The sequence below is a fragment of the Xenopus laevis genome, chromosome 6L, assembly GCF_017654675.1.
Source record: "Xenopus laevis strain J_2021 chromosome 6L, Xenopus_laevis_v10.1, whole genome shotgun sequence".
NCBI classification, from domain to species: domain Eukaryota; kingdom Metazoa; phylum Chordata; class Amphibia; order Anura; family Pipidae; genus Xenopus; species Xenopus laevis.
The window spans coordinates 5149326-5220637 of record NC_054381.1 but is presented as its reverse complement, the minus strand read 5'-3'; the positions used below and the strand labels follow the sequence as shown (position 1 = coordinate 5220637).

General features: G+C 45.8%; 3 protein-coding genes across 10 annotated transcripts; 2 read left to right on the top strand and 1 right to left on the bottom strand.

The window, feature by feature from the left end:
* The first annotated feature begins 7835 nt into the window (after nucleotides 1–7835).
* tsnare1l.L (t-SNARE domain containing 1 like L homeolog) lies at nucleotides 7836–13206 on the top strand. The gene is given in 4 exon segments (NM_001096132.1): nucleotides 7836–7954; nucleotides 9300–10028; nucleotides 10627–10713; nucleotides 11394–13206. Coding segments are annotated over 3 exon segments (1884 nt in total). The 5' UTR covers nucleotides 7836–7954; nucleotides 9300–9334; the 3' UTR covers nucleotides 12497–13206.
* A 1728-nt stretch (nucleotides 13207–14934) lies between these two features.
* znf208.L (zinc finger protein 208 L homeolog) lies at nucleotides 14935–22162 on the top strand. Of its 2 annotated transcripts, NM_001101777.1 has the most exon segments (5): nucleotides 15351–15672; nucleotides 17208–17274; nucleotides 17276–17334; nucleotides 17802–17903; nucleotides 18268–22162. In NM_001101777.1, coding segments are annotated over 4 exon segments (4053 nt in total). In that variant the 5' UTR covers nucleotides 15351–15672; nucleotides 17208–17254; the 3' UTR covers nucleotides 22140–22162.
* An 11353-nt stretch (nucleotides 22163–33515) lies between these two features.
* XB22065601.L (zinc finger protein L homeolog) lies at nucleotides 33516–66373 on the bottom strand. 7 transcript variants are annotated; one of them, XM_041565714.1, is made up of 38 exons: nucleotides 66058–66372; nucleotides 59341–59668; nucleotides 58439–58561; nucleotides 58200–58313; nucleotides 57856–58074; nucleotides 57392–57523; nucleotides 56793–56909; nucleotides 51277–56589; nucleotides 50772–50898; nucleotides 50605–50691; nucleotides 50393–50482; nucleotides 50166–50306; nucleotides 49887–50024; nucleotides 49438–49563; nucleotides 47403–47510; nucleotides 45680–45784; nucleotides 45449–45592; nucleotides 44989–45123; nucleotides 43828–43956; nucleotides 43279–43431; nucleotides 42128–42277; nucleotides 41865–42032; nucleotides 41643–41774; nucleotides 40665–40826; nucleotides 40475–40567; nucleotides 39657–39740; nucleotides 39248–39382; nucleotides 39003–39086; nucleotides 38760–38912; nucleotides 37984–38127; nucleotides 37774–37842; nucleotides 37466–37630; nucleotides 37260–37382; nucleotides 36913–37047; nucleotides 36689–36823; nucleotides 35178–35495; nucleotides 34827–34959; nucleotides 33516–33968 (listed from the first exon to the last, which is right to left on the bottom strand). In XM_041565714.1, exons 2-36 carry the CDS (start codon nucleotides 59662–59664, stop codon nucleotides 35488–35490), a joined length of 9765 nt encoding a protein of 3254 aa, XP_041421648.1. In that variant the 5' UTR covers nucleotides 59665–59668; nucleotides 66058–66372; the 3' UTR covers nucleotides 33516–33968; nucleotides 34827–34959; nucleotides 35178–35487. The 7 variants fall into 7 exon arrangements, with proteins under 7 accessions (XP_041421648.1, XP_041421649.1, XP_018122465.1 ...); XM_041565715.1 differs by having other exon boundaries at nucleotides 39003–39089; nucleotides 57392–57505; XM_018266976.2 differs by having other exon boundaries at nucleotides 39003–39089; nucleotides 66058–66371.
* Between the last annotated feature and the right edge of the window lie 4939 nt (nucleotides 66374–71312).

The following is a 71312-nucleotide window of genomic DNA, read 5'->3' as shown; positions in this document are numbered from 1 at the left end:
CTTTTCGCCGCTTCAGGACTTCAATTTCGGCTGTTTTCGTGACTTCGGGTCTTTTCGCCGATTCGGGACTTCGGCTGTTTGGCTTTTCAGCACTTCCGCATTTTTGGCTGTTCGACTGGTCGGCTGTCTTTGGCACCGGCAAGGGGGGCCCGGCCCTTCCTAAACTGCGGCATTGCCGGGCCCCCTTCACGCCCAGGCCACTTGTCCCCCCTGTTCCCCCCTGATGGCGGCCCTGGATGTGAAACTGTTCATCTTTTTCTCCTACATCAAAGATCTTATCTTCTGGATTAACACAGAATACCAGGATCCCTTGAAATGCTTGGGGCCTCAACAAAAAGGGGCGGGTGTGACGTCAAAAGGGGTGGGGCTATGACATAAAAAGGGGCGGGGCCGCGACACGGAGCTATGAAGACAGAGGACAAAAGCTAAGTTTACAGGGGATTGGGGGTGGGCCGAGGGGGTCTTTTGAAGGGTAATACAAATTTATATTGCTACATTGCCGGTAAATTTGTAATAACGGCCCCGGTCTTGGCAGGTGTTTTACCGGCTAGGCAACCCTAGCCACAGCGTGTCATGAAAATGTTAGGGGCCACGTGTGTGTGTAAAGGCCACAGTGTGTCACAGAAGGTTTGTCATCCAATTATGTAAAAGGGTCTTATTGTTAAAGGGATACTGTCATGGCAAAACAAATTTTTTTCAAAACGTGTCAGTTAAAAGTGCTGCTCCGGTAGACTTTTGCACTGAAATCCAACTCTCAAAAGAGCAAACAGATTTTTTTATATTCAATTTTGAAATCTGACATGGGGCTAGACATATTGTCAGTTTCCCCGCTGCCTCCAGTCATGTGACTTGTGCCTGCACTTTAGGATGGAACTACTTTCTGGCAGGCTGTTATTTCTTCTACTTAATGTAACTGAATCAGTCTCAGTGGGACTTGGCTTTTACTATTGAGTGCTGTTCTTAGATCTACCAGGCAGATGTTATCTTGTGTTAGGGAGCTGTTATCTAGTTACCTTCCCATTGTTCTTTTGTTAGGCTGCTGGGGGGAAAGGGAGGGGGTGATATCACTCCAACTTGCAGTACAGCAGTAAAGAGTGACTAAAGTTTATCAAAGCACAAGTCACATGACTGGGGGCAGCTGGGAAACTGACAATATGTCTAGCCCCATGTCAGCTTTCAAAATTAAATATAAAAAAATTTGTTTGGATTTCAGTACAGAATTCTACTGGAGCAGCACTATTAACTGATGCATTTTGAAAAAAAAAGTGTTTTCCCATGACAGTATCCCTTTAAAAAATGTCACAGCCGCACTGCTATGGCAGATAATAATGTCCTTCTTTAATTTTTTCAGCTGTTGGGAGATGAGGAATTGTGTAAGTTAAAGGAAAACTATACCTCTGAACAATGTAGGTCTCTATAAAAAGATATTGCATAAAACAGGTCATATGTAAAACCCTGCTTCATGTAAATAAACAATTTTCATAATAATATACTTTTTTAGTAGCATGTGCCATTGGGTAATCATAAATAGAAAATTGGCATTTTAAAAAATAAGGTCCGCCCCCTGGGATCTTAGAATTTACGGTGCACACAAACAAACCATACATGTTAGGTCACATGAGCCAATTAACAGACAGAGTTCTGTTACAGTTAGAGCTGCAGTATTTCTGGTCAGGTGATCTCTTCCTGTTACAGTTATTGCTGTAGTATTTCTGGTCAGGTGATCTCTTCCTGTTACAGTTATTGCTGTAGTATTTCTGGTCAGGTGATCTCTTCCTGTTACAGTTAGAGCTGCAGTATTTCTGATCAGGGGATATCTTCCTGTTACAGTTAGAGCTGCAGTATTTCTGGTCAGGTGATCTCTTCCTGTTACAGTTAGAGCTGCAGTTTTTCTGGTCAGGTGATCTCCTCATGTTACAGTTAGAGCTGCAGTATTTCTGGTCAAGTGATCTCTTCCTGTTACAGTTATTGCTGTAGTATTTCTGGTCAGGTGATCTCTTACTGTTACAGTTAGAGCTGCAGTATTTCTGGCCAGGTGATCTCTTCCTGTTACAGTTACAGCTGCAGTATTTCTGGTCAGGTGATCTTTTCCTGTTAGTTAGAGCTGCAGTTTTTCTGGTCAGGTGATCTCCTCATGTTACAGTTAGAGCTGCAGTATTTCTGGTCAAGTGATTTCTTTCTGTTACAATTAGATCTGCAGTATATCTGGTCAGGTGATCTCTTACTGTTACAGTTAGAGCTGCAGTATTTCTGGTCAGGTGATCTCTTCCTGTTACAGTTAGAGCAGCAGTATTTCTGGTCAGGTGATCTCTTCCTGTTACAGTTAGAGCTGCAGTATTTCTGGTCAGGTGATCTCTTCCTGTTACAGTTAGAGCTGCAGTATTTCTGGTCAGGTGATCTCTTCCTGTTACAGTTAGAGCTGCAGTATTTCTGGTCATGTGATCGCTTCATGTTACAGTTAGAGCTGCAGTATTTCTGGTCAAGTGATTTCTTTCTGTTACAATTAGAGCTGCAGTATTTCTGGTCAGGTGATCTCTGAGGCAGCACACAGACCATCACAAAATGGTGGCACAAGGCAAGAGATGTAAAAGGGCAATATTTACTTAAATATATATTCCAGTTTGGTAAGATTCTTTAATATGCCACTTAATTTGACATAAACTATCTGTTGCTTAAGTGTTCATTTTGGGGTTATAGTTTTCCTTTAAGTGCTCTAATCATGTGATAGACGGATAGACAAACATTGACATTATATTGCACTGTGTTGTGGGTACAATTTTTTCATATTCTGATGACAGAATCCCTTTAAATAACCTAGTTCTAGATCTGAGGGGAAATAAAGGCGGCAAAACTTGAGTCGACATAGAGACAAACTCCGCCCACTCAGAAGTGAAAGTAAAATACACCGAGCACTCAGATAAAAGAGCAGCAGCTCAGTGTTGCTATACAGAACACTCATCATATACACTGCACCCAACACATTCCTTACTGCCCAGCACCTACTAGGTGCCACTGCCACTATTAATTGTGGCATCATCAGCCTTAGACAATATTTCCCTCAGTAATTATCTTTGTTATTGGAGGGTGTTGCTGTGGTACATTGGAGTCTCCTACTAAATAAACACTGGTTACAAGTCTAGGGGCAGAAGGTAACTTCTATTAGCCTCATTTTTTTCAACAGGGGTATTTTATTTATTTATTTATTATAATACACAAGTTTCAGTGAGTCATGTGACAGAAATAACATCACAAGCTCCGATTATAACTGATGACATCACTAAGCACCGTTTAAAGGTTATAATTTACAGGCTATTCATGGCTCCTGTGTATTATATACAGATAAAACTTGCGGCAATTTCCTTAATTCGCATGGGCCCCTGAGGAACTCTCATCTTCCAATCAAATAATTATTTTGAGCTTAATTCTGCTTTGTTGGCCCTGCTGTATCCTTGGCATTTTTTAAGAAGTTGCCATAGCCAGGGACAAGAAAGTTTCCTCCCCCAGGTGAGATGTGCCTCCTGGAGCCAGAAATTCAGGAAGAGCAAATCACACAGTGGGGCAACAATAGAGGGGGAGACCCTTTGACTTTGGGAGGAGAGGCTGGTAAGAGACAATACAGTTATTATAATATTACTTTTTCCCCTCCAGGGACCCATGCTGACATCATGAGATGTACCAATGCACAATGGGAAAGTAATTGTGGGCTGCAACTAGGCAGGTGCGATCCTGGCCCCTCCGCCGCCTGAGGCAGCTTGCAGTTGCTACCGCCCCCCTCCCCAATGCGCTCACCTTTTTGTGGCGGAGGGGGTCCGTGGGGGTTCCACGAGGGCGGCAGAGAGGGCCAGGATGCTAGCGCAGAGAGCATAATTGCACTTTCTGCATTCGAAGAGCTGAACTTCCGGTTTGAAAACCGGAAATTCGGCTTTTAAAGTAACAGGACCGGCATTTTTGCCGCCCCTGGTACCTAGTGGGGCGCTGCCGTCTGAGGCGAGATTCTCAGCTTGCCTCATTGGCGAAGCACCCCGGCAACTAGGGTTGCCACCTGGCTGGTAAAAATTATGGTTGATCCCAATGTTATCAATAGGGAATAAAGATAAATATATAGGAAGGTCAGTGATCCCAATGTTATTAATAGGGAATAAAGATAAATATATAGGAAGGTCAGTGATCCCAATGTTATTAATAGGGAATAAAGATAAATATATAGGAAGGTCAGTGATCCCAATGTTATTAATAGGGAATAAAGATAAATGTATAGGAAGGTCAGTGATCCCAATGTTATTAATAGGGAATAAAGATAAATATATAGGAAGGCCAGTGGGAAAAAAGATAAATAATATAGGAAGGGTCAGTGATCCCAATGTTATTAATAGGGAATAAAGATAAATATATAGGAAGGTCAGTGATCCCAATGTTATTAATAGGGAATAAAGATAAATATATAGGAAGGTCAGTGATCCAATGTTATTAATAGGGAATAAAGATAAATATATAGGAAGGTCAGTGATCCCAATGTTATTAATAGGGAATAAAGATAAATATACAGGAAGGTCAGTGATCCCAATGTTATTAATAGGGAATAAAGATAAATATACAGGAAGGTCAGTGATCCCAATGTTATTAATAGGGAATAAAGAATATACAGGAAGGTCAGTGATCCAGTATTAATAGGAAATAGGAAGGTCAGTGATCCCAATGTTATTAATAGGGAATAAAGATAAATATATAGGAAGGTCAGTGATCCCAATGTTATTAATAGGGAATAAAGATAAATATATAGGAAGGTCAGTGATCCTAATGTTATTAATAGGGAATAAAGATAAATATATAGGAAGGCCAGTGATATGATCCCAATGTTATTAATAGGGAATAAAGATAAATATATAGGAAGGTCAGTGATCCCAATGTTATTAATAGGGAATAAAGATAAATATACAGGAAGGTCAGTGATCCCAATGTTATTAATAGGGAATAAAGATAAATATATAGGAAGGTCAGTGATCCTAATGTTATTAATAGGGAATAAAGATAAATATATAGGAAGGCCAGTGATATGATCCCAATGTTATTAATAGGGAATAAAGATAAATATATAGGAAGGTCAGTGATCCCAATGTTATTAATAGGGAATAAAGATAAATATATAGGAAGGCCAGTGATATGATCCCAATGTTATTAATAGGGAATAAAGATAAATATATAGGAAGGTCAGTGATCCCAATGTTATTAATAGGGAATAAAGATAAATATACAGGAAGGTCAGTGATCCCAATGTTATTAATAGGGAATAAAGATAAATATACAGGAAGGTCAGTGATCCCAATGTTATTAATAGGGAATAAAGATAAATATATAGGAAGGTCAGTGATCCCAATGTTATTAATAGGGAATAAAGATAAATATATAGGAAGGTCAGTGATATGATCCCAATGTTATTAATAGGGAATAAAGATAAATATATAGGAAGGTCAGTGATCCCAATGTTATTAATAGGAATAAAGATAAATATACAGGAAGGTCAGTGATCCCAATGTTATTAATAGGGAATAAAGATAAATATATAGGAAGGTCAGTGATCCTAATGTTATTAATAGGAATAAAGATAAATATATAGGAAGGCCAGTGATATGATCCCAATGTTATTAATAGGGAATAAAGATAAATATATAGGAAGGTCAGTGATCCCAATGTTATTAATAGGGAATAAAGATAAATATATAGGAAGGCCAGTGATATGATCCCAATGTTATTAATAGGGAATAAAGATAAATATATAGGAAGGTCAGTGATCCCAATGTTATTAATAGGGAATAAAGATAAATATACAGGAAGGTCAGTGATCCCAATGTTATTAATAGGGAATAAAGATAAATATACAGGAAGGTCAGTGATCCCAATGTTATTAATAGGGAATAAAGATAAATATATAGGAAGGTCAGTGATCCCAATGTTATTAATAGGGAATAAAGATAAATATATAGGAAGGTCAGTGATCCCAATGTTATTAATAGGGAATAAAGATAAATATATAGGAAGGCCAGTGATATGATCCCAATGTTATTAATAGGGAATAAAGATAAATATATAGGAAGGTCAGTGATCCCAATGTTATTAATAGGGAATAAAGATAAATATACAGGAAGGTCAGTGATCCCAATGTTATTAATAGGGAATAAAGATAAATATACAGGAAGGTCAGTGATCCCAATGTTATTAATAGGGAATAAAGATAAATATATAGGAAGGTCAGTGATCCCAATGTTATTAATAGGGAATAAAGATAAATATATAGGAAGGTCAGTGATCCCAATGTTATTAATAGGGAATAAAGATAAATATATAGGAAGGCCAGTGATATGATCCCAATGTTATTAATAGGGAATAAAGATAAATATATAGGAAGGTCAGTGATCCCAATGTTATTAATAGGGAATAAAGATAAATATACAGGAAGGTCAGTGATCCCAATGTTATTAATAGGGAATAAAGATAAATATATAGGAGGGTCAGTGATCCTAATGTTATTAATAGGGAATAAAGATAAATATATAGGAAGGCCAGTGATATGATCCCAATGTTATTAATAGGGAATAAAGATAAATATATAGGAAGGTCAGTGATCCCAATGTTATTAATAGGGAATAAAGATAAATATACAGGAAGGTCAGTGATCCCAATGTTATTAATAGGGAATAAAGATAAATATATAGGAAGGTCAGTGATCCTAATGTTATTAATAGGGAATAAAGATAAATATATAGGAAGGTCAGTGATCCCAATGTTATTAATAGGGAATAAAGATAAATATATAGGAAGGTCAGTGATCCCAATGTTATTAATAGGAATAAAGATAAATATACAGGAAGGTCAGTGATCCCAATGTTATTAATAGGAATAAAGATAAATATACAGGAAGGTCAGTGATCCCAATGTTATTAATAGGGAATAAAGATAAATATATAGGAAGGTCAGTGATCCCAATGTTATTAATAGGGAATAAAGATAAATATACAGGAAGGTCAGTGATCCCAATGTTATTAATAGGGAATAAAGATAAATATATAGGAAGGCCAGTGATCCCAATGTTATTAATAGGGAATAAAGATAAATATATAGGAAGGTCAGTGATCCCAATGTTATTAATAGGGAATAAAGATAAATATATAGGAAGGTCAGTGATCCCAATGTTATTAATAGGGAATAAAGATAAATATACAGGAAGGTCAGTGATCCCAATGTTATTAATAGGGAATAAAGATAAATATATAGGAAGGTCAGTGATCCCAATGTTATTAATAGGGAATAAAGATAAATATATGGAATGTGTAACTCAGAGATGCCCCAGTCTGAACTACAATTCCCAGCATTTCAGCACCAGCAGCAGGTAGAACACTAAGGGCTCAAGTTTGCTACTGGTACAAACCAATCAGAAAGCTGCATTTACTGATCTGCTGTTTGAAAGCACCTGATTGGTTGTTGCCATAGGTTACTAGGTATGGCCAATATTTAGAGTTTGGAGTTGATTTGCCAGGAATTCAGTAACAAATCGAAGGCAATACCATTATTTCCCCCTACAGGCTCATCACATACTGAGGCCCCACGAGTAAAAGCTTTCTTGTCCCAAACTGTCCCTGACAATAAGACGCTATTTTGGGAGAGCAGAATGAGCCGCATGTGAGGAGGGAGTGAGGCCCCGGGATGGTTCCCCACGGGTTGGACATTGACGCTGCAGCGTGACGAGGGGACTGCGTGTGTTGCCGCGGAGCGTCAGGCGGTGGCGCAGTGCAATGTGATTGGGTGGGAAGGAGTGGGGCGGGGCTGACGGGGGAGGGGAAGGAAATGATGCAGCTTGTTCCTTCAGCTCGGGAGCCATTAGCGGCGGAGCTACACGAGTATCTGCTGCGAGTAACGGCCTGAAGGAACTCGGCGGAAGGCGGGGAATTGTCTGAACGCGGTGAGTTTGGGATGAGGCCGCGGAGCGGGTTTCTCCGCGTGGGGCCGCCCTCTTGTCCGCTCCGCCGGGGGCGCAACCTTGAGCCTCAACTATAATGTTTCCCAAATGCTTTCCCGCCACGTTTTACACCCCCTCCCGGGAATGGAGCTGCCCAATGCCCGTGTGAGTTGTGCTACCAACCAGAAATAGCAAATAGAACTTCCCGCGTGGGAATGGTACTTTCTTAGTACCCCTAACGGAAATGGTACCTGCCGTGTGTCAGCTGACTCTCCAAGCCCCTCCCCTTGCGCACTGTCCTTTCATTCTGCTGTCTCCTACTCTGTCCAACTCACCTGTGTGCCCTCAGCATTCATATAGACCCCTCCTGTCTCCTCATGTGCCCACAGCATTCATATAGACCCCTATTGTCTCCTCATGTGCCCACAACATTCATATAGACCCCTCCTGTCTCCTCATGTGCCCACAACATTCATATAGACCCCTATTGTCTTCTCATGTGCCCACAGCATTCATATAGACCCCTATTTTCTTATGTGCCCACAGCATTCATATAGACCCCTCCTGTCTCCTCATGTGCCCACAGCATTCATATAGACCCCTATTGTCTCCTCATGTGCCCACAACATTCATATAGACCCCTATTGTCTTCTCATGTGCCCACAGCATTCATATAGACCCCTATTTTCTCATGTGCCCACAGCATTCATATAGACCCCTCCTGTCTCCTCATGTGCCCACAGCATTCATATAGACCCCTATTGTCTCCTCATGTGCCCACAGCATTCATATAGACCCCTACTGTCTCCTCAGGTGCCCACAGCATTCATATAGACCCCTATTGTCCCCTCATGTGCCACAGCATTCATATAGACCCCTATTGTCTCCTCAGGTGCCCACAGCATTCATATAGACCCCTACTGTCTCCTGAATGGTCCCTATAGCCTACACATAGAGCACTCGCATATTATCCATACAGCCTGTACCCAGAGCATCACAAATGTTTCCATCTGTCCCTACTGTCTCCTCAGGTGCCTACAGCATCCTTGCATATTCTCGTGGTGTCTGATCCTTGGGGTTCTGGCAGGGGTGCAATGTTCTGTACACTATAGAGATTTCCAAGTCTACTTGGAAAGAAAACTTGGACCCATTCTGTTGCTCCCTGTGATTCACTAAGAACTGTGGGAGTTGTAGTTTAACAGCTGTGGGGCTACAGGTTATATTTTCATGATGAAGAGGCAGACTTTCCCTTGTGTGAGCAGAATAGAAGTATCTCATGTAAGTGACAAGCTTTTGCTGATATTTCTCTCCGTTGTAATCCCCCCTCTCTGTTCAATCTCCTGTACAGGTTGCCATGTTGTAGAGCTGACGGCAGCCGCCCATATGTCTGACGGAACCCCACCTCGCCGGCGCACTAACACCAGACTCTCTCATCGCTTAAACCAGGACAGCATGCTGGACTCTGACGCCTCATCTGCAGAAATACCTCCCCCTAGTACCAATCCAACATCTTCTCCAAAGCTGGAGCTCAAGGAAGAACCTGCTGACACCACAGCTCCGCCCAGCATCCCTGTTAGCGTAGGTTCCCTGCTGACCCCTTCCACCTCCCAGGCTGTGCTTATGCAGGTGAGGGAAAATTTCGGCGCAGGCTCCATAGGGCCCTACCCCTTCACAGGCCGAAAGCGCAAGGCCAACTTCTCCAACGAGGAGACAGAAACCTTGGTGAAATACGTGGTTAATCATTTCAGTGCTCTGTATGGGTCTGAGGCTCTGAGAACCGAATCCACCCGCAGGAACCAAAGGAGGAGCCAACTGTGGAGCCAGATCCAGAAAAACGTTAATGACCTGGGCTACACCCCTCGCACCATCGATGATCTAAAACACAAATGGAGGGACCTGCGACTCGATGTGAAAAGGAAGATCACCCACAGACGGACATCAGGCAAGGCGCCTCTTGGCCCCGGAGTCGCCCCTCTTATAGAGACCAAGCTCTCGCCACTGGAAGATCTGGTGGCTTCCACCATAGGGCACCACTGTACGCTGGACGGAGAGCAGGAGGGAATGTTCATGGAGCCAGGTGAGTGTAGAGTGACACTACATACCCAATGGCACACAGCCACAAATTAGATCTGTCACTACATTTTTCAGTACCTCCCCCGAGGAGCGATTATTGCGCTTTAAAGGAGAAGGAAATGTCAGTCAAGTGTTAAGCACCTCCCAGTGATTATAATCACTTACCTGATACCCCAGGCCAGTGCTCCTGTTAGCAGAAAACTACACGGGTGCTTTTCAGCGAGCACCACAGAGCATTCCTCTTTTACATTCCTCAATCCCCCCCAGACTGACACTTGCGCAGTAGGGTGTAAAAGCCAGTTTTTTTGTTAACGTTTGACCCTCACTTTACTGCCTCTGCAGTAAGAAGAAGAAGGAATTGGATTGCAGTTTTTTTTGCTAATAGGCGCACCAACCCAAGGTATCAGGTAAGTGATTATCAACAGTGGGGAGAGGTGCCTAACATTTGGCACCTCCCCAGTGAGTGAGACTTTCCTTCTCCTTTAATGTTCGTAAGGTAAATTAATATAGGTGGGAGAGCACACAGCTCACCAATAGATTTATTCTTTAGAACAAACTGTTCTGAGACACACAAATAATAAATGTCTATTTTTCTTTCTCAGGGGTTCCCCGACAGTCCATCTTCTTTACATGCAGAGGTCCCCCATCTGTCGTCTCTGAGTTGGTTAACGATAAACTTTCTAGCACAGGTAATGGGCTGAGTGCCATACCACTAATGAGATGATGTGCTTAGTGTGAGGGATGGGTAATAGGCTGAAATTGGGGGTACATAGCTTGCCCTAGAACAGCCGTACTTGCTGTAGTACTCTTAAAGGAGAACTAAACCCTAAAAATGAATGGCTAAAAATGGCATATTTTATATAGTGAACTTATTGCACGAGGCTAAAGTTTGAGCTTGTCAATAGCAGCAATGATCCAGGACTTCAAACTTGTCACAGGGGGTCACCATCTTGGAAAGTGTCTGTGACACTCACATGCTCAGTGGGCTCTGATTGGCTGTTGAGAAGCTAAGCTTAGGGCTCGTCACTAATTATCCAGCAGAAAATGAGCTTCCCTGGCTGTAATATAAGCTGATGCTACAGGTTTGCTGATTATTCAATTCTGATGCTAATTGCACTGGTTTCTGTGCTGCCATGTAGTAATTATCTGTATTAATTACTAATCAGCCTTATATTGTGACATTTCTATTCTATGTGTACTGTATATTGTGAGTGGCTCCCTAAGCTCAGTAAGTGACAGCAGCACAGAGTTTACTTGTTGTTTCTCTAAATATCACTAGGGGTCACTGCTCCCACACTGTGGTCTGTGCTTAGAGCCATCATTTCCCCCGCAGGAAAAGCTTTTAATTTTCTCTCCCTTCTCATTACAGTGAGCCCCAGGCCTCCTGCAGAGATCCCCCTAGTGACCCCACTGGTCAGCACATCTCCTGCCCATGCTTCCTTCATTCCTGTGACAGAAAATGGAGACCGTGACATGAATGAAGTGGATGCCACCCAGAGAGTCACCATCAAGCCCTTCACAGAAGCGTGGACAACAGTTAACGAGATCTGTTCCCCGGTCACAAATCCAAACCCACAAGGGCCGCAAGCAGACCTTGTTTTGAAGTCGAAGAAATCCGCGAACCCCCAGCCTGAGATGCTCAAGATCAAGCAAGAGCATGTGTCACCCCAGAATGACTTGGATTCAGTTCACTGTGACTCCCAGGGATCTGTCGTGTCATCCCCTGAGGGGTCAATTGGCCCCGTGATCGGGCAGAACGAATGGACTTCAAGTGGCGATGGAGACAATGAGGTGTCCGCAGTTACTGTGGAATCGGACACTCTGCAGCTGAAAATAGAGGACGATGGAGACAGCCAGATGGAAGGAGACATTGGTTCCCAGGAAAACCAAGATGATTGGGAAAGGCAGTCCTTGTCCCCTCAACCCAGTGACAATGCTCAGGACTCCATCCCTTCCTCCTCTTCTCAGGAGGGGGAGACCTCTACTGGGGCTGAGATTATCACCAATGGGGACGACTGCTGCCTGCAAGATGGTGGCAAGGAGGTGCTGCGAGGTAGAATGCATCGACTGCTAGAGCTGGAGGAACATTGGGACCGTCTCTACCAGAGGGAACTGGGTATGTGGGAAGAGGAGAGACTCCGGCAGCAGCAGCAGCGAGACCAGGACAGGAAACTGCAGTTGCAGCTCATGGGCATCCTCAGTGACATTCGGGATGAACTGCGCCTCATTAGGGAAGATAGAGCTGCCGCCCGTCAAGCCCTCGTGACCTCTCAGGCAAACGACTCCACCGCGTCATCCGATGCTCCAGAGCAGTCGACCCCTCCCCCGAGCACACCCAGCAAGAACCTCCGAAAACCCAGCACTACTGATGCTTCCCCAACCAAAGCCCCTGAGGTTGCCAGTCCACCGCCACGGCGAAGAGGACGCCCCCGTCTCATTAGGCCAAACGCAGAGAATTCCAGCAAGAGCTGAACACTGTACTTTTAATCAGCAGGAATGAATTAGGGACGCTCGGTTCTAGGAGCACTGACCTCACACACTGGGTAATGTAGGACGTTGGCAAGCCATAGAGACAGCACGGGTTCACCTGTTACTTTTTATAAGGAAAGAAGGCTAAATCGGGTCTATTTTTTTCCTCATAGATTTCTCCTTTATTTCTGTTATGAAATGTGACCGGCCGGAGGAGGATGCTAGACGCAGCCATCTTTATATGGATTTCATACCTGCTATTTGTTTCTCCACCCCCTCCCTGCTACTTTTTATTCATTTTCCCCTGGAGTAGCTACAGTGCAGCAAGAGCCTCCATGAAATGCTCCCGTGCACCCCTGCTTCCCTTCCTATACACTGGAGAGACTTGAGGCCTGAGACGAGCACCCCGACTTTGCTTTCTGTCCCGTAACCTCGTCTGTTTTACTGCTCAGCCGACAAAGGACACAGCAGATGGGGATAACGGATCAGGTCGAATATATTTTATAGTTTGTTTTTGCACATTGTTCCCTTACAAAGAGGGAAATGATCCACGCGCAGAATGCTAATGTAGGGGTAACAGGGGTAAGTGATACTGGGGTAAAGAGGGTGTTACTGATTAATTTTGCATTATATTGACCAACACCTCTTTACCAACCCTGTTTCTGGACCTTTTAAACTTTCCATGCAATAAAAGATTTGGTTGGTTGTTTTTTTTTTTTTTTTTTTTTTATGATTTGTTCTCTAAATGAACTTTGCCTTGAATTGTTCTGAATATGTGGAGACAGGCCCTCAATCTGTGCTTTAAAAATGATTTGTTCTGCTGGATCCCTTCACCCAGTTCTACAACTGGTAATTATTAGAGATTCACTGAATCCACTATTTTGGATTTGGCTGAACCCCCGAATCCTTCACAAAAGATTCGGCCGAATACAGAACTGAATCTGCATATGCAAATTAGGGGTGGGAAAACATTTTTACTTCCTTGTTTTGTGACAAAAAGTCACGCAATTTCCCTCCCCGCCCCTAATTTGCATATGCAAATTAGGATTCAGTTCGGCTGGGCAGAAGGATTCGGCCGAATCCTCATGAAAAAGGCAGAATCTTGCTCGAATCCCGAATTCGGTGCATCCCTAGTAATTATATAAGTCCACTTTGGTTTGAACCTGGGTACTTTGGTAACTTTACCTTGGGCAAGTAATTCCAGTCTCCCCCTCTGCAGTAATTACACAGACTCAATAATTCCCTGTACTTCCTGCTTGATTCTTTGTATTTCCTGCTTGATTTTCTGTACTTCATGTTTGATTGCCTGCACTTTCTGTTTGATTCTCTGCACTTCCTGTTTGATTGCCTGTACTTCCTGCTTGATTCCATGTACTTCCTACTTGCTTTTCTGTACTTCCTGTTTGATCCCCTATACTTCCTGCTTGATGCCCTGCACTTCCTGCTTGATATCCTGTACTTCCTGCTTGCTTTTCTGTACTTGCTGCTTGATTCTCTGTACTTCCTGTTCCTGGTCTGCTCATTTCCCAGGGTCAGGCAGTGGTTTGGGGTCTGATGTTGTTACTGCTTTCAGTTCCGTGGCCTTAGAGCCCATCATAAAGCTCTGTTATAAATAAATGACACTGGTTACTCAATCAGGGCACATCATTCCCTCTTTGGCTGCCTATGGGAGGAGAGCAGCGCATCAGGAGTGGGTTGTTCCATTCACTTATCCAGTGGGAGAACCTGAATTTAGATTCAGGTTTTATCCTGTATAAATGTCCCCTTATAGAGATAGAATATATTTTCTCCTCAAATATTGTCTCCGGTAATTTCAAGGCAATTTGCTTCCAAAGAATGAGGATATTTTTTCTGTAATTCTAATTCTAAGCCACCTCTCAAGATGAAATAATGAAACCTCTTCAATGATATTATTTGTAAAGGTATTTGTCATTGAACCCCTTTTCTGTTGCTCCACGTAGATCCTCTCTGTTAGGTATGTACTATCATTCCCCAGCCAATCACAGCTCTGCCCTCAGACACGGTGCAGGTCCCTCTCAGGTCTGCCAGTGAGATGATGATGATGAGGTTGGACAAGAAGCTGATTGTAGCACCTGGATCAGGGACGGGCAGTGCTGGAGGCAAGACTTAAATGGTTATTCACCTTTAAATTAACTGTCAGTAAGAGGGATATTCTCAGACAATTTGTAATTGTTTTTTATTATTTGTGGTTTTTGAGTTATTTCGATTTTTACTCAGCGGCTCTCCAGTTTGTAATTTCAGCAGTCTGGTTGCTAAGGTCACAATTCCCCTAGCAACCATGCATTGATTTGAGTAAGAGACTGGAATATGAATAGGAGAGGCCTGAATAGAAAGATGAGGAATAAAAAGTAACAATAATACATTTGTAGCCTTACAGAGTATTTGTTTTTAGATGGGGTCAGTGACCCCCATTTGAAAGCTGGAAAGAGTCAGAAGAAGAAGGCAAATTATAAAAAAATAGAAAATTTAAAAATGAAGACCAATGAGAAGTTGCTCAGCATTAGTCATTGTAGAACAAACGAAAAGTGGGGAAAGCAGCCCTTTAAGGTCACGTGGGCAGAGTGTACCTGTGAGGTCACGTGACAAGAATTGACCAGATATCAGTCAGACAGTTGAGATATTCAGCACAATAAAGAGAAACTACAAGACTGACCGCCCATTAAATCTCGGGGCAGAACCATGAAATAAGACGGTTGATTCCGGTGGGATCCTGGGAGTTGTAGTTTTCAGCTGTGACTCGTATAAATGCCCCAAGCTTGGCAGTTACACGTCCCTGAGTCTGTGACGTGTCAGCTGCTCGTACCTGAGACCCCACGGATCCCTCCCACTCCCGACCTGCCTGGCACATACACGTTACTCTCATCCTCCTCAAGCGCCGGACTAAGATGCTGCCGCGCTGAATTGTGGGAAATAGAGTTCCAGGACGTCTCCAAGCAACGCCGAGCGCCACTACCGGAACTACATTTCCCGGGAACGCGCGTTTCCCTGGCAGCGGCAGAATAACGAGTGAGGTACCGACTTCCTTTGTCTTTTTCCCGGAGCCCCTCCCTTCCTGAGGCGAATCGCTCATATTGTCAATGAAAGAGAGAGAGGGGCAGCCCCGCACCAACCTCCCGTGTCCAACACTCGCCATGGCTGGGCCATTGCTCCCTCCTCAGGTAGGACCCGGCTCCTCTGCGGCAAAGGCTCATGGGAATGGAGGGAATAGTGTGCAGGGAGGGCTGGGGGTTCCTGCAGGGAGTAGTGAGGGACAGGGCTGGGGGTTCCTGCAGGGAGTAGTGAGGGACAGAACTGGGGGTTCCTGCAGGGAGAAGTGAGGGACAGGGCTGGGGGTTCCTGCAGGGAGTAGTGATGGACAGGACTGGGGGTTCCTGCAGGGAGTAGTGAGGGATAAGGCTGGAGGTTCCTGCAGGGAGTAGTGAGGGACAGAGCTGGGGGTTCCTGCAGGGAGTAGTGATGGACAGGACTGGGGGTTCCTGCAGGGAGTAGTGAGGGACAGAACTGGGGGTTCCTGCAGGGAGTAGTGAGGGATAAGGCTGGAGGTTCCTGCAGGGAGTAGTGAGGGACAGAGCTGGGGGTTCCTGCAGGGAGAAGTGAGGGACAGGGCTGGGGGTTCCTGCAGGGAGTAGTGAGCGACAGGGCTGGGGGTTCCTGCAGGGAGTAGTGAGGGACAGGACTGGGGGTTCCTGCAGGGAGTAGTGAGGGACAGGGCTGGGGGTTCCTGCAGGGAGTAGTGATGGACAGAGCTGGGGGTTCCTGCAGGGAGTAGTGATGGACAGAGCTGGGGGTTCCTGCAGGGAGAAGTGAGGGACAGGGCTGGGGGTTCCTGCAGGGAGTAGTGAGGGACAGAGCTGGGGGTTCCTGCAGGGAGTAGTGAGGGACAGAGCTGGGGGTTCCTGCAGGGAGTAGTGAGGGACAGAGCTGGGGGTTCCTGCAGGGAGAAGTGAGGGACAGGGCTGGGGGTTCCTGCAGGGAGTAGTGAGCGACAGGGCTGGGGGTTCCTGCAGGGAGTAGTGAGGGACAGGACTGGGGGTTCCTGCAGGGAGTAGTGAGGGACAGGGCTGGGGGTTCCTGCAGGGAGTAGTGAGGGACAGGGCTGGGGGTTCCTGCAGGGAGTAGTGAGGGACAGGGCTGGGGGTTCCTGCAGGGAGTAGTGAGGGACAGGGCTGGGGGTTCCTGCAGGGAGTAGTGAGGGACAGGACTGGGGTTTCCTGCAGGGAGTAGTGATGGACAGGACTGGGGGTTCCTGCAGGGAGTAGTGAGGGACAGAACTGGGGGTTTCTGCAGGGAGTAGTGAGCGACAAGGCTGGGGATTCCTGCAGGGAGTAGTGAGGGACAGGACTGGGGGTCATTGCCTGGGGTCTGACTGACGTATCCTGACAGTTCCTGTCTCCCTTGTTCTCATGGAAGGTTCCTGGGTACTGACATTCCCTGTTGGTTATTGAGGGCCACAAATGGAGGAGGGGCCCCTAAGTGACACTTGGCTCCCTGTTCATCACCCAAACCTTGGTTCGCTATTGTATAAGGCCACCTACGTGTCTGACCTTCCTCATTGCTAATGGCAGATAAACACAGAGTCAATGTCCTTCAGACTGAGGGTGTCTGTGTCCCCTTAGGGGAGCCTCAAAGCAATAACGTTACACACAGACTCCCCCGGGAAGATTCAACCTTCCGCCCTCTTGTCTCTGCTCAGATGGTGCCGACGTTCGACGATGTGGCGGTGTATTTCTCCCGGAGCGAATGGAAGAGCCTAAGTGCCTCCCAGAGGGAGATGTACAAGAGCGTCATGACTGAGAACTACCAGTGTGTGCTTTCCCTGGGTGAGTGCAGCGCCGGACGGGACTGGCTGTTTACTAATTAAATGTCATTAAATGTCAGCTTCTATGACAGATGTGGTCCCTCTAATGGTTTCCCATAACCCCTAAGCTCAGCTCTTAGCTACACACTGAGCATGTGCAGTGCCACTGACACTCAATAGATGGCTGAACATGATCCAAGATGGATACAGTAGCTGCTATGAGCTTCGTTGATGTTCTGGATCGTTACTGTTATAGGGCTGCTGAAGCTCTGGTCCAGTATATTTCTAGCCAGAATATATGTTAGTTTTAAGTTACCCTTTATCTCCTTCAATGAACAGTGGGAGGGGCTGAGCCAATAAACAGAGGGGTGGAGCTAGATATCTGTATGTATTGCGTTGTCTCACTTTGTGCCATGGCTGAAAGGACTCCAGCTTTACTTTGGTAAGGATTTCCATTCAGCTAGTACAGAAATATATGACCTCTTGCAGGTTATCCAATCAGAAAGCCGGAAATTGTATCTATGATGGAGGTGGGAGAAGAGCTGTGGTCCAAGAATGATTCTGCTCGTCCTGGACAGAAGGAGGTGGAGGGTGAGTATTGCTATAGGCAAAGTGTGCCCCTTCCTATCCCTCCCATGATATTACAACATCCATATTAGTAATCACCACCCACATCTTTACTCCCTACTACATTTCATACATATTTGGCTATTGCAAATAATTATACAGGGGCCAATGTTGGCAGCTGATTGGCCCATTTATAGAGCCGCAATTCTCAATACACAGGCCTGTAGTATCCCATATATCTAGAATCTCTGCCGTAAAGCAAGGCTGAGTTGCTGCTTTTTTACCAGAAAGAAAGAAAAGAAAGTGAAACCAGTAAAAGGAAACTTGCTATGTGCTTGATGTTCTGTAACAAACTGGGTTTAACCAGCTCCAATGTCTCATTCGACAGGTGAAACACCCAAGGAGTCTGATTGGGCAGCAGAGAATTGCAAGCGAGCACAAATGCATAAAGAGGTGCTGGATCTTGATACTTTGGCTGCAGTAAAGTCGGAGCCAGTGGAGGAGGGAAGTAACTCGGCAAAGAAGAGCCATATCTGTAGTCACTGTGGCAAGCTCTTTAGCTGTTATGCAGCTGTGGTCAGACACCAAAGGATGCACCAACTGCAGAAGTCGCATCACTGTCCCCACTGCAAGAAAAGCTTCGTACAGAGGTCTGACTTCATTAAGCACCAAAGGACCCACACTGGAGAGAGGCCGTATCAGTGCGTGGAGTGCCAGAAGAAATTCACAGAGCGATCGGCCCTCGTCAACCACCAGAGGACGCACACGGGTGAGAGACCTTACACCTGCCTGGATTGCCAAAAAACCTTTAATCAGAGATCAGCCCTAACCAAGCACCGCAGGACGCACACTGGGGAGAGACCTTACCGCTGCTCAGTGTGTAGCAAGAGCTTCATCCAGAACTCCGACCTGGTGAAACACCTGAGGACGCACACCGGGGAGAAACCATACGAATGTCCTTTGTGCGTTAAAAGGTTTGCCGAAAGCTCGGCACTGATGAAGCACAAGAGGACGCACAGCACACATCGGCCCTTTAGGTGCTCAGAGTGCAGCAGAAGTTTCACACACAATTCTGATCTCACCGCACACATGAGGAAACATACAGAGTTTAGAAACGTTCTCAATCTAGACTCTGTAGTCGGTACCGACCCATTAAGCTCACAGAATGTTGCCTCCAGTCCGTATTCCTGTTCCAAATGCAGGAAGACATTCAAACGGTGGAAGTCTTTCCTGAACCACCAGCAGACACATTCCAGAGAGAAACCCTATCTGTGCTCCCATTGCAACAAAGGCTTCATTCAGAACTCTGACCTGGTGAAGCACTTTCGCACCCACACCGGGGAGAGGCCGTATCAGTGCGCTGAGTGTCACAAAGGCTTTATCCAGAAATCTGACCTTGTGAAACACTTAAGAACCCACACAGGGGAAAAACCCTTCAAGTGCTCCCACTGCGACAAAAAGTTCACAGAGAGATCGGCACTGGCAAAGCATCAAAGGACTCACACTGGGGAGAAACCATACAAGTGCAGCGACTGTGGCAAAGAGTTCACTCAACGCTCCAATCTAATTTTGCACCAGAGGATCCACACTGGTGAGCGGCCATATAAATGCACCCTCTGTGACAGAACTTTCATCCAGAACTCAGACTTGGTGAAACATCAGAAGGTGCACGCAAATTTGCCGCTCTCCGACCCTCATACCGCAAATTCTCCACACAAATGTTCCAAATGTGACCTGACTTTTAGCCACTGGTCGACCTTTATGAAGCATTCAAAGTTGCACAGTGGGGAGAAGAAGTTTCAGTGTGCAGAGTGCAAAAAAGGCTTCACCCAGAAGTCTGATCTGGTGAAACACATCCGTGTTCACACCGGGGAGAAACCCTTCAAATGCCTTCTGTGTAAGAAAAGCTTCTCCCAGAATTCTGACCTGCACAAACACTGGAGAATTCACACTGGAGAGAAGCCCTTCCCGTGTTACACATGTGATAAAAGCTTCACAGAGAGATCAGCTCTTATTAAACACCACAGAACTCACACAGGGGAGCGGCCGCACAAGTGCAGCGTGTGCCAGAAAGGCTTCATCCAGAAATCTGCACTCACCAAGCACATGAGGACCCACACAGGAGAGAAACCCTACCCCTGCACCCAGTGTGGCAAGAGTTTCATTCAGAACTCCGACTTGGTGAAACACCAGAGGATCCACACAGGAGAGAAACCATATCACTGTACCGAATGTAATAAGCGATTTACCGAAGGCTCGTCACTGGTGAAGCACCGGCGAACCCACTCGGGGGAGAAACCATATCGGTGCCCACAATGTGAGAAAACCTTCATCCAAAGCTCAGACCTTGTTAAACACCTTGTGGTTCACAATGGAGAAAACCCACCTGCTGCCACGGCGTTCCATGAAATCCTCATAAGACGGGAGAATCTGACAAGGAGCGAGCCTGATCCCTATCCGTGCACAGAGTGCGGCAAGGTCTTCCACCAGAGACCCGCCCTCCTCAAACACCTGAGAACTCACAAGACCGAAAAACGGTATCCATGCAACGAGTGTGACAAGAGTTTCTTCCAGACCTCTGACTTGGTTAAACACCTGCGAACGCACACAGGGGAGCGGCCGTACCATTGTCCTGAGTGCAACAAAGGTTTCATCCAGAACTCGGACCTGGTGAAGCACCAGAGGACACACACTGGGGAGAGACCCTACACCTGCAGCCAATGCGACAAAGGCTTCATACAGAGATCTGCCCTGACAAAGCACATGCGAACTCACACCGGGGAGAAACCATATAAGTGTGAGCAGTGCCAGAAGTGCTTCATTCAGAACTCTGATCTGGTCAAGCACCAAAGGATCCACACTGGGGAGAAACCCTATCACTGTCCGGACTGTGACAAGCGCTTCACTGAAGGCTCTTCACTCATTAAGCACCAAAGGATTCACAGCAGGATCAAACCCTACCCATGCGGCGTGTGCGGCAAAAGCTTCAGCCAAAGCTCCAACCTCCTCAAACACCTGAAATGCCACAGTGAACAGAACCCTCCTGTTGCTCTTAGCTCAGAACTGGGATTTGTAGCGGAGACACAGACACATCCTGATCCGGTGGATCATATTGTTTATGGTGATACCGCTAGTTACATTTCACCTGAGGCCGCGGGGGAGAGGTCGTTTAAATGTAACGACTGTGGGAAATGTTTCGCTCACAGATCGGTACTTATCAAGCACGTGCGAATCCACACGGGGGAACGGCCATACAAGTGCTCCCAGTGCACCAGAAGCTTCATCCAGAAGTCGGACCTTGTCAAGCATTATCGAACCCACACCGGGGAGAGGCCGTACAAATGCGGGTTGTGCGAGAGGAGCTTTGTGGAAAAGTCTGCCCTTTCCAGACACCAGAGGGTTCACAAAAATGAGAGCCCGGTTCTGAATTCTGCCATGGAACAGCAACAGGTTACTTACTGGGGCGAGTCTAAAGATGATCCAAACAGTCTGGTTCCACAGCTCCATGTCATTAAAGAAGAAGAGAGTCCACATATAGTAAACGCATACAGCCCACTTAGTATTCTGCAGAGCTATTTCCCCCCTATACTAGAACCCAAGGGAACCCCACGATATTCCTGCTCAGAGTGCGGCAAATGCTTCACACACAGGTCCGTGTTTCTCAAGCACTGGCGCATGCACACGGGGGAACAGCCGTACACTTGCAAGGAGTGTGGGAAGAGCTTCAGTCAGAGTTCTGCCCTAGTGAAACATGTGCGCATACACACTGGGGAGAAACCCTATGCCTGTTCCACCTGTGGGAAGAGCTTCATTCAGAAATCGGACCTGGCCAAACACCAGCGGATTCACACGGGGGAGAAGCCTTACACATGTACTGTGTGCGGGAAGAAATTCATTGACCGCTCATCAGTGGTCAAACACTCCAGAACCCACACGGGAGAGAGGCCATATAAGTGCAACGAGTGCACCAAAGGCTTTGTCCAGAAGTCCGATCTGGTGAAACACATGAGAACTCACACGGGGGAGAAACCCTATGGGTGCAACTGCTGTGACCGCAGCTTTAGCACCCACTCTGCCTCAGTCCGGCACCAGCGCATGTGCAACACCGGGAGACCCTATCAGGATGAGGAGTATGAGAACAGCTTGTTTTATAGCGCTGATATCACTTGGAAGGGAGATTATGCACAGTTGCTCCAAATACCATGTGGCTTAGAAGAACCAATGAAGGCAATTGGTTGGATTTCTGAAGTCGCTCTGTAAATAAATTTGTTTCATTTCATTGGGTTCAGTGTTTAGTGTGAGCTTGTTCCATAATTCTGTACCACGAAGTGAAAGTTTTTATTCTATGCACAGGACTCTTCCAAAGTGGCTCTTCTCCTTCCCCTGGCCAAGACCTTCTCTTTAGATTGCAATACCTAATTATGACCACCAGAGGTGCACTATAGACTCCCTCACATTAGCTCCCCACTCAACCATATGGCAACAATGTTCTGGCCATACAATAACCCATTAGCAAATGGACCCCCAACAGTAAAAACATTGATATTGTGTAAAGTTACAGGTGAACACGTGTCACTATAGTCCTATTAGGTAGTTTGCTAGTCCGTGTTGCCTGTACCTGACCCAGACCACCAAGATCCATAATAGCACTATGACAAGTCAACACAGACTATGGCAGCTCCTACCCATATGTATACAAACAAATTTACAGAGCAGGAATGTGGGCACACCATAAACTCCTACTGTCTAAGGGAAACAATATGGCAGCTCTAACCACGTACATAAATACAAAAGTAGAATAATATCTTGTGAGAACATTAAGCTATGACCTCATACTTTAGGGAGAAATTGATGGTGGCTTACCCCTGTCCTAAAAATAAATGTGGCATATTTCCCCTTTAATAAACAGCTGATTAGACTACATACAGGGAAAGATCTGAGACTGAAAGAAAGTCTTTCTTGAACCCAAAGGTCAAGGAGACCAGTCCCAAGATCAGCTTTATAACAGTATCAGTATCATTAAGTCAAGGACAAGCAGGTCCTCAAGAACATTCCTTTCCTCATGGCCAAAGTCTTAACTCAAAGACTGGGTTGCCATTTACAGTTCAGCAGAATAGATCCAGTGGCAGAGCCAAAGGCAACAGTGGGTTAGTTCTGCTGGAGAAAGTGTCCATCGTTGAACGAGTAGGCAATGTAAGGGCAGTAGTAGGTCCTTCGGTAGAAGTGCCACCATGTTGCATTGTCAGGCTCATAGACGCCAGCCCCTCATCAATCAATATCTGATCAATGCTCGTCCATAGCATCAAGTCAGATGGAGAATTCTGGCACTGAACTGGGCCGTAGATGGGTTTCTTTCCTGATGTTATTTCCCTGTGATCTGCTTGTCTGCGAAAATATTAGGAAGGCTTTATGGAATGTTGGTTCATCTTGAGCTAAGGTGGCCAAGCATGAGCTAATGCCATAAAGTAGATGGGGTCAGCACATCCATATACAAAAGTACCAAGTGGACGTCCCAGCAGCCACCACCAGATTAATAGTTATGGTTATGGTTATGGTTAGTGCTCCAAGACTTCTTCCATGAAAAGGGGGTTTTGTACTCACCGGAAAACCCTTTTCTAGTAGGCCCGAACTGTCAGTGCAGACGTATGGGTTATGTCTTGATCATCTCTGGAGGCAGGACAAAGATTGATGACTCATGACCCCTCCTTCCTCATATATGTGCTGGCTCCACCTCACTTCCTCAGTTCGTTTGTAAAGCTCAGACAGTGGAGACAGAGAGGTTAGAAAGAAGCCAAGAGACAACAGATAGAAAGGAAAGGATAGCGACAAAGAGGTCCCTGTACCCATACTAAAATCAGCCTGGGTGGGACTTACTGCACTGACAGTTCGGGCCTACTAGAAAAGGGTTTTCCGGTGAGTACAAAACCCCCTTTTCTCTAGTCGGCCCTCCTGTCAGTGCAGACGTATGGGACGTCCAAAAGCTGTCCCTCAAATGGGTGGGTAGTGCTGAATTTGCCAGTCCATAGAGCAGAGATCACCATGGAGTCGTAGTTGCGACAGCTTGTAGAACTTTCCGGCCAAACGCGGCCGTCTGAGAAGCGAAAACATTTAACTTGTAAAACTGAACAAAAGTGTTTGGAGATGCCCATGTGGCAGCTGTGCATATCTGCTCTGGTGTTGCCATGTTCTGCAGAGCCCATGAGGTACTTTGAGCTCTGGTAGAGTGGGCCTTTACCGAAAACGGTCTGGTCTTCTGCTTGGAATCATAAGACGTATTGATGGTGTCCACCAGCCACCTAGCAATGGTCCTCTTAGAGACCGACTGTCCTTTAGTCTTCCCAGAATATGAAATAAGCAGGCTGTCAGAACGTCGAATTGACTGCGATCGTTTCAAGTAGATACGAATGGCTCTCACAACATCCAGACGGTGGAGACGACTCTCCTTATGGTTCGCTGGCCGTGGACAAAAGGATGGAAGTATGATGTCATTATTCAAATGAAATTGAGAGACCACCTTGGGCAAAAAGTCTGGTAAAGTCCGGAGGACAACCTTGTCTGCATGGAGAACCAACCAAGGCTCCTTACAAGATAGTGCTGCTATCTCAGACACCCTCTTAGCAGAGGTAATAGCTATGAGAAAGGCTACCTTGAGGGAGAGCCACTTGAGATCACACGTAGACAGCGGTTCAAATGGTGGATCTAGCAATGCAGATAACACCAGAGGGAGATCCCACGAAGGTGTTGGGTCTTTAATGGGAGGCCGAACCCTGATAACCCCCCTGAAGAATTGGATCACCGTGCTGTCATCAGCCCAGCGAGTATGAGTAAGTGCAGACAAAGCTGAAACTTGAGTTTTGAGTGTCCGGAGAGCGAGCCCCTTGTGGAACCCGTCAGTAAGAAAGTCAATGATCGCCCGTGTGGGCACTTGATCCCATTGAAGGTGACGTTGGTTGCACCAAGTCATGAAAATCTTCCAAACCCGGTGGTAGATTTTGGAGGTAGACGGTCGGCGTGCTCTGAGAAGTATGTCAATTGCCTCCCGTGAGAATCCATGTTGTGTCCACCATTGGGTTTCAACAGCCAAGCCGTTAAATGGAGCATTGCGACGTTGGGATGAGATATAGGCCCCTGCGTGAGCAAGTCCGGGAGTAGAGGCAGTCGCCATGGTCTTGCCGCTGACAATTGTACAAGATCTGAGTACCACACTCTGTTGGGCCAATCTGGAGCAATTAGGATCACTGTTGCCTTGCTGTGTTTGATCTTCCGTAAGAGTCGTGGCAGCAGAGGAAGTGGGGGGAAGGCATAGATGAGTTTGAATCCCCAAGTCGTCACTAGAGCATCCACAAAGGTTGCCCCTGGGTCCCATGTTCTGGCACAGTACGTTGGGACTTTGTGATTGTGTTTGGAGGCTAACATGTCCACCTCTGGAGTTCCCCATCTCAGAGTGAGAGAGCGGAAGATCTCGTTGTTGAGAGACCACTCCCCCTGATCGATTGTTGTTCTGCTCAGGTAGTCTGCTTCCCAATTTTGAACTCCCGGAATGAAAACTGCCGAAATGGTTGGTACAGTGTTCTCTGCCCAAGTGAGAATGCGGGACACCTCCCTCATCGCTAACTTGCTGCGTGTGCCTCCCTGTTTGTTGACATACGCCACCGCCGTGGCGTTGTCGGATTGAATCCGGACTGGTAGGGAATGAAGGAGTGAAGTCCATCCTTCCAGTGCTAGCACGATAGCCCGCAGTTCGAGCACATTGATGGGGAGGCAACTCTCTTGAGGGGACCAAGTCCCTTGAAGGGTGTGTGACTTGTACACTGCTCCCCAACCCCTGAGACTCGCGTCGGTCGTTATGATCTCCCACTGGGGTAAGGGACCAGTCCCGGCCCTTTGAGAGGTTCAGTGGATGGGTCCACCAGACCAAACTGTCCCTGGTTGCGACCTCCAGCGATATGGTTTGTTGAAGATCCCTGTGGTTCTTGTTCCAGTAGGAGAGGAAGTTGTGTTGTAGAGGTCTCATGTGAAACCTGGCAAAGGGGATGGCTTCCAAGGACGAAACCATAAGCCCTAGAAGGTGTAGGTATGCCCCTGCTGAGATTGTTGTCATTGTGAGAAATGACTGTGTCGCGGATATCAATTTGTTGATCTTCTCCTGGGGTAAATATACTTTCTTGGTGACTGAATTGAAAAGAAGTCCCAGGAACAGAATTGTCTGGCTGGGTATGAGACTGCTCTTGTGTGTGTTGATAATCCAACCATGCTGTTTCAGTACTTGTATGCAGGTGGTCGTGGCTTTGGTTGCCTGGCCCTCTGAGGGGGCGGTAATGAGTAGATCGTCTAAGTAGGGTATTACCCGGATTCCTAGAGACCTGAGGTAGGCCACTACTGGGGTGAGAACCTTGGTAAAAATGCGTGGCGCAGTACAAAGTCCAAAGGGCAATGCCACAAACTGGTAATGCTTGTCTTGAATTGCAAATCGAAGATAGCGTTGGGACATTGGGTGTATGGGTATATGCAGGTAGGCATCCTGCAAGTCTATGGAAGTCATGTATGCATTGGGTTCCATGGCTGCTATGACAGATCTTACTGATTCCATCTTGAACCTTTTGTTGGGTACCATGAGATTCAATGGTTTTAGATTGAGAACGGGTCTGAATGTTCCTTCTTTCTTTTTGACCAGGAAAAGGTTCGAGTAAAAACCCTTGAACTTGTGGTAAGATGGAACTTCTACGATGACCTCCATGCTGAGTAATTGGTGAACTGCTTCTTGCAGATGTAGTTGTCTGTGTGGGGCTGGTGTGGTAGGTATGAACCTGTGAGAAGGTAGGCGGGAGGAAAAAGGTATTCTGTAACCTTGCTGAATGATGGTGAGCACCCAATCGTCCGTTACATGCGTCTCCCATTCGCCCAAATATCTTTGTAGCCTGCCCCCCACAGCTTGTATTGTCTGCCTGGAGTCAGGCAGAGCCAGGCTTGGATGTAGCTGGTTTCTTTGAGTTTCGGTTCTGCTGGTGCCAGATGGGCCTGCTGCGTTTGTTACTCTGGTCATTCGGGGATGACCTGTAGCTGGAGCGAAAGGGACGAAAAGGTCTGGATTGCTGGTTCCAACCTCTCTTGCCGGAGAATCTGTTGGGATTCTCAAATCTCTGTCTTTTTCCCGTTGGTAAGAAAGTACTCTTGCCCCCTGTCACTTCTGCTATGATTTGTTTTAAATCAGGGCCGAATAAGGACTCGCCTGTATATCTAAGAGACAATAGCCGAAGTTTTGAGGCTGTGTCACCGGTCCAGTGACGAAGCCATAGAGCACGTCGTGCAACTATAGCATTGGTAGTTGCCTTTGCCGCCAGTTTAACCATTTCAATAGAAGCTTCTGCTAGAAAACCTAATGCCATAGCCAATCTATCCACCTCTGACTGGAGCTGTTGTTGTGAGGAAGGTGGTTGGCGAGCCAATTCGAGGGCCCAATGTCTAGCCGTGCGGGCTAGTCCTGCTGATGCCACTGATGGCCGTAATGCAGCTGCTGCCTGTACATACGCTCTCTTCAGTGTTGACTCCATGCGGCGGTCTAGTGGGTCCTTAAAAGCGGCCTCTTCCGCTGGTAAGGCTGTGTGTTTAGAAAGGCGAGCTACTGCGGAATCAACCTTAGGAGGTTTATCCCACTTCTTTTCATGTTCCTCTGGAACTGGGAAAGTTTTAAAAAATCTCTGAGTGAGTGCAATGCGTCTTTCCGGCTGGTTCCACTCTGCTTCAATCGCTTGAGTAGCTGATTTAAATACTGGAAAGGCTAACTTACTTTTCCTATGACCCCCTAGAAGCCTATCTGCCTTTGATAGAGGAATGGATTCATCCTTAATTTCTAATGTCTGTAACATTTGACGTAGCAACTTTTTAGACATGTCTGGGTCTAGCAAGGATTGCTTCTCTTCCTCAGAGTCAGTATCTGATTTGGCCTCTGAATGGTCAGATCTATCAGATGTGAACTCAGGGTGTTTTTCCTCATCCGAGTCTGAAACTAACCCTTCCTCAGATTCAGAAGAGTCTGAAATGTGTACTGGATTTTTGCGTCTTTTGCGGTCACTTGATGTGGTTGGTTGTGGTGGTTGCACTGAGTGCATAATCCATTGGAGAAATTCTCCAAATTGTTGTGGCGCTGGGGGTTGTGGTTGAGGTGCTGGGGTTTGAGCCCATGGCATAGACACCCCACCCTGTGTGGTGGCTGGCATTGCCTGCAATGTAGATGGGGTAGCTAATGTAATTGGGGTACCCATTATTGGTGGTACAGAGTCAGTGGAAATATGTCCAGTAGGAGAAGTATTTGGAATCAACAGTTCCTCCTCTGACTGTTGGTTTGGTCTGGGAGATAAGACTGGTGGCTCCAGTGAGTCTGTGGCCTTATAGGGTTTACAGTCAGTACAATAAGTCTTTTCCGTTTTTCTGAGGGAATGTTTGCATGTTCTACATTTAGGCAATCTTTCTGCCTTTTTGCCCTTCTTCACTGACTGTATCTCCGCTCTCAATTCTGTGAGTGAATCTGCCCTCTCCATTATTCGTATAATTACTGTGTACAATGATGTACCTGTGCTTTCCTTAGCTGTGGTAAAGCGTGTGAAGGAATCCGCTGGATGTAACCTGTATGCGCAGCTTGTGATGTGTACATAAAGCTGTTCGCGCTCTGCACCTGTGTCGCGCTAATGACGTCAGTGCGCACCCACGCTGTGCCTTTAGTACTGTGCGTGTCTAGTTTGGCGCGAAGTGTACAGTAGGCGTGCCGACCGCGCACACTGATGACGTCGGTCCGCCGCGCCCTGTGAGATACACGCGGCGTGGCCTGGTAATGGAGAGGAACTGGTAGCGTTAGCACTACCACTACTTGCCACGACATGCGTCTCCCGTTCCATCTATACACGGTACGCAGCAGCTCTATGTTCTCAGTAGAGTTAACAATTGAGCAGCTCTGTGTGTCCCATAGTGTTGTGCACCATTAGCTGTGTAATGAACAGCTCTATCTGTCCTATAGCTCTGCCCCATGAACAGCTCTGCGTGTTCGGCAGCGATATGTTTCTCAAGGTATATTCTGGATAGCTCAGCGTATCCATTAGCCTTTTAGTAGGTATAGCCCTGGACAGCTCCGCGTGCCCATTAGCAATGTATGCCAAGTATAGCCTAGACAGCTCAGCGTGCCTATTAGCTAGTTTGCAGCCTAGAGTGCTCTCCAGTAATCCGGGTAGCTCTGCGTACCCTCAGTGCTGCATTGAAAGAAATAATAATGATAAAAGAATAAAATAAATAAAATAAAAAAAAATAAAATCTGTCCTTCACCTCCGAGGCAGGACAAAAGAACTGAGGAAGTGAGGTGGAGCCAGCACATATATGAGGAAGGAGGGGTCATGAGTCATCAATCTTTGTCCTGCCTCCAGAGATGATCAAGACATAACCCATACGTCTGCACTGACAGGAGGGCCGACTAGAGAAAAACCTTTATTAGCCACACAGATGTTGAGGTGTGAGCCAATGGGTGTTTAATAAAGGCTCTTTTTATTGAATACATCTTGGAGCACTTTCCTTCCATACACCAACCCCAGAAGGTATCTCATTGATTGTCTCATGGGCCAAATGGATGGATACAAGGGGTTCTGGGACTTCCAGTCCCTCTGTGTTCTGTAGAGACTGGAGTCTCTGGAAAGCAAATGGACTTTGAGTTCCAGAATTAATCACTTTACAATGTAATGAGATGAAGGAGGGCGTGGCATTACATAGTGAGCCTGAGGGATGTTGGGAAATGGATGATGAGGGTATCTGTGTAAAAAAGAAGGCAGGGAATACTTTCCCTTTATGTCCTCCTCTTCATGCGCCTCAATATTGGGGCTACTCTATTCTAGGGACTGGATTGGACAAGGGGAGGCAAATGTTGGGGACCCCTGAATTTTCTAACTCAGGCTCCTCTTGTTTAAAACCAGTCTGGGTTACATTGGGGTGCTGCCATATCCAGGGTGCCTTCACCCATGTACAGGGTAAAACATGGGGAAAACGCATAGCAGTTAAATGTTCAGCGCTAAAACGTGATTTTCACAATCAAATGTCCAATATCCAATTAGTGAACTGCAGCTTCTTGAATCATCCCCAATGTGCAGGAATCTTATCTAAACGCAGTGGAACTACAAGGAAGTGCACATTAGATGAAACTGTATAGTGTAGAAACTCTATACAAACTGTGTATATACAAAACAATGTGTGAAAAATGACCAAAAAATTCACTTAAAGAAACAGTAACACCAAAAAATGGAAAAGTATTAAAGTAATTAAAATATAATGTAGTGTTGCCCTGTACTGGTATTGTCTAACTATATTTATTGTAACCAATAGCGTTTTACTCATTAATTAGAATTTGCTACACTATACACACTATATACACTATATATACTATATACACTATATACCAGTACACTATATATACTATATACTGGCTCCTGTGTTTTATGTGTAGCCATGGGGGCAGCCATTCAAATGAGAAAAGGCTCAGGTTAGACAGCAGGTACCAGATAATATCTGTAGTATACAATGGGATTCTTCAGTACTTGTATCTGTTATCTACTGTGTATCCTGTGCTTGAATGGCTGCCCCCATGGCTACACAGCAGCTTGTTTATATAAACTATAGTAGTACTTATCTGTTATCTACTGTGTATCCTGTGCTTGAATGGCTGCCCCCATGGCTACACAGCAGCTTGTTTATATAAACTATAGTAGTACTTATCTGTTATCTACTGTGTATCCTGTGCTTGAATGGCTGCCCCCATGGCTACACAGCAGCTTGTTTATATAAACTATAGTAGTACTTATCTGTTATCTACTGTGTATCCTGTGCTTGAATGGCTGCCCCCATGGCTACACAGCAGCTTGTTTATATAAACTATAGTAGTACTTATCTGTTATCTACTGTGTATCCTGTGCTTGAATGGCTGCCCCCATGGCTACACAGCAGCTTGTTTATATAAACTATAGTAGTACTTATCTGTAATCTACTGTGTATCCTGTGCTTGAATGGCTGCCCCCATGGCTACACAGCAGCTTGTTTATATAAACTATAGTAGTACTTATCTGTTCTCTACTGTGTATCCTGTGCTTGAATGGCTGCCCCCATGGCTACACAGCAGCTTGTTTATATAAACTATAGTAGTACTTATCTGTTATCTACTGTGTATCCTGTGCTTGAATGGCTGCCCCCATGGCTACACAGCAGCTTGTTTATATAAACTATAGTAGTACTTATCTGTTATCTACTGTGTATCCTGTGCTTGAATGGCTGCCCCCATGGCTACACAGCAGCTTGTTTATATAAACTATAGTAGTACTTATCTGTTATCTACTGTGTATCCTGTGCTTGAATGGCTGCCCCCATGGCTACACAGCAGCTTGTTTATATAAACTATAGTAGAAGCAAACACACCAGTTTTACATAAATAAATGTTCCTGCAGCAGAGCGTCAAACCCCCCAGTAGTGAAAAAATATTCCAAAGCTGCAGAGGTTGGACATAAAACACAGGAGCCTTTATATAGTGTATATAGTGTATATAGTATATATATAGTGTATATAGTGTATATAGTATATATATAGTGTATATAGTGTATATATATATATAGTGTATATAGTATATATATAGTGTATATAGTGTATATATAGTGTATATAGTATATATATAGTGTATATAGTGTATATAGTATATATATAGTGTATATAGTGTATATAGTGTATATAGTGTAGCAAATTCTAATAAATGAGTAAAACTCTATTGGTTACAAATATAGTTAGAGAAGGTAGAAAAACAGATGATTGTGATTGATGTGATTAGCCGCCATGCTTCCTCAGGGACAGGGTTCATAAACGCATCATTTTCCCTACCCCCCTTTAGAGGTACTTCCTTATGGCCTATGGCGACCTCCTCTGAGTCTTGCGCATGCACAAGTGATGTCACACACGCTAGTGATGTCAGGGACCTTCTAGTGATGTCACCCACATGCTAGTGATGTTAGGGACCTGCTAGTGATGTCACCCACATGCTAGTGATGTCAGGGACCTGCTAGTGATGTCACACACATGCTAGTGATGTGCGGCCGGACCAATACCCATGAGTCGGCGGGTCGGGCTGACCTCAGTTGTGAGCGAGTTGTGGTTGAGTTTTTCTGCTTGCTCTCCCCGACCTTACACTGTCAGCTTCTGGCTTTATAGCGCGTGGCCACCCCTTTTGTGATGTCATCGTTGAGTTGGGTCTGCCGGGTGTATAAATAGAGGAGTAGCCGGGTGCAGGCGGTTCAGGTCATGTGTGGGTCAAGTTCACTAGCGCACGCCCATATATGTATGTATGTATGACATCACTAGCTTACACCCATATATGTATGTATGACATCACTAGCGCACGCCCATATATGTATGTATGACATCACTAGCACATGCCCATATATGTATGTATGACATCACTAGTGCACGCCCATGTATGTATGACATCACTAGCGCACACCCATATATGTATGACATCACTAGCGCACGCCCATATATGTATGTATGACATCACTAGCGCACGCCCATGAAATGTCTGTACTTGGGTAAGCACAGCAGGGAGATGGGATCCACTTACCGGGGGGGGGGCAGTTGCTGTGTGACCATGGGGAAGAGAGCAGCTTAGGAGCAGGAAGTACAGAGAATCAGAGCTCTGTACCTGGGAGGAGACTTCAGATTCCCATACTGAGAGTAAGGTTTCTAAGGGTTCCTCATGACAACGGGTCTCAGTTAAATATACCCACTGCATTATAAAGCGGTGCAATATAAAGTAATGTAATATAAAGTGGTGCAATATAAAGTGGTGCGATATAAAGTGGTGCGATATAAAGTAATGTAATATAAAGTGGTGCAATATAAAGTGGTGCGATATAAAGTGGTGCGATATAAAGTGGTGCAATATCAGGTGCAGTGGCCCCTCCCAGAACGGTGTATAAAACACTGACACTTTGCAGGCGCCTCTGGATCAGATCTGGAGGGGAGAGTGAAAGGAGAGACAAAACGCTGAGGTAGCAAAGTTTTATTTTTCTCCGTTTCTGCAGATTTTCAACAGAGACCCCCCCCCCCGGCTCAATCGCTGCAGAATCCAAATATACCGGCTCAGCTCACGGATCCAGTGTTATATTTGGAGATTTCATTGTGTATTGGGAAATCAGGTCTAAAAATGAGAAACTGGGCGGCAAACAATGGAGGCATTTGTTGCCAAACTGAGCTGCTGGTTGGTCATTCCAGACAAGTGGGGGCGGAGCTGCGGTGTAGTTTTGTTTCCCACCAATCACTGAGCGCTCAATCCTCAGCATCATAAATTGTATCCAGTATCTGCCAACAACTGCCTTATGCTCTGTGTCTCTTCCTATTGGCCCAGAACTCTGCTTGGAGCAAGAATAACCAATGGGGACAAGCGACCCCTGGCACATCATTTCCCTGATCTCATGGATCTGCCCATGGACTGAATGATACCCACAATGCACTCTGGGAACAACATTTGTAGCACTCAAACCATACTGTGGGGTCAATACAGACCAACTGCAACCCTGTTTAGATGATCACCTATAGGAAGCTGAGCAGTAAATGGATGCAATGCCGCTGTAGTACCAACGTTTCAGTGGAAACTCGTTTTTTATTTTGTTCTGCAGAAAATCTCATATTTGTGTTTTATTGTCTGACAATATATATATATATTCACTTCTGTATATCTGCAGATACAGGGGATTGTCAGCCGTTGGTGAAGATATTATTTACAATATTTACATTTCTACAGGTATAAATATGAATAAATATGTGGGAGTGGAGTATCCGGATCACGTACGGAGCGTCGTATCCAGACCCAACGCATTGTGTGCAATCTCAGGATTCCGGCAGGACGGGTCCAGAATGGGGCGTAAAACTCATTCTCCAGATACTCGGGGGGTGCGATCAGTTTGGTGCAAGAAGTTCGGAGTTGAAGGGAGGGGACCGCGTGTAGTTGACGTACAGCAGCCCCAATAGATCGGCGGGGAATGGGCAGAGCTTGGGATGTTCAGGAGGAGAGATCAGGGATATCTGGAAGGCAACAGACAACGAGAATTGGAACGTGTGTATTACTGGTGCTTCATATACTTATTGGGGGGTCGTATTCACATATACATAAAGTAGAGACCAAAAGATGCGAGTTCCTCCAGTAATAAAAAAACAAAAAGTTTATTAGGACATATAAGGACAAGGCCTAACGCGTTTTGTGCCTATACGGGCACTTACTGTGAGCCTATGAGTAACTACCCGTATAGGCCCTATACCTATGACTACGTATCGGCAGATCCGAAACGCGTCAGGGATCTGATGAGTTTAACAAGTTTAAAATAAAGTCTGCTTTTAACCTCACGGTTATAATATCTAATATATTTTTATTACGAAACGCGTTAGGCCTTGTCCTTATGTCCTAAATAACTTTTTTGTTTTTTATTGCTGTTTATTTAATTTTTGGAGGAACTCACATCTTTTGGTCTCTACTTTATGTGGACTGAGGCGAACTGTGAGTACGTCCTCCTTTTTCATATTTGATCTATAAAACAGTTTTCTCTCTAGTATCGCTCATATAAGTTGGGTGCGACATTTCCTTTATTGTAGTTTCATTTTTTTCGGTCGTATTCACTTGCCAGGAACAAGTATTTGCTCTTCCATAACCCACAGGAAATCAGAACATTCGGGCTGAAAATCCCAAGCAGCGGAGAAGAAATCAAGACCCAGTTTGAGGAGAGGTTTGGCCCTTGTTAATTAGGAAATGATTCGTTTTCCAGGGAGAACTCTGCTGAGCGGACATGGAGAGAAGCGACAGAGATTCTATACATTGATGGACAGGCCAAGCTGTAATGTAAGAGGAAAAAACAATAAACCGTAAATCACACGAGTCCGGCAACTTACTGGGGCCCCAGCAGCCTCCGCTTACATCTGTGCCTTGCGCCGACCCCCAACGGCCCGGATTGGGCGAGAGCCTGATGTTTGGAGAGCGATCATTACAAACCTCTGCAGCAGTTGTCCCTCTATAAATCAACAGCTGAAAGAAATGGTACAAACCATCAATATATTTATAAACGGAATTTCCCATTGGTGCCACTGGGGGGCGCAAGCACTAGAGAAATAACGAGGCTTCTTGCAGTTTTATCCATCACACGGCAATGGTGAGTGCAGAGGAAGAGACTGCACTGCTGCTTCTAGCTAATGACAAATGTACCATGATCATAAGCCTCACAATTGCTGCACTGTGGCCCCTACCTGTGCACAGGGCCCCCCTTTGTCTTTCCGCTCTCCAGACTCCTGGGCTGATTCTCCTGCCCCTTCTCTCCTTGTCCCGGGACTGGACAGTCTGTGTATTTTGCATTCAGTGTCCGTATGATAAATAAAAAAAATCCTCAGTGCGACGGTGGGAGACGTTTCCCCAACTCACTACAGTACAGGAGATATTGCTGTGTGGGTGGGACTCCCGGCATCTTCCACCCCGTCCCTCCCCACTAATAAAAGTTTTCATTGCTGATGAGAAATTTGATAGGATTTCCTCTCGCTGCGCTGATTATTCGCCACAGCTTCACGTTTCTGTAAAAGAAATCGATAAATATATTATATTAAGCTTCTTGTGGATCTGTGAGTATTAAAGGGGCAGGTCACCTTGGAATTGATTTTTCGTGATTTTCCAAGATAATATGCAATTGGTCTTCATTTTTTTATCATTTGTGGTTTTTGAATGTTTTAGCTTTTTGTTCAGCAGCTCTCCAGTTTGCAATTTCTAGCGGCTATATGGTTGTTAGGGTCCAAATGACCCTAGCAACCAGGCAGTGGTCTGAATAAGAGACAAATATGAATAGGAGAGCGTGAGCTTTAAGGTGAACTCTTTAAATATAGGGTAACTAGAAACTACACTAAGTGAGGGCTGATTCTGTATCATCACAACCTCCTAAGTTTCCTAGGATAAGAGCATAATTACAAATATCCTACCAGCCAATAGAGAATCTTTACAAAACTTCAAAAGACCCGACTAGCAGAACAGCAATACAAAAAGCTTCTCCCACAAGGGGGTCAGTACAGATGCCTCAAGGCTCCTACTAGAAGAAAAATCAATACTAATCCGATCAGGCTCCTACAATAAAATCACTACAAGGTCCTACCATGAGAAGATCACTGTAGGGCTGTGAGGGATGACAACAGGTTTCCTACTATGAGAGGATTGTAATAGGGTCCCTTACCTGAGAGCATTGTTACAACTCTCCTACAATGAGAGGACCATTACCACAAGGAGACCATTACAAGGATCATACCACGAGGAGACCACTACAAGGATCATACCAAGAGAGGACCATTACAAGGATCATACCACAAGAGGACCATTCCAAGGTCATACCACGAGAGGACTATTCCAAGGATCATACCACGAGAGGACTATTCCAAGGATCATACCAAGAGAGGACCATTACAAGGATCTTACCACAAGAGGACCATTACAAAGATCAAACCATGAGAGGACCATTACAAGGATCATACCACAAGAGGATCTTTAAAAGGTTCATACAATGGGAGGACCATTACAAGGATCATACCATGAAAGGACCATTACAAGGATCATACCATGAGAGGAACGTTACAAGGATCATTTAATGAGAGGACCATTACAGGGATCATACCAAGAGAGGACTGTTACAAGGTCATACCATGAGAGGACCATTACAGGGATCATACCAAGAGAGGACCATTCCAAGGATCATACCATGAGAGGATCATAACAAGGATCATACCATGAGAGGATGTGCTTTTGAACCACCAGGTTGCATTCTGTCGATACCCACTGGGTTGGTTACTGGGAGTAAATGCAGGAACATCTTTCAAGAGCTTCTCCAGGCCACTGAGATGTTCATTTACTACAGGGACTCCTAGAAGAGTAGAAAGTATAGTGATTAGTGGGTGCTGGGTTCTTGGCAGGGGGTACACAAGGGATCCATTGTGTTTATTCTGGGGTTACCTGCTCTCATCCTCTTGTGCTCCTGTCCTGACTGGCCTGGATCCAATGGCTTATTTACATCCACCCGTCTCTCCCTTGTCAAGTCTATACACGGCCGGGGTCTCTTTTCTGAGTGAGTGGCCTTGTTTATGCTCGCTAAAACAGAACGAGATTGAGAAAGAGAGAGAAGGAGGCACTCTGGGTCAACATATTCTAGTACCTCTTAGCCACATACAATATTTTATGAAAATGATACAATGCAGGGAAGATGTCCCCTTTAATTCAACACAATCCACGTCTGTATTCAAGGCCTGGGCTCGGCAGTTCACTTGCCATAAAGCAGATGTTATTGCGGCACCGAATCTTACCAGAATGGGAGGACGTTGCGCCTCCTGCTGGTGGGTTGAAGGATTTGAGTTTATTGAGCGGTTCGTCCTCTCTGGTCAGATCAATGTATTGACTGCTGGACGGCGGGACACGAGGGAGCTCAACTGTACAAACGATAGCGGGAGAATGAGCATCAGTCTGTCATTAACCAGCTGGAATTAAAGATGGATCACTAGCAGAATCCCACCTGGCCTGCGGGGGGCGCTCCTCTCCTGCCTCTCTGGGATCAGTGCACTTGTTTTATTAGGGACAGGCTCCTCCTCCTGCGTCAGATCGATGCAATGGCTTCTGGGTGTGGGTTTAAGTCGAGGGCTGCTGTGTGCACTGCTGGTCTTCCCTGGATCACATTTAGCTGAAAAGCGAGAAGAATCGGTGGAACCAACACCCAACGGTACGGACCCTCAGTCTTGCTCTATACCCCGTGGCCTTGCTTTTCCCCTACACTTCTAGTATTTACTATAGGAGATTCCTGTCTCACCTGACACCAACACTCACCAGCCGGGGCCCTTGGGGGCAGTAGAATTTGCTTCTCTCCTGACGGTCTCGGTGACACTTGCGAGGAATCTAATGTGCGTCAAGAAACACCAGAAAAATATTTTAGCATTTCTTTAGAAATAATTCTATAAATATTCAGGGCAAAGCAGTTGACGGGTAACATATCAGCCTCCTCGTTATGTATAAATATAAATTCTATGTACAACTGACCATCACATCTCTTCTTCAGGCTGGTGTCCTGCCCTCCGTCGCTAGACACGTTACTGGTAGTAGTGAAGGGGCTCAAGCACCCAATATCCACAACACCATTAACCACTTTCTGCAGCCCAGAGAGGGCAGAGTATGAGGAATGAGCTGCAAAGGGAGAACCAGGATCACCGACGAATCAGAAAGAGGCAGGAGGGTCAGCAATAGACTGAGAGGCAAGAAGGGTCAGTGATACAGAGGGTGGAGTGAGTAGGAGCAGAGATAGAGTGAGTAAGAACAAGGAGGATGGAGCAGGAGCAGGGACAGAGTGAATAAGAACACGGAGGAGCAAGCAGAAGCAGAGAGAGTGAGTAAGAACAAGGAGGAGTGAGTAGAAGCAGAGACAGAGTGAATAAGAACAAGGAGGAGTGAGTAGGAGCAGAGAAAGAATGAGTAAGAACACGGAGGAGCGAGCAGAAGCAGAGAGAGAGAGTAAGAACAAGGAGGAGCGAGTAGGAGCAGAGATAAAGTGAGTAAGAACAAGGAGGAGCGAGTAGGAGCAGAGATATGGTGAGCAGGAGCAGAGATAGCTTGAGTAAGAACAGGGAGGAGCGAGTACGAGCAGAGACAGAGAGAGTAAAAACAAGGAGGAGTGAGTAGGAGCAGAGACAGAGTGAGTAAGAAGAAGGAGGAGTGAGTAGGAGTAGAGAGAGTGAGTAAGAACAAGGAGGATTGAGTAGGAGTAGAGATGGAGTGAGTAGGAGCAGAGATAGAGAGTAAGAACAAGGAGGAGTGCTCACCCCGGACTTGCTGTTCTCCTTTCTTATTAGTGGAGGTGTCGGTGCCCCCCTCGCTGGTAGTAGTGCTCACAGCAGAGAAAGGGCTGACACAGTCCAACTCAGAGAAGCCATTCACCACCTTCTGGAGCCCACTCAGGGCTGAGTACGAGGAATCTGCTCACAAGGAGAACACAAGGAAGAGGATGGAACCCCAATACATTTGCTTTCTGGGGTGTGTCGTTCCCAAAAATCACACCCACTTACCATTCCCAGGGGGCCACTTGTCATTGTGACACAGAAATGCACCTCTCCAGGCCGGCAACGGAGTCTGCAGATACGTGGCCACCTCTCCTGAAACAGGGAAACACTTTCCTATAAGGCAACTGAGAGCTACAGTAGCTGGGAGGGTTCAGTTTCAGTGGCCCCACCCATTATCATCAGGCACAAGTTCTACCGTTTCCTTCTCATGACATTAGCCAATGGCTGTGACTCATTAGCCCTAAACTTACCATTCTCCTCCTGAATCCTGTTCTTCTCAGCAGAACCTTCTCTCTGTACGGCAGATAATGGGCTTGTGCACTCCTGCTCCAGAAAGCCACGGACCACCTTCTGCAGGCCACTGATAGCCGCGAGGGAGGCTTCACCTATGGAGACAGAACCTCATTGGGCTCTCGCCTGATGTAGATGGAGCCAGGGAACCTTTGCTTGGTGAGTGGGACTAGTTATTGCCCACGGTGTGATTTGCTCCATCTGCAAAAACGTGTCCCTATTTTGTCCCAGAAACTGTCATTAAATTGTTCTGCCTTAGTCAATAGTATGGGGTGGCAGTTACAGTCCCAAGCAGCCGGTATCAGCGGAACCTTACTAGTGATCTACTCACAGTTGTAAACATGTAGTAAAGATCCTGGGATCTCTTACCATTCTCAGCAGCACATCTGCTTCTCTCTGGCACATCCCTGCGGGCTCCTCTCCTCTCACTTAACTGGGTCTGACAAGTGGGACCTGCAGGGAAAGGACAGAGTGTTTCGTACATTAAAGGAGAACTAAAGCCTAACTAAAGAAGTAGCTAGAAATGTTGTACATTATGTTTTGTGCTTCTGTTCCAGCCCAAGACAACCACAGCCCTTTAGCAGTAAAGATCTGTGTCTCCAAAGATGCCCCAGTAGCTCCCCATCTTCTTTTCTGCTGATTCACTGCACATGCTCTGTGCTGCTGTCACTTAGTGAGCTTAGGGACCCACTCACAATATACAGTACACATAGAATAGAAATGTCACAATATAAGGCTGATTAGTAATTAATACACATAATTACTACATGGCAGCACAGAAACCAGTGCAATTAGCATCAGAATTGAATAATCAGCAAACCTGTAGCATCAGCTTATATTACAGCCAGGGAAGCTCATTTTCTGCTGGATAATTAGTGACGAGCCCTAAGCTTAGCTTCTCAACAGCCAATCAGAGCCCACTGAGCATGTGAGAGTCACAGACACTTTCCAAGATGGTGACCCCCTGTGACAAGTTTGAAGTCCTGGATCATTGCTGCTATTGACAAGCTCAAACTTTAGCCTCGTGCAATAAGTTCACTATAGAAAATAGGACATTTTTAGCTACATTCATTTTTAGGGTTTAGTTCTCTTTTAAGACCCAGGGGAAGGGAGGGGGGCGATATCATTCCAACTTGCAATATAATTGGCTCTGGTTTGGTGTCCCCCCAAGGCGAGAGAGGAATTACCATTCTCTGAGGACAGACTTGTATCATCGCTGAACACGGAGTCCACTGATGCAATGGTGTTATCACTCAGCTCTGGGAGGAAACAGCCGTCATCTAGGAGTAAAATAACACAGATCATAACAAGTGTTTATGGGTGAGTTCCTGCTACACACAAGTATGTGAGTGACAGTGACGCTGAACTATCTCTCACCATTACAGTATGGCAGCTGGGTGCTCCTGCCGGGTTTCCTGCCATCAGTTTGCCCCACAGCAATGCTGTACATGGATCTAGAGGGGCCACTGGAGTCACAGCCTGGAATCCCCTCCATAAGCTTCATCAGACCACTCAAGTGAATGTTCTTCCCAGAAGGACCTGTAGAGAGACGATTGGGTTGAATATTGCCCCAAGCAACAAGTTAAAGGGATTCTTTCATGATTATTATGGAGTCGTTTTTATTTCTAAATGACACTGTTTACGCTGCAAATAATTCACTGTACAATATAAAATGTCATTCCTGAACCAGCAAGTGTATTTAGTTGTAATATTGGTGTGTAGGTGCATCTCAGCTCATTTTGCCTGGTCATGTGATTTCAGAAAGAGCCAGCACTTTAGGATGGAACTGCTTTCTGGCAGGCTGTTGTTTCTCCTACTCAATGTAACTGAATGTGTCTCAGTGGGACCTGGATTTTACTATTGAGTGTTGTTCTGAGATCTACCAGGCAGCTGTTATCTTGTGTTAGGGAGCTGTTATCTGGTTACCTTCCCATTGTTCTGTTGTTTGGCTGCTGGGGGGGGGGGTGATATCACTCCAACTTGCAGTACAGCAGGAAAGTGAGACTGACGTTTATCAGAGCACAAGTCACATGACTGGGGGCAGCTGGGAAATTGACAATATGTCTAGCCCCATGTCAGATTTCAAAATTGAATATAAAAAAATCTGTTTGCTTTTTTGAAAAATGGATTTCAGTGCTGAATTCTGCTGGAGCAGCACTATTAACTGATGTGTTTTGAAAAAATGTTTTTTTCCCAAGACAGTATCCAAACTAGGCCTGAAACGTCCCTGTTATCCACATCGTTGCCATGTGTATCAAATAAAGGCTTTTTACTTTAAACATAAACCGGTGCTGTACTTCAAGTATTCTATCGTATCCCTTTAATAACATCCAAGGAACGTTCTCCAGTGCTCACCTGCTTTGTCCGTGTCTCTGGAACTGCTGTCTGGCTGCACCCACATAGTCCCCGCCGGCCATGAAGGGCTTTGCTCCTTCTCCTCCTTCACCAGGACGTGGCTCACTTTCTGCTTGCCCTCTGTATTGGCACCTGGACACACAGTGCAGCATTAGCCCACACACAATCCCCGACAACCTCAGCCGCACCTTCTATCAACCCGGACAAAGGCTGGTGACCCACCTTGTGCGCTGGCTCTGCTGAGGTCCATCTCAGGTCTTGTCGGGCCCCGGCTAGAGGTGGGGAACCTGGGAGAGCCACAGTGAGTGGTGGAAGGACTTGGTTTGCAGGTTGGGATCTTCTTCACACATTTCATCACACTCATCAAATGGGACTTCCAGGCTGGAGATTCTGGGATAAACATGATACACAGACACACAGTCAGGGAGTATAGGGGGTACAGATAACACTCAATGAATAATAGAAGGTTCCAGTGTTCTAGGTACCATCACATCGGGCAGGTGGAGCCTCTTCTGGTGGTTTCAGGATATTGCGGCGTGCAGGAGAGCTCCAAGTCACAGGGAAGGAAGGGCTGGAGGACCCCAGGGCTGCTCTCTTTGTGCTGCTTATTGCACCGAGCAGGCCGGACAGATCTGCTAAACACACACACCTTTCAGAGAACTCACACAAACAAGGGATGCACCAAATCCACAATTTTGGATTTGGCCGAACCCCCCGAATCCTTTGCTAAAGATTTGGCCGAATACAGAACCGAATCTTAATTTGCATATGCAAATAAGGGGTGGGAAGGGGAAAACATTTTTTACTTCCTTGTTTTGTGACAAATAGTCATGCAATTTCCCTCCCGCCCCTAATTTGCATATGCGGATTCGCTTCGGCCGGGCAGAAGGATTCGGCCAAATCCGAATCCTGCTAAAAAAAATGGCGAATTCTGGCCAAATCCCGAACCGAATCCTGGATTCGGTGCATCTCTAACACAATCCCACATTAGGACACTGCTTACTAAATAGTGTGACAGTCAGTGACATAGGGATAGACACCAGTTCCCTGATTAACCCACATATTTAAAGGAATTGTTCAGTGTAAAAATAAAAACTAGGTAAATAAATAGGCTGTGCAAAATAAAAAGTGTTTTCAATATAGTTATTTAGCCAAAAATGTAATGTATAAAGGCTGGAGTGACTGGATGTGTAACATAATAGCCAGAACACTACTTCCTGCTTTTCAGCTCTCTTGCTTTCCACTGATTGGTTACCAGGCAGTAACCAATCAGAGACTTGAGGGGAGGCCACATGGGACATAACTGTTGCTTTTGAATCTGAGCTGAATGCTGAGGATCAATTACAAACTCACTGAACTGTTATGTCCCATGTGGCCCCCCTTATAGTCACTGACTAACTCAGAGTTAGAGAGCTGAAAAGCAGGAAGTAGTGTTCTGGCTATTATGTTACACATCCACTCACTCCAGCCTTTATACATTACATTTTTGCCTAACTAACTATATTAGAAACATTTTTTATTTCCCACAGCCTATTTATTTACCCAGTTTTATTTTTACACTGAACTGTTCCTTTAAGTTAAGGTCTCACTCATTTTCACAGCAATACAAAGTTAGCAAAGAAGCCCCTTTTTTTACCATCTGAGTGTGTCCTCTTGAGTCCCAGGTCTGGAGAGCAAATCTCTTCACCCCTGCGAGAGCCGACAGTACCCAACCTGTGGGGGCTGGAAACAAGAAGCAGGTTCTTTTCCTGTCCTCTCTCAAAAGTCTGAAGTGAGCTGCGACTGGTTTCTGTATAAATAAACACGTCACTAAGATCATTCAAGGTACAGACTTGTGTAGACTTTTAGGGGTGCAGCAATGACTGAACTCGCACCTCATTGGGGTATATTTATCAAAGAGTGAAGTTAGAGATCACCACAGTCCTCTAGAGTGAAATTCCGCCACTCTCCATTCATTTCTATGGGGTTTTGAAAGGCGTATTTATCAAAGGATGAAAGTTCACTTATTGATACTCTTTTAAAAATCCCATAGAAATGAATGGAGTGGCGGAATTTCACTCTCTAACTTCACTCTATATGATAAATATACCCCAATGTCTTTCAAAGTATGATGAAATGATACTATTTATGTGAAGTGATTCTGTCGCAGGGGTGGGTAACTAAGCACAAGTCTCACTCAACTTACCATCTCGGCCCAGGCGTGTGTTGTAGCCCTCGGGCATTGGCTGGGAAGGGCTGTTGGCTGTAGCCCGAGTGAAATGACTGTGCTGGGCTTGTGCTTCTGCCCCTCGACTGACCAGGGCTCCAGCACCATCTGTAATAAAAATAAGCATCAGTCGTAAGTATTGCCACTTCCTATTGGACCTCTGTGCTAGCGGCTATTAAACGTATATAATACACAAGAGACATAAATATCATGAGAACGATATCCGGTGCTAAGTGATGTCATCAGTTATAATCGGAGCTTAGTGATGTCATCTCTGTCACATGACACACTGAAACCTGTATTATAATAAATAAAGTACCTCCTATTGCAAAATATGAGGATATTAGAAGTTACCTCGGAGTTCCATGACCTTCAGCCTCGTGCTTTTATATGGTCATGGAACTACTCAGTGACTTATAATATCCTTATATTTTACAAGAGGGGGCACTTTATTCACTATAGAACTTCATGCAGAGTTACTATCATACACAGCACTATAATCCTACTTTTTATTTTAATAACCCGTAGCCTTTAGCCTGTAAATCTATAAATCTCACTGTATTGCCTTGATTTAAAGGAGAAGGAAATTCCCTGGGCGCAAAAACCCTCCCCTGTGTTGCCCCCCTCCCTCCTCCCCCCTGGCCTATCTGTCCCCCGGGCAAATGCCCCTAACTTGTTACTCACCCGTCTGCGCAGGTCCAGTCCACGGAGTTCACAGACGCCATCTTCTCCCAAACCTTCTTCTTGCTTTGACTGGCGTTTTGGCGCATTTACCGGTACGGATCTACTGCACATACAAAATTCACGAAGTTTTCCGATTTCACTTTGTGACATTCGGCGCATGCGCAGTAGATCCGTACCGGTAAATGTTCCTACTGCGCATGGGCAAGAAGAGGCCGATTAATCCAGGAAGAAGACGGCTTGGGAGAAGATGGCGCTGTGAACTCCGTGGACAGGACCTGCGCAGAGGGGTGAGTAACAAGTTAGGGGCATTTGCCCGGGGGGACAGGTAGGCCACACAGGGGAGGGAGGGGGGAGGGAGTTTTGCGCCCAGGGGGTTTCCTTCTCCTTTAAATTGTTGTGCCCAATGGCATTGTGTATTTTTTGAAAGCGTGGTCTGTGCCGGAGGCTACTCGTCACCTGAGCAGATTCGGTTCAGTTCTGGGCCCAATCGCACGGCAGAGATGGGGTTGTGGATAAGGCGTGGCCGGCACACGGAGATCTCCTTCAGACAGTTGACTAAGCCGTGTAGATGTGAGTTACCCAATGGCATGTCTGCAACACAAAGCAACGTATTCATGAAGTCTTTATCTAGTGTGGCTCCTTTATTGGCCACAAGCAACACGGGAAGCTGAACGAGGGTCTCTCCAACTGATCCCTAATTGGGCTTTGGTCAGATGCAGATTGGGATGTTATAGGGAGAGGACCACACTGGTCTCTGGGTACAGTCCTCTCCAAAACGATCCACACGGGGCCCTTATGTGACTTAATAAGGAGCTAATAATAAGTTAACCACGAACAGACCCCCATGTTTGTCAGCCTTGTCGTATGAGGGAATCTTCTGGTGTTTGGGGAGAATGAGCACAGAAGTGGATCTTACTGTCTGCCGGAGATCTTCGAGGTGATGACCCAAATCTCCTGGGATCACTGTCCTGGTGCAGCAGAGCCTCAAAATGGGGAGAAGGAAGACCTGATGGATTCCTCACACAGGGATCAAGCGCTTTTTCTCCATTCCCAGAATCCTCTGCAGAAAGACAAGATTACGGTCACAGGTGAGAGCAATGGAAGGATCACCATTAACTCAATAAATATTGTCCCTCTAGTAACTGACCTTGTTTGATTCTCACTTCGGAGCCCGAGGCAGCACTTCTAGCCCCCAGGGGCTCCCCTAAAGAGCGCTGCGCTGCAGCAGCCATGTTTGCTCTGTGACTCCCAGCTGGAAGGGATAGAAGAAGGTTATGGGGTGGAAACATGAACAAAGAAATAGAATTCTCTCTAAGAATCCATAGGATCTCTGTGCTGGAGCATCTGCATTAGACTAAAAACCAAGGGAATGGGGCAATGTAAAGTGGATTGGCCACTACAAAAATCTGTTTCCACTGACCCATACAGATTAATGTAGTGGGAGAACTGCAGCCCTTTGAGCCAGGTCCAAGTTTAAAGGAACAGTAACAACAAAAAATGAAAGTGTTTTAAAGTAATGAAAATATCATGTAGTGATACCCTGCACTGGTAAAACTGGTGTGTTTGCTTCAGAAACACTACTATAGTTTATATAAACAAGCTGCTGTGTAGCCATGGGGGCAGCCATTCAAGCACAGGATACACAGTAGGTAACAGATAAGTACTACTATAGTTTATATAAACAAGCTGCTGTGTAGCCATGGGGGCAGCCATTCAAGCACAGGATACACAGTAGATAACAGATAAGTACTACTATAGTTTATATAAACAAGCTGCTGTGTAGTCATGGGGGCAGCCATTCAAGCACAGAATACACAGTAGATAACAGATAAGTACTACTATAGTTTATATAAACAAGCTGTTGTGTAGTCATGGGGGCAGCCATTCAAGCACAGAATACACAGTAGATAACAGATAAGTACTACTATAGTTTATATAAACAAGCTGCTGTGTAGCCATGGGGGCAGCCATTCAAGCACAGGATACACAGTAGATAACAGATAAGTACTACTATAGTTCATATAAACAAGCTGCTGTGTAGCCATGGGGGCAGCCATTCAAGCACAGGATACACAGTAGATAACAGATAAGTACTACTATAGTTTATATAAACAAGCTGCTGTGTAGCCATGGGGGCAGCCATTCAAGCACAGGATACACAGTAGATAACAGATAAGTACTACTATAGTTTATATAAACAAGCTGCTGTGTAGCCATGAGGGCAGCCATTCAAGCACAGGATACACAGTAGATAACAGATAAGTACTACTATAGTTTATATAAACAAGCTGCTGTGTAGCCATGGGGGCAGCCATTCAAGCACAGGATACACAGTAGATAACAGATAAGTACTACTATAGTTTATATAAACAAGCTGCTGTGTAGCCATGGGGGCAGCCATTCAAGCACAGGATACACAGTAGATAACAGATAAGTACTACTATAGTTTATATAAACAAGTTGCTGTGTAACAATGGTGGAAATTGAAAAAAAGACTATATGGCACAGGTTAAATAATGGATAACAGATAACATTATGTTCTGCAGAGTTTATCTGCTGTGTAACCTAAGCCTTTTCCCCTTTGAATGGCTGCCCCCAGTATTTTTGAAGCAAACACGGCAGGTTTACCTGTGCCTGGCAACACTGCATTATATTTTGATTAATTTAAACACTTTCATTTTTTCATGTTACTGTTGCTTTAAACCCCTGTCTGACCAGGGGAAAGAGAGCAGCCCAAGGAGGGGAAATCTAGAGAATAATTACACATAATCCCAAGTCCTGATCATAAACAGGAAATACAGTAGGACGTAAGGATGAATTGTGGCCAGAAGCAGAAAAGGCCTGGGGTATTTCAGCAGAATGGCCGGTACCTGCTTGTGGGGAATTCCTCGGGGGGTGGAAGGACTTGGGCTTCTGCGCTGACGTTTCTTTTTTACCTTCAGGGAAGTGGGGCGCAGGAGTGCAAGGCTCACATTCTTCTGCATGGACACAACAGGATAATAGTCAGTGTTCATACAGCTCACACAGTATGACAGACAAGCAGTATCCAGGTTATAGCCACATTTCAAGTCTAGTAGCCCCAGTTGCCCCGTGTTCTAAACTCTGACTGACTGTATATAAGGAGACACCCAGAATAATTTGAATGGATCCCTAAACTCAGGTAAGAGACAGTAGCCCTGTGCTGGGAATGAGAGGCATGGATCTTCCCTGGTGGTCACTAAAAGCCAAACCGTAACATGTAACCTTTCTAGCCTAATTATTTGCCTAATTCTTTAGTTCTCCTTTAAAGGAGAACTAAACCCTAAAAATAAATGTGGGTAAAAATCTCCTATTTTATAAAGTGAACTTATTGCACGAGGCTAAAGTTTGAGCTTGTCAATAGCAGCAATGATCCAGGACTTCAAACTTGTCACAGGGGGTCACCATCTTGGAAAGTGTCTGTGACTCTCACATGCTCAGTGGGCTCTGATTGGCTGTTGAGAAGCTAAGCTTAGGGCTCGTCACTAATTATCCAGCAGAAAATGAGCTTCCCTGGCTGTAATATAAGCTGATGCTACAGGTTTGCTGATTATTCAATTCTGATGCTAATTGCACTGGTTTCTGTGCTGCCATGTAGTAATTATGTGTATTAATTACTAATCAGCCTTATATTGTGACATTTCTATTCTATGTGTACTGTATATTGTGAGTGGGTCCCTAAGCTCAGTAAGTGACAGCAGCACAGAGCATGTGAATCAGTGAATCAGCAGAAAAGAAGATGGGGAGCTACTGGGGCATCTTTGGAGACACAGATCTTTACTGCTAAAGGGCTGTGGTTGCCTTGGGCTGGTACAGAAGCACAAAACATCATGTACAACATTTCTACCTACTTCTTTATTTAAAGGGATACTGTCATGGGAAAACATGTATTTTTCAAAACCCATCAGTTAATAGTGCTGCTCCAGCAGAATTCTGCACTAAGGGTAAGGTCACACTGGGTGATTTGGAGAAATTTAATCGCCTGGCGACTAATCGCCTAGCCTTTGCGGCGACCAATCTCCCCGAAAGCCTTACCTTACTGTCTTGCACCGGCTAAAATGAAAAGTCGCTAGCGGCATTGCAAGTCAACTTCGGGTGACTTCGGAATACCAAGTGACGCGTGTGCCATGCCGCAGGCGATTTTTCATTTTAGCCGGCGCAAGACAGAGGTAAGGCATTCTGGGAGATTGGTCGCCGCAAAGACGAGGCTATTAGTCGCCAGGTGACTAAATCTCCCCCAGTGTGACCTTACCCTAAGACCCGTTTTTTAAAACAGAGATTTTTTATATTTAATTTTGAAATTTGACATGGAGCTAGACATACTGTCAGTTTCCCAGCTGCCCCCAGTCATGTGACTTGTGCTCTGATAAACTTTAGTCACTCTTTACTGCAAGTTGGAGTGATATCATGCCCTCCCTTCACCCCCAGAAGCCCATCAGCAGCCTCATCAACAGAACAATGGGTAACTAACCAGATAGCAACTGCCTGACACCTCTGCTGAAGGATTTGTTTGCATTGTTAAAGGCCCCACCTACTGGTAGACTTGAGAATAGCACCAAAGTGGAAAAAACCCTAGGGAGCACGACCTAGGTCATGGTAAAAGGCAAGGGGAGGGGGAGAAACAATATCTGTCTTAAAGCAGTTCCATCCTCAAGTGTCGGCTCCTTCTCAAAGCTCAGAATCAGGCACAATAAATTGAGATGCCTCCACACAGATATTACAGCTAAAAAAATGCATTGTTGGTTCAAGAATAAAATTCTAAAATGGTAAAGTGAATTACTTGCAATGTAAACAATGTAATTTAGATAAATGTAAACTATAAAAATCATGACAGAATCCCTTTAAGCTTTAGTTCTCCTTTAAATGGTTTGCCAAAGCCTGACTTACCTTGTTTAACATTTAACTCTCCAAAAACAATTCTGCCAGCCAAGTCCCCACACAGCCTGATGGGAGATTTTCCTGAAGGACGAACAAGCTTCGTAGATGCACCAGAATCTGTCTGAAATGTTTCCTCTGTTGGAAGAATAATGATAAAGTCTCAGTTATGGCAACATGCGGTCATGAGAACAATGGTTGCTTTGAATTAAAAAATAATCCTGTATATGAAATTGAAGCCCCCGTTTTCTTCCTTGACACTCACACGATTATATCCAATGGAACCTTTAATTAATACAACATTAATGCCTTGGGACAGAAAGACCTACAATATAAAAGTACCTTATATAGTTATGTCTATCTGACCAATTATAATTGCAATTCAGATCACAATGTGAATTATTTTACACCGCATTCCCTATCGAGCACCAGCAGATTAATTTGCCCCCAAAAATTGTCACCTTCTTCCTTTGTGATGACCTCAGTATAAGTTGGCTCCATATTCTTAGCCCTGTTAGCGGCAGCAAGCTGAGCCTCTCTCTTATGCTGCAATATGATGGGAGTTGGGGTGCAGGATGGGGAGGAGTCTTCTGTTTTAACTGAATAAAGACAGAAATGAAAAAGAAGTTTTAGAGTGTAAATGTGTGAGTTTGGGTACTGGAGGGGTGTGAGGAGCGGGGCTAGTTGAATACAAGGTGAGGGGTAATGGAGAGAGATCTGAGCTCTTGTGACCCTTCTACCTGTTGGGCTTGGTCCTTTGTTCTCGGGCTCCTCCAGGCTCTCAGCAGGAGACGGGCTACCGGAGCTGCCGAGCAGAAATCCTGGGATCTCTTTCACCAGTCTCATCAGAGCACAGAGATGGTTGCTGCTCTTCGTAGGACCTGTTGGATTCATATCATATAGTTCCCTGTATTACACAGCAGATGAACTGGTTAATTATCCTCTTATTACTAATTATCCATCTTACCAGGGTCACACACAGGCCTGGCTGCATCTTGTACACTTAGAAAGGAGACATCATTGTGGGTCTTCTTGATGAAGCCGCAGTGCCGCCCTGCTGGCAGGGAGAGGAAAAACAATGATAAAAATAAATAATAATTAATAATAACCGCTCCTTCTGTCTGAGGCTTCATTGCAACTATAGCTGTGACCCAATCACCACATTATGGATGCACTCACCATGGAGGCTGCTCCTGCTTCTGATAGGACTCCCCTGCTGCTCATGCTCAATGTGGGACACCAGGCCCGGCTCTTCCATCACATACCCTACAGCACAAAAGATAGTGTTAGTGCCATATCCTTACTTTTCTGTTTATTTATGGTTTGGTAATAGAGGCCAGACCCACCTACAGACACCAGCGCTCTGTAATTCTCTGCCATCACTTCCCTGTAGAGCTGCTTCTGACCCGCGTCCAGCAGGGCCCACTCATCTCTGGAGAAATACACCGAAATGTCATCAAATGTCACCGGATCCTGGGGAGAGAAATGGGAGAGGAATCGCTATAATAAATGAATAAAATGGCCAAAAGCAATGGTCAATATAAACTGTCAACTTAGTTTGTTCAGACGAAGTTGGTAGCTTAGTGGCCAAAGTATGTGGCCAATCTGATGCTCTGCCCAACACACATCTGAGCAAAAATCAAATAGATAAGGCAGGTTCTAAATCCTGTTAAACGAGCATCATATCAGCCCATTTATACAGTCCTGGGTCTGCTTATGATTTGATCAGTTCAATATGACCCTGGGAGTTGTCAAATTGGGGGGAAGACTGATTTGTTTGAAGGTCTCACCAAAGCAGATATAACAGCATATTAATGTTCCTTTTAATTAAGAAGATAAAACAACACCCACCTGTGCACCCATTTTCTGCCCAAGCTCTGGTGTTTGGGATGAGTTGAAGGTTGTGTTGGAGTCACAGGCTTCCTGCTGGTATGTGGGACATTTAGACTGGACTAAGACATCGGCTTTCTTAGTGAGAGGAGGACCCTGCCCCTCTGAACATGAAGGCTCCAACACTTCCCCAGAATCATAGCCATGAACATTTGTGTCTCTGTCTTGGTACCTGAAGTTATTATTTTCCCAAGAATCAGTAGAAAAAGCAGTACCAATGGAATTCTGCTGCATCTCTGCATGGTGGTATACAGGACCTCTTTTCTCAGAGATGTTCTCAGAGGCTTCCTTTTGTGTATCTCGCTTTGGGTAATCAGTGATTATAGCCAGAGATGAGTCAGTAGGAGGGTTAGTGAAAGGTAATTCCAGATGTGTGTCTGTATTCTGGTGCCTGGGATATTCAGGCTGGGATGAGGCACTAGGGGTTCTGGAGATGGAAATCTCTTGCTGTGAGCTCAGGTTCTGATTACAGGAAATGGCAAGCTGAGATACATCACTAGGGCTCCTTGCGAGGGGGGCATTCTGCCGTTTCTCTGCATTGCATCGTTCTAAACTAGTCGAGTCACTAGTAGTACTAGAACTGGGAACATCATACTGTTTCTCTGCATTGTCACACCTGGAATGTTCTAGATGAGCTGAGTCAATAGTAGTACTAGAACGGGGAACATCATACTGTTTCTCTGCATTGTAACACCTGGAACACTCAGATGAGTCACTTGCAGAGAGAGGAATATCTTGCTGTGTGTCTGTATTTTGGTACTCAGCTGAGTCACTTGGAGCATTAGGTATAGGGGGATCTGGCTTTGTGTGTGTAAGTGTGGAACATTCAGTCTTGGATAAGACAAGTGGTATGGGAGAAAGGGGGAGATCATTCTGTGTGTCTTTGTTGCAGCATGTGGAATTTTGAGGCTTGGATGTGTCACTAGGAAGACCAGAGAGGGGTAGAACCACCTGTATTGGAGTGTGCTGGTATGTGGAGCACTCACTAGACATGGGTGCATCCAGCTGTGTGTCTGTGTTGTGGGACCTGGAACATTCAGGCTGAGATGAGACACTAGCAGGGCTAGAGAGGGAATGATCTTGTATGTTTGTATGTTGGAATTTGGAGCAGTCGGACTGGGATGGTACACTAGAGGTGTGGGTAAAGGAAAGCTCTTCTTGAGTGTCTGTATGTTGGAATTTGGAGCAGTCGGACTGGGATGGTACACTAGAGGTGTGGGTAAGGGAAGTGTCTTCTTGAGTGTCTGTATGTTGGTATTTGGAGCAGTCAGACTGGGATGGTACACTAGAGGTGTGGGTAAGGGAAGGCTCTTCTTGACTGTCTATATGTTTGAATTTGGGGCAGTCTGCCTGGGATGGTACACTAGAGGTGTGGGTAAGGGAAGTCTCTTCTTGAGTATCTGTATGTTGGAATTTAGAGCAGTTGGTCTGGGATGGTACACTAGAGGTGTGGGTAAGGGAAGTCTCTTCTTGAGTGTCTGTATGTTGGAATTTGGAGCAGTCGGACTGGGATGGTACACTAGAGGTGTGGGTAAGGGAAGTCTCTTCTTGAGTGTCTGTATGTTGGAATTTGGAGCAGTCGGACTGGGATGGTACACTAGAGGTGTGGGTAAGGGAAGGCTCTTTTTGAGTGTCTGTATGTTGGAATTTGGAGCAGTCAGACTGGGATGGTACACTAGAGGTGTGGGTAAGGGAAGTCTCTTCTTGAGTGTCTGTATGTTGGAATTTGGAGCAGTCGGACTGGGATGGTACACTAGAGGTGTGGGAGAGGGAATGTTCTTCTTGACTGTCTGTATGTTGGTGTTTGGAGCAATCAGACTGGGATGAGCCACCAATGGTGCTGGAGAGGGGAGGCTCTTGCTGTGTGTCTCTTTGTTGGTATTTGGAGCAGTCAGACTGGGATGAATCAATAAGATCATTTGATAGGGTAGGATCTTGTGTGCCTGTATGTTGGTGTTTGGAGCAGTCAGACTGAGATGAACCACTAGGGGTGCTATAGATGACATCTTGCTGTGTTTCTGTCATTTGGTATATAGAACTTTCAGGCTGGGATGAGACCTTATCATTTTCAGGGATATACTGCTCAGCTCCTGTGCTCTCCTGAGCAGAGCATGCAGAAGTGGACACATTGTGGGGGGTGTTAGGGTCAGGGACATCCTCGTGTGCAGCTTTGGTCGGGTTAGTGGATAAATCACTATGACCAGGGGCATCCCCATATGAGTCTCTTTTCTGTAATTGACAGCAGGTGAAAGCACTAGAGACAGATACATCCTGGAGAAGGTCACACCCACTGGAAATCTCAGGGACAATGCATTGGATGTCAGTGTTTACAGACTGGGAAGAGTCAACAGCATCTCCAGAAATGATGTCAGGCTCTGGTGTTCCCTTATGTTCGTATACTGAACATGTGCACGTAGACTGGTCACAAGAAGGGCTAAAGTCAGGGTGCTTGCGTTTCAAGCTGGAAGGTTGGGGTGATACACAACAAAGGTTATATGCAATGTCCAGTTTACAGCAGTCAGTCTGGGGCACTTTACTACGAGAGCAAAGGTATATCTCATCCTGCAGTACATCTGAGTTTGAATGGCTGGTGGTTACAGATTGTGCCAATTCTCCTGAAGAACGAGAACATAAGACATCATGGTGGAGATCAGAATACTGGTTTGAAGCACGTTCAGCATAAAATGAAGGAGTAGGAGAACAAGCATTGGGATCAGCTTGCTTTGGGTCTGTGGGCTGGTCTTTGGGGCATTCAATTTGGGACAAGCCATCTTGGGTGAGGAGATCCTCTGGGGTACCCATATGCTCTCTCCCAGCACATGCAGATAGGGAAGGATCCTTAAGAGAGCTTGAGCTGGCAGCGTCTTGGAATTCTTCTGTGGTGTTAAACTTGGGTAAGCCCTCAACACTGGTAAATCCAATGTTTTCTGTGAGCTGCAATGAGACACTGTTTGACTCAGTACTAATAGTACCCTGGGGTGTATCTCCATATTGTTGCCTTGTAAGTAAAACTTCCTGTAAACCATTGGAAGATTGGAGGCTGGAGGAACAATGTGATAAAGTCCCACAAACATTAGAAATATCAGTATCATGTGGTGCATCAACGTTCTGGTGATTGGAGGATTCCAGCTGTGATAAATCTCCAGAACAACTAGAACTGCCCATATCTAGTGAGACATCTAGCGTGGCAGTGCTCTGGTGATTGGAGGCAGCTACCTGTAGTAAATCCCCGAGAGAATTATCATTGGTGGAATCAAGTGGTGTGTCTGTGTTCTGGTGTTTGGAAATTGATGGCAGTGGTAAATCCCCAGGAGAAGCAGAGCTGTTGGCAGCTAATGGTGTATCAGGTATCTGCTGTTTGGAGACTGACGGCAGAGGTACTTCCTTGGTGGAACTTTGGCTGATGGTAGCCAGTAGTGTATCAGGTATCAGGTGTTTTGGGGCGGATGGCAGAGGTAAATCCTCATTGGAACTGGGGCTAATTGTAGTCATTGGTGTATCAGGTATCTGCTGTTTGGGGACTGATGGTGGAGGTAATTCTTCAGTGGAACTGGGGCTGATGGTAGCCAGTGGTGTATCAGGTATCTGCTGTTTGGTGACTGATGGCAGAGGTAAATCTTCACTCGCACTGGGGCTAATGGTAACCAGTGGTGTGTCAGGTATCTGCTGTTTGGGGACTGATGGCGGTGGTAAATCCCCAGCAGAACTGGGGTTGATGGTAGCCAGTGGTGTATCAGTGATCTGGTGTTTGGAGATTTCAAGCTGTGGTAAATGCTCATGGGAATCAGAGTTGATGGCCTCTTGCAGTGCAATTAGGATTCTTTGAGTGGAACTTGCCGGCTGAGAAAAATCTGAAACTTTATCTGTCCATAAGGAGCCATTAGTCTGGGAGGAAGACCTTGAGCTAGTAGAGTGGAAGTCATTCTGTGAGCTGGAGACTTGTTGTGTGTCTGTATCCTCACACTTTAAGTGATCAGGTGGGAGAGCCTTACTCTCTTGCTTGTTTCCTGGGTACTGCTGGCTAGGGCTTGATGGCTGTGGCTGATGCCTATAAATGGGAGGGCAGGAGATTGGCATCTGTTTGGCATCAGATTGAAGGGGTGTGGAACATACAGAGCTGCAAGTGTCACTTAAAGTTATAGGAGCAGGGACGTTATGCAGTGTATTGATTCTGGAGATGTCAGACTTGGAAACGTCATTAGTCACATGGCCATCATCCCCATTGTGTTCTGTTGGGTGGTATTCTGCTTGAGCCAAGTCAAGAGCAGAGCTACAGTCTCTGGTATTGGATAAGTCTTTAGGAGCGCTTGGGACATCTTGACCCAAAACCGAGATGTTCTCAAGCTTCTCTTGTTTGTCCCAGTGTTTGTGCTTGATGGACACAGGCTGAGAAGAGCCAGAAGGAACAACATCATTGGCATAATTCTGCTGTGAGCCATTATTTATGGTAGTCATGGTGACCTCCTGTTGTGTATCCATAGCCTGATCCTTACAGCACATTGACTGGCATGAGTCACTATTGCTGGTATGACCAAAGCCCTCCTGTTGTGTGTCCATAGTCTGAGGTCTAATGGACAATTGCTGTGATGATTCCCTGAGTAAGGGAGATCTTGATAAATCTAGCTCTTTATCTGGGTGATGGTCTTTGGACAAAAAAAACAGGGATGCTTCAGGGTTAGTGGGCTTGAAAAAATCTTGTACTGGTCCTACATGCTGGTGGCTGGAGAACGAAGTATTGAACAGGTCACTATGGCTAGTAGGCCCCACGCTTTCCTGTTGAGTGTCCATTTCCTCTGGTCTGGAGCACACTGGCTGGTATGAGGCACTAGGGTTGGCAGGACCAAATACCTTCTGCTGGGCATCCATGTTCTCATGTTTGCTGCTCACTGACAAGGACAAGTCACTAATATTAGCAGCACCTAGGGACTCTTGTTGGGTGTCCATGTCCTCTTGTCTGGAGCAATCAGGTGGGGAAACACTGGTAGAGCTGAAGCCCCCATGCTGTGTGTCTCTGAGCTGCTCTATGATGCAATCAGCCTGGGCTGCGTCATTAGGGTTGGTAGAGGTGAAAACCTCTTGCTGTGAGTTTACTTGCTGTCCTTTGGTGCAGAGGGGCTGGGGCGGGTCGTTAAACTTGGTGTGTATGGGGCTGAGATTCTGTGCATACGTCTGACGCTCTGTGGAACATGGGGTTTGGGAGGAGACACTTGCATGATGGTTGGGGACCTCCTGCTGAAGTGTTCTGCTCTCTGGGTCCAGGAAATTGAGAACAATCTATAAGAAATACATGTAAAACTATTTACATAAACATGGAAATTAATCTTGTCTTATATATGGTTATCCCTACTTCCTCCAATCTTCACAAACATATATTATATTATATTAAATGAACACTACAAGCAAGGGAGGGAGGTATAAGGGAAGCCCCATGCAGACACAGCACTGAGGATCAATCAGGATCAAATGGGAGGCCTTACCTGTTTCACTGGAGGTTGGGAGTGGAGGCAGGAGCACTGTGAGGTGGATGCAGATACATTATGGTGCTCGGAGGGGTGGATAGATACATTTTGTTGGTGTAGCAGGCTGTCAATATACTGCAAGAAAAGCAGACTCATATTAAAGGGATGTGACCATAACAATCTCTCTGATACTGGGACAACATTTGTTGAATGGTCAGAATTATCCTACTCCCAGGCAGGGTGCATCCCATGTGCAACTAAACCCATTCAGACAGGAAGGAACACTGCACATATTCTACTCAATGGGCTTGGAGAAGGAGCGTCACACCACATGCAAAGTAAGTGGGGGCTCTAATATACAATGCACAAGGCAAACAAATGAGGCCATATATTTGCCAGGATTTAAAAACACACAGGGTAGAGTATGGAGAAGACCTGCAGTAAGTGCTATGGATAAGAAGAGATAAGAAGAGGGAAGTCCCTTGCACCCTCCCTGGTCAGTGTACCCCTTTTTAATATGTGTCAGGGATCACAATACTATGAGGGAAAGACATTGTAGTCCTCAGCATTGCTCCTCAAGGCAGTAAAAATGATCACAGAGGATCCGTGGGTTGTACCTGGTTTAATTGAGGCATGAGACAGTGGGGCGAGTGACCCTCTGGGTGATGTGTGGGGTCTCCTGCTCCCTCTTTCTGTCTTCTGAATGGCTTCTGCTGATTCTCACCGTCTGGCTGCAGGAATACACAGCTCTGTACAGTACATACAATAGGGTCAGGCCAGGCAGCAGGGCCCAACACAATCAGCACAGTTAAAGTAACAGCAATTATTTGAGGATTACTGGTCATACATAAAGTCAACGGAGATCCCGGGCCTGTGCACTGCACACACTCATATTTGCAAACAAGGTTCAAGTGCAGCACCCATGACCCTCTCTACCTCAGAACACAAGCCAGGGTGCATCCCAATCCTTCACATCCCTATGGCTTTTTGCAAAGAGCCTGTGTTCTCAATTTCCCACCCTCAAAGTTCTTGAATGCACCAAATACCCAACATTTTCCGTTTTTGGGCAGCACGCACGTACCTCAGTCTGAGTGCAGGAGCTGACAGTCTGTGGAAGATCCTTACTGGGCCGGGGAATTGACTCTTTGACTGTGTCGGGCTGTGGATTCGGAGGCTCCCAGTTCCTTCCAGTTAACACAGTCTGGGTGCTGGTGCTCACTGTTGGGAGAGGTTCCTGAGAAGAGCTTTGAGGAGTCTGATTAGCTGACTGACTTGGATGACCGAGGAAAATAAGAACAATCTGTGAAATAGGAAGGGATCCATTTGAGTGTGCAGACTGAGACTGGATGTTGGCAGTTTTACAAAAAAAATATCCTCCCCTAACCATCCCCTTAAAACCAGGACCCTTAAGCCACACCCCCTTACCTGTTTGGCCACGTGCCGTGAGCCTGGACAAACCCCTTGAGATTGGGAAGCAAGTTCCGAGGGCACATTGTCCACAATCAGCTTGTTGGAATTCTCCAGGAAGTTGAGGACAATCTGGGGAACCAAATACAAAATTGGGTGAACATGAATAACTGTGCAGCCCAGCTAAGAAGTTATCTGCACACTGACACAGAGGCTTTTAGATGGACATGCCCAATGCTGAGAAGTAAAAGCCTCACCTGGTTCATTCCAGGCTCCGAGCTGTGCACAGTGGTGTGAGTGGTACAGTGGCACACGCATGGACTGGTCTTCTTGGGCTCACAAGCCACTTCTGAAAGCTGCTGGGCACTGGCAACTGTATCCTGTGGGAGACAAGGGATTAGAAACATTAAAGCCCATCAGCAAAGCACATCAACACAGGCAGAACAAATGAATTCCAGCAAATCAACAGCAGATAGCAGATAACAGACAATAGATAACAGGACATTGAAACAGGCAGAACCAATGGATGCCAGCGCATTGACACAAGCGGATCCAATGGATTCCAGCACATGAACACAGGCAGAACCAATGGATGCCAGCGCATTGACACAAGCGGATCCAATGGATTCCAGCACATGAACACAGGAAAAACCAATGGATGCCAGCGCATTGACACAAGCGGATCCAATGGATTCCAGCACATGAACACAGGCAGAACCAATGGATGCCAGCGCATTGACACAAGCGGATCCAATGGATTCCAGCACATGAACACAGGCAGAACCAATGGATGCCAGCGCATTGACACAAGCGGATCCAATGGATGCCAGCACATGGACACAGGCAGAACCAATGGATGCCAGCGCATCATCACAGGCACAACCAATGGATTCCAGCACATTGACACAGGAAGAACCAATGGATGCCAGCGCATCAACACAGGCACAACCAATGGATTCCAGCACATTGACACAGGTAGAACCAATGGATGCCGGCCAGCTGGCAACCCTCCCTACAATGCACAGTGGAGCAGTTAATACAAGGGTATAAGGCATCTTACAATGGTCTTTATTTTTATCTACTTAGATTATGTTCCCTAATGGATGGAGAATATTGCTTTCAGTTTCCCTCACTGCAATGCCCAATCACATGGTCTCACCTGCCCCTTCCTCTCCTGGAGATTAGGTGGGTTGCCCAGGAGAAGGGTGGGCTCTGCACCCTGACGAAGCCCAGGATCCATTCCCCGTGAGTCATTTCCATTTAAGAAGCCATCCTCAAAGTGTAAGGAGCATAGCTGGTATTTCCCAGAATTCCCCTGTGCCACATCTCTCAGTAGATTGGTGAGATCGGGTCCGGTGATTCCGCATAGTCCGGCCCAACGCTTCGCCGCCTCCACCTCTGCTGGAAAGTTGTGGAAAGTGAGCGACGGGTCTGTCCTTTCTGTGCCATTTCTGCAGCCATTAGCCAGGCACTGAGGCATCATGCACCTACAGGGGCACAAGAAGAGGGACAGTTATTTCAGCATTTACAGGTTCAAATTGCTCCCAGCTCTTGTCCATCCTAAAATCCCTGAGGCTTCTGCACTGGGACTGCAGATTGTAAAGCCAGTTCCGATTCTAACAAGGAGGCTATTTTTGCTCATAGAATGAAACAGTTCAGTAATGAGGCAACGTGCCAAGTATATCCCTTTATTAAGTGAAAGACTAGAATCTCTCCCCGTCTCAGGGCTGTCAAAGTGTCAGCTCCTCTGTGCCAGGAGACAGCTCTGCATTGAATGTGATGGCACAGATCAGGCCTAAAGGTCCATGCCATGGAAAAGCTCAAACACAAGTCACTGCTAACGACTGCCACCCCTGTGCCAGGAACACTGAATAGATGGCAGCTGGCATGTGACACTTTGATGTGAGTGAAAAGTGTAATAGTACAGCAGTGCTCTCAATTAGATCTCATTGGGGCATCAGAATTTAAAATAAAAACTGTCAATCAGAGAGTGAGGTTTGGAGCCCATTAATAGCTCATGAGAAGGGATCAGGGATAATGAGGCAGAACGGCAGCTCCCTGGAGATTATTCACCCAATTACCTGGATATATGGGGGGTCCCGGCAATGGGAAATTGATAAACGACTACTGGGCACAAGAGTAAGGACTAATCGGAATCTGGACCTCTGGCAAATTTCTTTTATCATTAAAGGGGAACTATTGTGAAAATGAAAATTTAATATAAGCTTCAGCATACTGAAATAAGACATTTTCTAAACACAAACAATTAAATATTCTGTACTGTTTCTGAAATAATCAAGTTTATATTCACTATTCCTCTCTCAGCATCTGTTTCTCTTCATTCTGTCTTCATACAGCAGTTGGGTGTCAGATATTCATTGACAGTTAGATCCAATATATCTTATAGGGGGGCTCCTTTCCTAGCAAATGCCATAAAACTCACTCAAATAACGGATTCCAGCACAAACAAAATCTAACTAAATAACTGCCTTTTGCACAGATTCTGCATGTAGAGAGACATGATGTCTGGTGCGTTTAATAGAGTGACCTCTAATACATCTTCTAGGCAAAAGGAGCCCCCCTATAAGATATATTGGATCTAACTGTCAATGAATATCTGACACCCAACTGCTGCATGAAGACAGAATGAAGAGAAACAGATGCTGAGAGAGGGATAGTGAATATAACCTTGATTATTTCAGAAACAATGCAGAATATTTAATTGATTGTAGTTAGAAAGTGTCTTATTTCAGTATGCTGAAGCTTTCACTTTCGCGATAGTTCCCCTTTAATGTGCAACCAGAGGTTCTGATGAGACTGCTAGTAACTGCCTGCAGCCCATGTGATGCAACTGCGTTGGAAGGAGAGCTTGCCATTAGATCACCCTGGAAGCAGATATATTTCTATGCCCCCCCCCCCGGAACATGTCTGTCCCTTTATATTCTGCTCATGTTGCATGGAGACTGCCTGCGATCACATGGTAAAGCTGACAGTCAGCGAGACAGTTGCAGCAGCAGTCAAAATGTTTGTTATTCAGCAGGCCTTATATTTCCATCCTGGGCTGTTCCTGATTGGCTAGTTAATGTTAAGGTGTTAGGTTGCCAGACCCTTGCCATGTCCTCCTGGGGCCACTGTACCTTTAAGAGTACAAACAGGCGATTGGCTGGAATATTCAGGCCTGTACAAGAGCAGGGCAGGCAGCTACATGTCCGAGTGCTCTGGGACAGAATACAGACCCCCCCCCCCACCCCCAAGGCTACGGCTGCATGGAATCCATTTCTATTTGCACCGCCTCCTGCTCGGGTTGATTGACAGGAGATGACAGTGGCGGAAGGTGACAGATAGCAGCTGCTTGTCAAACTGTACTGCCTCCCACCCCCTCCCTGTGCCAACAGATGGAACATTCCTGACAGATGCTGACTTAACCCCTTCAGGCGTGAATGAGATAGACTTGGTGCCACTATGGTGGTAGCCACGAGCTGTGCAGCCCAATCCCTCAGATCCTAGCCATAGCCTAGAATGGTACAGAGGTTGCCCCCTGAATCAATGATGGGCAAATAGCAAGTGTTGTTTGGAGTCTTTTTGTGGCACCCACACAAAACAAATGAAAAGATGATGCCAACAGGTAAATGCCAAATGGTTTCTTCCTCTCTGCACAAACATAGTGTCTCCTGCAATGCTGTGCCAAGTTACTGCCATCCTCTACATACACCATGCCTAGATCCAGGGCATCCATGCCCACCCCTCAGCACCTCCATTACAATGGCTACAAACATAGTTCACTTCAGTGATCCCCCCATATACTCAGATCTGCCTCCACAAGCCCCTGCGAGATGCAATGGAACGGCCCTTAAAGAGATACTGACACCAGAAATATGGCGTATGCATTTCTAGTTTAACACTATAAGCACTTAGTCCTGGGGAAATGAGACTTATATCTCCCTCTTAAACAATTAGAGGTGATTCATCATAACCATTAATTAGACTCGAGGGATCGGCTCTAAATCTAAATTGGCTCAGCTCTAGGCATCAATTATCTATTAATATATAAGTGGAGAGTTATTATCCCTAATGACAACATGAGCTGCATCAGGTCTAGGAATATAATATAAAGTGGAAGGAGCCTGGGCATGGGAATCACTTGGGCAGCTCCCTGACATCTCTGCACAATATGATGATAACTGAGCCCAGGACTCGGGCCTCCATTACTCTCCTATTCTCATGCTATTAGGTACCACGGAGGGTCGGGCGGCCAAGGGAATCAGCGCTCTGTAAAGTAGGACACTTGTCAACATTGATAAATGCCTTTATTTGCACAAGACCAACATTAGCTGGCAATGGTACGAGGGTGGACAGGAGGTTTTCTCAGCGGCCGGAATGTTCCCTTCCCCCCCCTCACTCACAGAAAATGTTAAGGGAGAAATTATGGAATGGGAATCAGGACTGGGTCACTGCAGTACAGGCTGCGTATGGACCAGGGCAACAACATAGTTCTGGGGCTGAACCAAAGTAAATCAATATACAATTATCAACACTGTCCCCAGCATCCACTCCAGTACCATCCCCTTCACCCACTCCAGCTCCAGGGCAATAACACAGTTCTGGGACTGAACCAAAATAAAAAATAAAATAATATAAAATTATCAACACGGTCTCCAGCACCCACTCCAGACACATCCCCAGAACAATCCCCAGCACCCTCTGCAGCCTCATCCCTAGCACCCTCTCCAACAATATAATATATATATAAAATATTATAAATTATTATTAACACTATCCCCAACACCATCTCCAGCACCACCCCCAGAACAATCCCCAGCACCCTCTCCAACTCAATCCCCAGCACCCTCTCCAGCGCCATCCCTAGCACCCTCTCCAGCACCCAATTCAGGACCATCCCCAGAACAATCCCCAGCACCCTCTCCAACATCTTGTCCAACTCAACCCCTAGCATGCTCTCCAACTCAATCCCCAGAACCCTCTCCAGCGCCAACCCAGCTTTCTCCAGAACAATCCTCAGCACCCTCTCCAACTCAATCCCCAGCAACCTCTCCACCGCCATCCCCAGCACCCAATGTAGCACCATCTCAGAACAATCCCCAGCACCCTCTCCAACATCTTCTCCAGCGCCAGCACCCTCTTCAGCACACTCTCCAACATCTTGTCCAACTCAACCCCTAGCATGCTCCACAACTCAATCCCCAGCACCCTCTCCAGCGCCATCCCCAGCACTCTCCCCAGAACTATCCTCAGCACCCTCTCCAACATCTTCTCCAATTCAATCACCAGCACCCTCTCCAGCGCCATCCCCAGCACACCCTCCAGCACCCAATTTAGCACCATCTCAGAACAATCCCCAGCACCCTCTCCAGCACCCAATTCAGCACCATCCCCAGAGAATCCCCAGCACCCAATTCAGCACCCTCCCCAGCACACATCAAGATATTCCCAGTTGGTAGAGGCTGGGGTGAGGCTGGTCCCACAGTGTGGCCGACACACAGGACATAATGAAGCAAAGTGAATCCTGTTGTACTGACAATGATGTTAATAACCACAGAAGTGACACATTATACAGTATAACAAACATTATACAGTATATTTCAATTGCTTTACACTTTTTATTTCTTAGTTTTCTGTTTTCCTTGTTTGAGTCTTGACAGCTCAGTAATTCAAGTGCCTGTAATGAAACCCAGGGATTCTGCTCAGCAGGGACAATAATAAGAAATGTATCAACTAAATATATTCATTTAGAACAGTTTACAGGGTCGGCGACCCCCCTCCCAGAGCTGCTTTAGAAATGAAAAACAGTCACAAACAGAAAAATATAAAGAAATTGGAAAAAGTCTTTATATCTGTCTGAAACCAACTGAACTGGAAAAAGTATTTGAAGGTGAACAACCCCTTTTACAGGCTGAAATGTTACAAAATAAATAACACAGAAAAGCAGAACAAAATGAAATATTTTAGATAAACAGACATAAAGGGACAGTTTTTGATGACGTATAGGCCCATGTCTGGGGGGGGGGATCACAAAACGGGTGTAACCTGTATTGGAGAGTAGCAACCAATCAGAGCCCTGCACTTATTCATGTGACCATATACATATTAAACACATCATTTGCAGCCATTAGTCCCCATACACTGGGTTAACAAGTTTCTGACTCATTTTGAAGGGGGGCAAGCCGGCAGCTTTTATGTGCCCGTTCTACCAAGACTATACAACCTGACCATAAAATCTGACTAAAATCTGCAGTGTAAGAAATCCTGGAAGCCACAGATGGTCTATTAGTACAACTGTATGTTGCACAGCTACATATAAACCAGCACAGTCTGCAGCAAGCACAGCTGAATTACCTGTAAAGTAGCCTTTAGGGGTTAAGTGGCCATTTAAAAAGGGGTGAGCTTAGAGCCCTGGTCTATGCCAAGCACCTCGGGGGCCTAAACTTACCACAAAGACTCACTTTCAGGTGGGGATTCAGAAAGCGCTGCTTTTTAGGGTTCAGCTGAATCCAGGGGTACAGATTTGACCGAATACTGAACCAAATCCAACCCCTTCTTCTGCGCAGGAAAAGCCAGTGCACCAGTGGAAATACAAGATGCGGCGTATGCCCCAATTTGTTTCAGTTATACGGGGTTAGGATTTGGTTTGGCCAAGCTCTTGAATTTGGCCAAATCTGAATCCTGATCAAAAAAACTTGGATTTGACTGAACCCCAAACCAAATCCAGGATTCTATGTAGCCCTACTTTCAGGCAGTGCTTTCCTTAGAGATTTCACAGCAAAATACCCCAGAAATCCCCTTTCCATCTGTTATTGAACTACAACACCCAGAATCCTCCTGACAGAAAGATACTGGAATTGCAGGAACAAAAACAGTACAAACCTGTGCCATGGGCTTGACAGGATTGGAATGTGTGCCCAGGAATACCAGGGATGTGTGCCCAGGAATACCAGGGATGTGTGACCAGGAATACCAGGAATGTGTGCCCAGGAATACCAGGGATGTGTGCCCAGGAATACCAGGGATGTGTGCCCAGGAATACCAGGGATGTGTGCCCAGGAATACCAGGGATGTGTGCCCAGGAATACCAGGGATGTGTGCCCAGGAATACCAGGAATGTGTGCCCAGGAATACCAGGGATGTGTGCCCAGGAATACCAGGGATGTGTGCCCAGTAATACCAGGGATGTGTGCCCAGGAATACCAGGAATGTGTGCCCAGGAATACCAGGGATGTGTGCCCAGGAATACCAGGGATGTGTGCCCAGGAATACCAGGAATATGTGCCCAGGAATACCAGGAATATGTGCCCAGGAATGTGTGCCCAGGAATACCAGGAATGTGTGCCCAGGAATACCAGGAATGTGTGCCCAGGAATACCAGGAATGTGTGCCCAGGAATACCAGGAATGTGTGCCCAGGAATACCAGGGATGTGTGCCCAGGAATACCAGGGATGTGTGCCCAGGAATACCAGGAATGTGTGCCCAGGAATACCAGGAATGTGTGCCCAGGAATACCAGGGATGTGTGCCCAGGAATACCAGGGATGTGTGCCCAGGAATACCAGGAATGTGTGCCCAGGAATACCAGGGATGTGTGCCCAGGAATACCAGGAATGTGTGCCCAGGAATACCAGGGATGTCAGTGAGAGGGGATCAAAACATCTGTCAGTAAAATAATAGTAACAATATCAGTTCAATAACAATATCAGTTCAGTAACAATATCAGTACAATAACAATATCAGTACAATAACAATATCAGTACAGGGGGAATATTATCAGAGCCAATCTCACGTCAGTCACATGACCCTCCCCCCAATAACCTCCCCCATCTCACAGTGAGTGTCCCGGGGGAGGCAGGGCAGGAGGGCCGCTTACCTGTGTCACACATGCTGCTCCAGGAATGTCGGGCTCTCGCTGTCGGTCCTATTGTTTCCGTGCCGGGATCTCACTGGGAATAGAGGGGAGCGGGCAGGACTCACCGGGCTGACAGGAAGTAGGAGGAGAGATGGGGCCAGGCCTGGTACCTACTCACCGCCAGCTGCTCCTCACTCCGTGCCCACAGCTCAGGAACGCGACTAGCGGCCAATTACAGCCCGTTGGCACGCAAGCTCCGTGCTCATTAGCCTAATGACTAGATCCGAATGTACCAGGGAAGGGTTAGAGCGCAGCCGCGGGGCATTACTGGGAGTTGTAGTTTCCTGGGGCAATGAAACTGCACAGAGCGGCGCAAGGGGAACTACAAATCCCAGGAGCCAGCGCGCTACTTGACTGTGATGTTTTATTGCAGGCGCTGAGCGGGGGGAAGTGCTTAGGGAATGGGAGGAGCAGCAGTGCTGGGGCATTTAATCCTCATTAATCCTCATTGTGGGGTGTCTGGGGCAGGACCGGCAGTTTCTCATTCTCTCAGCCTGACAGGGGACTATAATGGGTTGGCACCTCAGGCCCAATCACATCCTGGCAGAGCAGTTATAGATTGTGCCTCCTCATTCCCAGAGCACAGACAGGAGAATGTCATTGTTGTATCAGGGACTCCACAACCTTTGGACTATTGTTTGTACCAGTGGAACACTAAGGGCTAGAGCTTACATGCACCCCAAGAACTGGACAGAGTTATTATGGGTTGTACTGAAGGAGTGCTAGCTCTTAGGGTTACCTTGTTACTGCTTTTAAGACTCATGATTAGCAATTATTTGGATGCATGATCCACATTGCTTACAGGGCAGGCCTCAAGTAGGGTTGTCACCTTTTCCAGAAAAAAATACCAGCCTTCTTATTTATTTATCTTTTTTCCCTATTAATAACATTGGAATCATATCACTGGCCTTCCTATATATTTATCTTTATTCCCTATTAATAACATTGTAATCATCACTGACCTTCCTATATATTTATCTTTATTCCCTATTAATAACATTGGGATCATATCACTGGCCTTCCTATATATTTATCTTTTTTCCCTATTAATAAAATTGGGATCATATCATTGACCTTCCTATATATTTATCTTTATTCCCTATTAATAACATTGGGATCACTGACCTTCCTATATATTTATCTTTATTCCCTATTAATAACATTGGGATCACTGACCTTCCTATATATTTATCTTTATTCCCTATTAATAACATTGGGATCATATCATTGGCCTTCCTATATATTTATCTTTATTCCCTATTAATAACATTGGGATCACTGACCTTCCTATAAATTTATCTTTATTCCCTATTAATAACATTGTGATCACTGGCCTTCCTATATATTTATTCCCTATTAATAACATTGGGATCATATCATTGGCCTTCCTATATATTTATTCCCTATTAATAACATTTGGATCACTGGCCTTCCTATATATTTATCTTTATTCCCTATTAATAACATTGGGATCATATACTGACCTTTCTATATATTTATTTTTATTCCCTATTAATAACATTGGGATCACTGACCTTCCTATATATTTATCTTTATTCCCTATTAATAACATTGGGATCACTGACCTTCCTATATATTTATCTTTATTCCCTATTAATAACATTAGGATCACTGGCCTTCCTATATATTTATCTTTATTCTCTATTAATAACATTGGGATCACTGACCTTCCTATATATTTATCTTTATTCCCTAATAATAACATTGGGATCAACCATCATTTTTACCGGCCAGGCCAGTAAAATACCGGCCAGGTGGCAACCCTAGCTGCAGCCCTAGCCTCAAGATAAAGCATTTCCTTATCAGTTTAGTAAATTTATAATGTGTAATATTTTCCTTCTTTGTTGCATGGTTATATAGAACTATCCCCTAAATAAATGAGAATAATAAAGGGGGGGGGGTTAGTTCCAAGTAAGGTAAAGGTGCCAGAAGCCATAAGGGTTAAAGTAGAGGCAGACTTTTGCAAGTTAGAGAAGAAGAGGTCCGTCAAAATCAGAAAGATGGGGGTTCCCTTTATGCTCAGAGTCCCTTGGCAAATGGCCTCTCTGGCCTACCCCTTATTATTCTAATGCTAAAATTCCTATCTACCTCTGCATATGAAAGGAATTGGGCAGTAATGGTGGAATTCCACTACTTGGACCCAACCCCTTAATGGCATCACTTTGCTGCACCAAGCCAGTGCATTAGCACTAACAGCAGCTTTAATTCTACTCCTTCATAAAATATGTTCTCTGCTAAAGGGGAGATGAAATGGCACCCAAAAACTTAAATTCTGCATATGCAAATCAGCTAAAAAAAATTCTGTGGGTATAATTCTTTTGGCCAGGCACAAGGATTCGGTGAATCCAAATCCTGATGAAAAATCTGAATCGTAGCTGAATACTGAACAGAATCCTGGATTCCCTGCATACCTGTTGATTTTACATTTTGCCGGATTTTACGTCATTTTTTTCTGGTCCCCTGAAACAGAAATAGCTGGTCCTTTTACTAGAAAATGTAACTCTACAGTCAACTCTGGTCAGCAAACTTAGCTGCCACAGGTTCCCGCTCTGGAGTACAACTGATTGAAATCAGTGTCGGACTGGCCCGGCGGGATACCGGGAAAAAACCCGGTGGGCCCCGACCCTCGTGGGCCCCCGCCGGGCCAGTCCCCCTCTCCCAAAATGAAATTTTAAAAAAAAAAAAGTTTTCGGCGCTTCGCCGCTCAAGCATGCGCACAAAGGAACACCACTCGCGCATGCGCACAAAGAAACACCACTCGCGCATGCGCACAGAGAAACGCCGCTCGCGTTCTTGCGTGCACACAGAGCGGCGGGGGGCCCTGGACCAGCTGTCCCGGAGGGCCCCGGGCCCCCCAGTCCGACCCTGATTGAAATGATGTTATATGTATTTTATAAAAAAACAGAGCTCTGATTACTTGGTGATTGGGGCTAGTCAGCGCCAGGTTAGGCCGGACAGGTGCCCCAGGGAAACTTGGCCGGTCACATCCCACCCCTTAAGCGAGTGAAGGAGCACACGTGTGCATGCAAATAGGCTCGTGCACATACGAACAGATGCGGACAGTCTCTCTTACTTCGAGGGAACATCCAGACATAACTGAGGTGAGTGGAGAGGGGGGACCAGACTAGGGGTAGGCGGTAGAGATGGTACGTGCCTCACCCCCCGGCAGGTCTGGACTGGGAGTCAAAATAGGCCCTGGCTTTCCAAGTAGAAAGAGGCCCAAATAGTCCTCCACCAGCCCACTAAATACTGTCTATGGGATCTTACAGCAGCCCATCTGGCATTTGCCAGAACCCACAGATTGCCAGTCCGGGCCTGCCCCCCGGCCTTGTGCCATAGGCATGTGTCTCTTCTGCCTACTCTTAGTTCTGGGGCTGGTGCAGTGGGAAGGAGGAGTCTGCAGCCCTGACAGAGAAGATTCTGGTGTGTGAGAAAAACAACAGCCCTGTCAGGTGCAGTAACACCAAACATCAACCCTGAAGTGAGTTATAAAGAGAAATGAGTAAGCTCCAATGGTCTCCTCACTATCTGGGACTGCACAATAAGCAGAGCTCTGATTGGCTGAAGGCTAGAGCTGTCGCAGTATGAAAGGCTGAAACTCTCCCTGTGAGGGAAGCAACTGCTGTGTGAGGGGAAAGAGAATGGAGGTCAGTTCTGACAGGAGCAGTAACACCATATAGCAACTTGAGGCAGGTATTTAGGAGAAAGAAGTGCAGGGGGCAGGATAGTGTTACTGTTGTTGCACAGTTTTGTGGAAAAATAATTCTATATCAAATATAGGGGGGGGGCAAAAATGCTGCTCCTGGTAACTTCTTAAAGGAGAAACAAACCCCCTTATTAAAAAAAACCCACCCCACATAGACCCCCTCCCTCCTCCCCCAGCCTGGGCAAATGCCCCTAACGTTCTACTTATCCCTCAGTGCAGTTTCAGGGATCGGAGTTCACGGCAGCCATCTTCCGGGTCTTTGTGTCTTCTCCTGGCGTTTTCAGCAATTTCCGTCAATTTCGGGGACGCCCGCCGAGCGGTTTCCATTAGGCCTCAGGCGCCGGTGTCTTAGGGCGCGAGCGCTCCAGCCCCAGAACTAAGAGTAGGCTGGCGTGGTGACGGCAATGGCGCGAAATTCAAACACTATTTAAAGCCCATTAGGGCTGTGGGACCTTGCCCGTGATAGGATCTTGTTCCTGGTGCTCTGGGAGCTTATAATTCTGATTCTGGTTTTAACCCCTGCCTGGCTATACGATTATCCTGACTTCTATATCTGACCCTTGCCTGAATATCGACTACCCTTCTGCTGAACCCTCCTGTCTGATTGATTACCAGGTTTTGACCTCTGCCGGCCTGATTACGATTGACATCTGCCTGCCTCGACCCGGCCTGTACTGACGACGATTCTGGTTTCCTGTTTTGTACCGTGACCCTCGGCCTAAAGACTCTATCCAGAACCTCTAGCCTTGCACCTCTCGTTTAAGTCCTGGTGGCATCCAAGTAGCTGAGGGCTCCTCCCGAGTCCAAAGGCGGTCACACTACAGGTGAAGCACAAGCCGAGACCAGGGTGCTTGGCATTTGTTCTGGTGTTGGGTGCCGACCGTGACAGTTAGGGGCATTTGCCCGGGGTAGCAGCTAGGCTGGGGTGGAGCAGGGAGGGGTCTATGTGGGGTAGGGATTTGTTTCTCCTTTAAAAACCGAATTTCCATTTTTCAACCAGGCTGTTCTAGTGGAGAGAGTGCAATTGCACCAGAAATTTGGACCCCTTCCGGCACTGAAAAGGTGAGTGTCGTGGGGAGGGGGGGTGGCAGAATGAAGGCTGCCTTGGGGGGCAAAATGGCCAGAATCACCCTTGCTTTCCTGCTGCACTTGTGTAGAGAACATGGTCGCACTACAACACCTGGGAACCAATTGTATATTGGGAATTGGTTTCTAAAAAACTAGCCCAGAAATGAAGGGTAGGGGACCCATTAATTAAACTGATATATAAGTCAGTAGCTATAACACAGCTACAGCAACTTTACACAGAAAATAAAAAAAATGCAATGGGAATCCTGCCATGGGGACATGTGGGCAAGGCTGTATGTAGATCTAGAACTGCCCTAGGCACCAGGACCTCAACCCACCTCCTTAGCATCAGCGCATGCATTAATCAAGAAACAGAGGGTTACCCCTCCCCCCAGCTCTCTCATTTAGGAGAAAGTGTCTG

What these genes read in the sequence shown, in the direction of transcription:
- znf208.L (XM_018266322.2), top strand. Translation starts at nt 17,208, where the DNA reads ATGGTGCCGACGTTCGACGATGTGGCGGTGTATTTCTCCCGGAGCGAA. An exon ending in CCAGTGTGTGCTTTCCCTGG is followed by an intron (nt 17,335 to 17,801) that starts GTGAGTGCAGCG and finishes GACCTCTTGCAG; the next exon opens with GTTATCCAATCAGAAAGCCG. An exon ending in TGGACAGAAGGAGGTGGAGG is followed by an intron (nt 17,904 to 18,267) that starts GTGAGTATTGCT and finishes CTCATTCGACAG; the next exon opens with GTGAAACACCCAAGGAGTCT.
- XB22065601.L (XM_018266976.2), bottom strand. Translation starts at nt 59,664, where the DNA reads ATGATGCCTCAGTGCCTGGCTAATGGCTGCAGAAATGGCACAGAAAGG. An exon ending in TCGAAGATCTCCGGCAGACA is followed by an intron (nt 45,124 to 45,448) that starts GTAAGATCCACT and finishes TTTGTGTTGCAG; the next exon opens with ACATGCCATTGGGTAACTCA. An exon ending in GAGCGCCCCCCGCAGGCCAG is followed by an intron (nt 37,383 to 37,465) that starts GTGGGATTCTGC and finishes TCGTTTGTACAG; the next exon opens with TTGAGCTCCCTCGTGTCCCG.